Source organism: Numenius arquata, chromosome 11 (assembly GCF_964106895.1).
Source record: "Numenius arquata chromosome 11, bNumArq3.hap1.1, whole genome shotgun sequence".
NCBI lineage: Eukaryota > Metazoa > Chordata > Aves > Charadriiformes > Scolopacidae > Numenius > Numenius arquata.
Genome location: NC_133586.1, coordinates 34934547 through 35006635, shown reverse-complemented (window position 1 = coordinate 35006635; position 72089 = coordinate 34934547). Strand labels below are relative to the sequence as shown.

At 40.4% G+C, this 72089-nt stretch overlaps 1 protein-coding gene across 2 annotated transcripts; it reads right to left on the bottom strand.

Annotated features, from left to right (window-relative positions):
* Positions 1-12747: 12747 nt before the first annotated feature.
* Positions 12748-51737, bottom strand: CPEB4 (cytoplasmic polyadenylation element binding protein 4). Of its 2 annotated transcripts, XM_074155890.1 has the most exons (9): positions 50616-51737; positions 40833-40914; positions 23415-23438; positions 21232-21405; positions 18737-18826; positions 17986-18104; positions 16961-17075; positions 16582-16763; positions 12748-13280 (listed from the first exon to the last, which is right to left on the bottom strand). In XM_074155890.1, the coding sequence occupies exons 1-9, from the start codon at positions 51735-51737 to the stop codon at positions 13053-13055; spliced, it is 2136 nt and encodes a 711-aa protein (XP_074011991.1). In that variant the 3' UTR covers positions 12748-13052. The 2 variants fall into 2 exon arrangements, with proteins under 2 accessions (XP_074011991.1, XP_074011992.1); XM_074155891.1 differs by lacking the exon at positions 23415-23438.
* Positions 51738-72089: the final 20352 nt, after the last annotated feature.

The window sequence follows — 72089 nt, the reverse complement described above, 5'->3', positions numbered from 1 at the left end:
TGCGAGCAGCCGCCTCACCTTACAAGGTGGAGATACTGAAGGTCAACACTGTCAGAGTCTGGGGCAAAAACATTATATTTTTTCACTCCTGAAAGTTTAACACCATGCTCCACCTCCTGCCTAAATACCCAGTCTGACTGAACCGGGCGTATTAACAAAAAATTGTGTTCGCCCAGTCTGCATGCCCAGTGTGATTGCAAGTGAAGGCCCTAGTGGGAGAGTACCAACAGCCCACCCCAGGGAAGCGGTTCCCCACCAGAAGAGGAGGACATGGCGGAGGCTCAGCACTGGTTCACAGAGGTCTCTGCGGCTCAGTTACACATACCACGGTGGCGGCTGACAGGCTTCACCACGCCACAGCTCCCCACCACCTGCCCCCTGCCACTGGCAGGGTGCGGCCCATGGATGGCCATGTCCCCTGGCGCCAAGGTGGCGCTCAGCCCTTGGGCCTCCCTGGTGGGGCTCGGCTGGGAAAGCGGGGGCCCAGCCCGGCCCGCCTCAGCCTGCCGACACCCCCTGCCATAGCGGATGATGGAGCCGCAGCGGTGGGAGCCAAAGCTGTTGACATAGACGAGCTGCATGCATGGCCTGCCCTGGCTGCAGCCGGGCTCCATCTTGTGGCGGGGCAGGATGGCGGTGAGGCCCCTCTGAGGAGAGGTGGGAGGCTGGGGGGGGGAGGGGGGGCAGGCGGCCCGAATGCCACGCTGTGTGGGGTGCACAGTCCCCGCCGCCCCTTCCTCTGGGCGGGCATGGTGTGGCGGGGGGCTGCAGAGCACCCCTCCTGCCTTATCTTCTCTGATCGCCATCATCCCATTTCAGTGTCCCGGCTGGACAATAAAAAAGGGAGAAGTCACTGTTTTCTGAGCAGGAAGGGACAATGGGCTGAGCGCAGACTGGGAGCGGGCCTTGTACGGCGCCAGTGTCTCTCTGTCAGACACACACGGTAGTAACCGGCTCCACAAGGTTGTTTTCTTGGCCAGCATTAATTAGGGTTTAACACAAAGTATGCTGCCCGAACTCATATATCAATATATTTCATGCAACTTATTGATCAAGTGATATAGGGGACTCATGTATTGTCTGTCTCTCCTGCAATTTACAGACGAGGAACAAGCAACATCTTGCCGATGCAGTTCCTATAATGAATTTTCACACCAGTGTGCTCCAAAGAGCTAACCTGCTAGCGCACGTGGGGGTAGCTCCAGCCACCTGCTGAACAACGTTGGTGAAACATTAAGTTTAGATACCCGTTGTCATTATGTCCCTCAAGCAGCAGCAGGCGCGCTGTGTGATACCGAGAAGACGCCCATGGCGGTGGGGAGCCCTTCCCCTGGAGATGCTCCACAGAGATGAGCCCCACTGCAGCAGCGGGTTTTTGAGTTATGGCCAGTGACAAGTGGGATTTCTCAAACCACTTAAGAGCACGAGTCCCATTGATTTTTTGCTTTGGCACTGAAGTACTGCTCCCTGTCATTTCCCAGAGTTTCAGCACACTTAGCTGTTCAGAGGAGGGAAAGCATTACGACTTGGAAAGAATAAATTCTACAGAAAGACTTTTTTTTTTTTTTTTTCCTTATTGTTTTAGCAGCACCAGCAATATGAACGGTGCTGACGATTTGTCGCCCTTGCGAATGGACCTGAAAAGACGACGAACCAAACTGGAGCCTTTCCCCAGCCAGCCTTCGGAGGTGGCCGAGAGCCCCCAGGCTCTGCAGGGCTGCTGTCACCTTGTCCCCTGGGCAGGGCAGGGTGCTGTGCAGACGGATCCCACCAGGTGGCAGCCTTACCTACCGAACCAGCCTGTGTCCCTGCTCCTGCAGCGACCTGGCGTGCAGGCAGGGAGCCCAGGGCAGGCAAACAACCCACTGCACTCTTCTGAGAAGTATCCCAGGATTTCCAGCTATTTTATACACCGTCAGAAGAAAAAAAAAAGGCATTTTGTGTATGCAGCTTAAAAAGAGGAAAACGACTTCCAGAGGCACAGCCCAACAGTTTGCCAGAGTAATTTGTTGTTTCCCAGTGATAAAAGGGCATCTACTCCAGGCTCCAAAGCATAAAGACTGAAACGAAGGTCACAGATACGATACAATCACCCAGTTGGTAGCCTTGAGATCAGCTGTGATCTCAAAAAAATAACCCAAACACCAGAGACTTCCTCCTCCTCTGCAGAGATCAAAGCTAACAAATTGGCCTAGTAAGGCAGCAGCCAGCGAGTTCAATGTGGGGGTATTAAGTCCAGAGAGAGGCAACTGAGCAGCTTCATTAAAAGCTGATCCTGGAGTGCAAACTTCATCATGTCCATTAATCACAAAGCCTGTAGAGAAAGCACTCCTTTTGCTGAAATACATGAGTCTCAGTCGACACCACAAAAAAAACATGGAACACAGGAACATAAACCTAAACAGCACCTTTTTCATTCCATGACTGTCCTCATTCTGTGCATGAACACTTGCTGCTGTATCTTCCTGACCACCAGCTCCCTCTGCCAACTGGCAGGCTGCTTGCTTCCTATGGCTCTGTCAGGGCATCAGGGCTGCCAAATCAGTGGTTTTCTCAGCATCTGTATTTATGGAATAGGCTTCCACCCTACTCATACAAATACACATGCCTTGTGTGGCACATTTTGTCCACTTTTCCCAACAGCACATTGCCAGGACTTTGATTCCAAAAGCAAATTCAGCTCAGATCCCTTTTAGGATCTATCGCTACCGACAAAAATCAATGCCAGCTAAAATCTATGAGTGATCTGCAGAACTGGAAAATTCAGCTCTTTTAGCTGCCACTGTCCTCCATCCTCCTTTTCACATGTGTGAACTGACTACCAGCTAACCACCATCTCTGTGTTTGTCACTTTGAACAAACATCTCAGTTTTTCACCACCTCTTCAACTGTCTAGTTAGAAACAGACCAGACTCTAGCTTTCAGTCTGTACCTCATCATGCTGTTTGTTTTATATTCGCATGGCAGCTTCTCCAGCTCAGAACTTGCATTGTTTCCTGAATTCTATTGTTTCAGTTTTACTTCAGCCAAGTATGCATCATCTTCTGTTAACCTTGATTACTGTTCTAAACTAAAGGTAGGTTTTGGTGGTAGCAAGTCTGCATCTTATGCCAAGGAGAAGGAAGGAAGGAGCTAATGGGACGTTGCTGCATGCACACCTAGTGACTCCCTGATTCTCTAGTGGTTCCCTGCAAAAAGGAAACTCCTTCTGCTGTTACAGGTTTGTTTTCCTATGAGGGTTCTTTGCAATGGGGTTAAACAAAGTACGCACGTGATTCAACATAATTCAGGAAAGGCAGATTGTTTATTAAGTATTTATCTTCATCAGCTGCAAATTATGAATACATCTGAAATACGAATCTTAACACTGTTAACAGGGGTTTTTACGTATGCTAATTCTGACATCAGCTACAGTCAAACCTTGCTAATTATACCCTCAGCAGTAGCACAAACAATTACTGTGTCTCCTTTGTTTTCACAGAATATTTAATAAGAGTCGCTGGAGTGAGGTATTTTATTAGAATGTGGTTACTTTACAGAATACGCCAGGGACCATTTATTAGTATAACTAGGAATCATTATAAAAACAAAACTTGCTACTTTTGGTAAATTGAAGGAATGCATTATGCCTTCAGTTTTTGCTTACTTATAAAATTTCATAATTTACAATGGATCTCACAGTTAATTATGCAAGCAGCAACACAGCGTAGCAGAGCTAAAATGGCCAGCTGCCATTTTAACACACCTGCATTTCGTATTAATGAACCTGCGTATCTCAGATTGCTTTACAAACCATACAAGTGGGAATCACTTCATCCACACCAGTCATAAGGAGAGGCGTATTTTCCCATTTCTCCATGCCGCACATAAAAATATTTAGCAGACTATAAACTAAGTTTGTTACATAAAAGCCTGAGCCTCCCCCTGAGAGATTTTGAAATCACCGAGAAGATCCATAGACTTTATAATCAAAATCCAAGTCAAGGAGACTGGAACCCTTGGCTTAGAAGAACTTTATGTTACAGTATTTAAATAGAGATTGCCAATCTGAAATAAAACAATGGGGGAACTCAAAAAGGAAAAAATGATTGCTGAAAATAACACCAGAATTAAACAGCCTTATTTCCGGGAAAGATTTGTAGTCAAGTAGACACGGCAAAAGGCAGGCAAGGACTTCAGTTTCTCCGATTCCATTTTTCCACACAAATGTGGAAGGTATTGGTATTTAATGATGGCATCCTTTGTTTCCAAATGAGAGACAGCAGAACTTTACCTTGGCTCTTTCAAATTTCAGGCTGTGGGGACTATGATATTAAATGTTACCACTGTCATTGCAGTTAGACCCCACGTGAACACACAGATGGGTCAGTTTAGTCCTACCTGCGATAAACCTCTGGATACTGTTTTCTCACATCCCAGAAGAATACTGGTTTGGTATAGAATATAAAAAGCAAAAATCACGAAATCATCCTCAGATTCAGCAGTAATGTAGGTCTTCCAAGACCATCTGTCCAAGAACAGAAAGCTCACGTTTTCTTAGCCTCTCTTCTGAAATCTAACACGACCTCAGACCAAAGTCTGCTGGTGGAATCACCAGTACATCTGCCTGCATATATGAGACAGTCCTGACTACAGTATAAATACCACTGAACCTACTAATTCCTCAGCAGTAAGTCTACTTTGTAAGGAATCGAGGGTCTTTGCAGAACTGTTCCAGCTCCTTAACATTCACTCCCTCCCTACCCCCAGAGACATAAGGATGCTGCCAGGAAAGGAACAGAGCAGGGCTTCTGTCTCCAAGGATTGCTGGCTCTGCAGAGAAAATTGAAGCAGTCACTGCTTTGTTCTGCCATCACATTCCACCAAAGACATCCCCCTCTAAAAGCAACCCTTGAGCAAATTTTCTTGCCACTGACTGAAGAGCTGAGTTGATTCTGCCAGTGTGTACAGAGCAACATCTGCCTGTGAACAGCTGGCCCACTGAAGCAAAGCTGGGGGGTACTGCCTGCTGCTTACAATGAGAATGTTCCTCAGAAACCTAAGAAACATAGCATTTAACTCACTGAAAGAAAATTCAGAAACACTTGGCACGAACGTACTCCCTACACAAACCAGTCCTGGGCATGTGCTTAAAGCAACAAGCACTGTCTTGAAAAATTACACTTTGCTAAATTGACAACTTAATGCTTTCACATGCATAGCAAGGCATAAACAATCACTAAGCAAACTGATCCTGGCTCGTGAGTCAGCAGCAGTGTGAGATGGTGATTTAGATTGAGCAAACATTTTCTCAAACCTTGAGCTGGAGAAGGTTGGTGGAGACTTTTCTGTTTTTTTTTTAAATGTGTGTGAATTGCCACCCTTCCACAGATTACAAAACTGTGCTAAGAGTTACTAAGGCACACGGCGTGTGGCAGCTGCATCTGCACTGACAGTCTGCTATTTAAGTAAAATCAATGTTCTTCACTCACACGAAAAGCAAAGCAACTCACCCAGCTATACAGTTTTGGAATAAAAAAGGCCACATAGCTGACAGCAATAAAACTAAGTCCATTTTAAACTTTCAGATTAATGCAAAACCAAAAATGTGTTCTCACAGTTACCCTTTACCTGCGTTGTGTTCAGAGGATTTAATCTCAGCTTTCATGACTCACCACAAATAAATTTCAGAAAGAAAGAAACAATCAAACACAGACCTTATATATTTCCATATTTTATATATCCAAGGAGGACTGAGAACTTTTGACTAGCAAATATTGTGAAGGAACCTTAACAGAGTAGCACCACACTATGGTCTCCCAAGCTCCAGAAACAAGGTGGCTGAGGGAGCTGCCCTTAGCAATAGATACGTTCAAATAAATTAACATTTAGTCTCAAATTGTCTCTCTGACAAGGCCTACAAAAAGTCAGCAAATTGTAGTTCATGTGCCATGAAAACAAGTGATATCTGATAGCATTCATCAGAGCATCAAGCTTCAGATTTTCTCCCCAGCTGAAATGGGGAGGTCAGTAACATATTTAAAGAGCACCATTTCACTCCCCCTCTGCCCCCTTCGATTTCTATGACTGCAAAGACAGCTGCAAGTATATTCTTATTCCAAAGGCTGTTTTTCATACTGGCAGTCTGAATCAGCTTATTTTACACAGAGGAAGAGATGTCAGTGTTTTTTCTTCATCTATCCTTTCCGAGGCTATTATTTGTCCTAGATTTCCTGTAGGCAAGCAATGTGCATTTTGGACTGTGGCTGAGCGGGCTCTCACAGCACTGAATAAACAGCAGCTGGAGAATTGGGACAGGCAGTAGAAACTGTCCAACAACAACTTGACAGCTACAAGACTCTCTTTAAAATATACCTTAGCCTGTAAATCTGTACTAGATGGGGTATATCCATCTCCATCCAAACACAGTTTCTTCACTGACGTGGAATGTAGCAGCTCGTTTAGTGGAAGCAGCACCCAGGAGAAAGCTGGTGGCTGACTGCGGTGGAGGAGCAGTTTGTGCTGAAAGAAAAGTTGAGATTCATGTACTGTGGAAATTCTGACATTCCACCCAGCAGGCACACCTCCATCTTCTGGAGTCTGCCTCCAGCCCTTATTTATAGTTTCAGGACAAATTGAAACCCAAAAGGGATTTGTTATATCATCTTTCCTAGAAAGTTACTTCTCAGCAATTCAGGATCAGCCGAGGCCATCACTACCAAGAGTGATTCTTTTTAGTTTTGAACACTCCAGACTTTTGGTATTTCACCTTATTGAGCTGAATTTTTTAGACTCTGCCTATGTAAGAAAATTTCATTTATTAAACATTTAACAAAGTATTTTGCAATCTTGGGGAAAGAAAAATTTTAGAATGAATACAACCCCCCCCAGCTGTAAATCAGATGCTGTATCCTGATAAACACCTGCACGTTTATAGGCATTTTGAGTTGAAATCAGTCAGGAAGTGCCTTGTTTCTGAAGGACATCACTAACTCCACCACCATGGCATCAAAGGCTTCAACCTCCTCATATTCTAGGACCAAATTTCAAGTCTATCGTACTTGTTAAAAAGCATTATCAGATAAACCACTGATAAGCACATGCTTTCTGAAAGACCATTTGCACTTGAAAACAATGTCAAGAACTTGTTATCGTGTTGGGAGAGGCTGAACTAGGGACTATTTCCTAACAAAACCAACACAGAGAAGGGAGAGATAATGCTTCCGTTACCAGCCAGAGTCACGCGCTTAAAAAGTGGTCAATGCTGTCTGGTGCTGTTGGGCTGGCACAAAACGCAGCCCTGAGGAATTCACCATTCACTGGGCAGATGACCCATCTCTGGCCCAGGTATTTTTGATCCAAAGGGTACCAGCATTTTCTGTTTATTTTTAAATAGCTATGTCAAGGGATTGGAAGTATACTTGGGGAGTTACCAGCAAAATTTCTCATTCCTGTTAAAAAATAGTTTCTAAAGGCAGTAGCTTCTCAGTTTGCATCATCTGAAGCCACTGGGAATCGAAGTGATTAGCATCTTGCAGAACTAATCCCATTATTGCTCAGTTCTGTGAGATCTGCATTTCCTGAAGCATCCACAGAAAAGAATGGTACTCAAACATCTATTTAACATTTACGCCACCGCTCCTTTGATGATGGCACACACGATGAGTGGCTCAGATTCCAGCAGCAAGGGCTGTCAGGGCAGCGGGCTCAGGTTGATTCCTGCTGCAGTGCTATATTTTGGGCAGCAGTTTCTTCTCACAAGGTACAGGCGCATATTCCGACTCAGGCTTCCACTCAGCAGAGCTACTTCCAGACCAATCAGGATTACACTTCATCGAAGCTTAGCTGGTTGTGTCAAAGAAAGAAAACCAACAAAGTCTGGGGAATTCCTAGCTACTGAGAATGCAAAACTTGAATCCTTTATGCATGTTTCCTGTTGAATAGTCCTTGAAGGGCAGAGACATAAAGTTGTAACACTTCAAAAGACTTTTTTAGACATTTCAAGTTTAGATATTTTAAATTAAAGGCCGACACTAGCAAGCTGTTTACAATGCCAGACTTTTTCCTTCTGTTAGAATCAGATCACAACCATGAGAATTAAAAAAGAATCCTTGTCTGTCCACGCCTTGCTTGGCTCTACTCTGACCCTACTCTGGTTATCTTTTTGTCCCAGCTGCACAGTGGTTTCTGACTCACACGATGGATTTCATGTGCCTCAGTGACATGCTTCTCATTTAACGTGTCGCCTGCCCAGTTACCTTCATTTCACAGCTGTGTGTCGGTTCTCATCTTTGTCCCTATGAGTTAGCTGCAGAGAGCACTAAGTAGAAACAAGTGATCAAACTGCAATTCCTTGGCCAGGTTGATACCCTTAAGGCTGTGCAAAAAATAGAAATGGCAGCGGTGAAACTGCTGAAAGGCTGTTCCAAAGCTACATACGACTTATAACGAACACTCAACAAGCACCAAATCCACAAAATTAAGCAGTTAGCATTCAGCGTTCCCTGAAGACAACATCTGGTCACAAGCAGTAAAAAGGGTTTTTAAGCCCAATTCGCATTCCTCTGGACACCGCCCCTGCCATTTCGGCAGCGTCACACACTGATTTTGCACCAATTTAACACGGTGTTCAGGGTACTCGCCATCTCTCAGGTGGTTACACCCTCCCTCGCACCCTCCCCACAAAACCGCGCTCCACGTTTTGAGTGGAACCGGGCTGAGAACTCAGCCTAAAGCACTTTACACATCATCCAGCCAGACGTGTGCTGTCCACCTCATCAAAATCACTTCCCTGAGCCCCACCAGCTTCGGCCACAAAGGACCACGTTTCTACAGGAAGCTTAAAATAAAAAGGTTAAGAAGAAACATTGAGTTAAAAGTTTTATTCATTCAACATCTCACATTACAAATATTTAAAAATTATATGCATACTGGTATAAATAGTCATTTGCAAACTATTTAATAACATTAATTTTCACTAGCACTTCAACAAATGAACTCTTTAAAAAAAGTAACCTGTGTTATATAACTTAGAGTAGAACATACAAAAATATGAACTTAAACGTGAAAATGACTTTAATAAAAAATGAATTACCCTTATTTAAAATGCTATAATAAATACTACAACCTCCCCATACACAGTAAAAACTATATGGAAATTCAGCCAAGTAGTACAATTAACTGACATACTTAAATAACTTTTCCTTCTGATAATATGAGCAATACATTGTGGGGAAAACATATTAGGGATTAGTAAAAACTAGACACCCACTTGCTAAAAGTTTCACTTCCAAAAAATATAACAAAAAAATCTGATGAAAATTATAAAAACTAATTATACTTTAAAATTTAAAAATATAAAAAATAAAACAGTTGAATACAATATTGTCCCAATTCTTACAATGCTATCACAGTAGCTTTAAAATAAGATAATAAAATAAAGCAAATGACCAAAACCTTTTATTCCATTTTTTTTAAAAATAATCTCAAATTTACATTAGTAGAAAGATTGATTTCTGATTCTTTTCTTTAGAAACACCAGCAAGAAAGAGGATTTACTAGAACAGTAGAAAATGACATTTTTAAATGTCTGCAATTAAAAACAAAGAATTACACTGCAAAGATCTTCCAGAAGTCTGAAATAGGTATTGCACATAACTTGAAGTTAACTTGCCACAATTCATCACATTCAAGTTTTAAATCACCTTTTAACAGAAGGTTTTAACTCTTCAAAAACAAAAGGGGTGAATTATCAAGTCTTTCCAACAGCATCCTTATAAAACACTAAATTCATTCACTGCAAGTTTTAAATTTGCATTCTGCAGAGGTCTGTGTATGGAGAAGTAGATACTATACCAAAAAGCACGGGGCAGTGGGGTTCCTTTACATATAAAATAATCAGAAACACTTTATTTTACATTGCAAAAATAACCATGTAATTACTCTGTAACTACATTGTAAATACATGGCTGGTGCCATGCTAGTGTGATAAAACTACATGCTTATTAACCCCTTTGCAAATCCAAGTGATACCCTAAGACTGGTAACCTAATTACATGTTAATTGTCTTTGGAGCTACATGGTAACCCCAACTACAAATCCCATGTAATCAGAAGGACATGTAATCACTATTTAAGTACAGAGTAATGTATATAATTGTTTATGCCCTGTAAATCGAAGTGTAACCAAATAATCTGTAAACACGCTTGTCACACAATCACAAGTGAATATTAGTAGAATAACAATTTCTTACATTAGTCATGCATACTAACATTACATGCCTGCCACTTAGCAGGCTCTCTTTTATTCTTTAAATATAATTTAAAAGAGCAGACACATTTCTGCATCAAACACCTAACATCAATTTTTTATTAATATTAAAAATGGCTAAACATTCACCAAAAACGTCTGCATCTGTGTATAATTTTTAAAAACTTAGTAAGAAGCGGTAGACAATTTTGATGTTTCTTTAAATTTCTACACTATATTTATGCATTTAAATTTCATGGGTCTAAAGACAGTGTCATTTGTCACTTTCATGCTTTTCTTCTTTAATTCTCAACTTTACATATACTATTTCTTAAATTATATGTACACCAAATACCTGGTGCTGGGCTAAGATGTTTAAGCAACATGCTTTCTTTTCTCTGCAGATTCTAAAATAGCATTGCCAGTGCACAACATCCATAATTCAAAATGTATGCAGAGCACTGAAATGTATAAAAAGCAGAATATAAGAAAATAAAATTTATTAAAATTATTTATATTAAAAAATGAAGTATATGAAGATCTCTCAGTAATAAAAGTACAAAAAGCTACTCTTTGCAATATGAAAAATTGAGGTATTGCATAAAGAGATATCCCGTCAGTGAAAAGTGTGCCTAAAAATGCTCACTGTTGGAAAAACAAGATATACAAAAGTAGTGCATAACAAATATACATTATGTGCATGACAAAATAAGTTAGCTACAAAAACACTGTACCGAAATTCAGCAGGTCATGTACAAAGGGAAAATTATTATTCAAAGCTAGTTCTCAAACAGTGTTATTTCTTGTAATGGTAACCCATCTCACCTGTTTACTGGGTAGGATCGGCACAATAGCACACCCCAAGCCACCTACAAGCATTAAAAAAATTAAAGGAACATTCCAACTATAATTATGTACTTCAGAGAAAAAAAAGTCCCTGACAATCTACACAAGAGCACTCTGCATTTGCATTACTGTTGTCAATATTTTCAGGGATTTCATTAAAAGCAGCTCCCTTTCTATACTTGACTAGTAGACAGCAAATGTCTCCATTTTGACCTTTGGAACTTGGTAAGGTATAGTTCATTAAAGCCTGTATTGAAAATAAAAACTGCTTCTCATAAAGATAATCTGGGCCAGGGGAACGGGCCGAGAGGGGCCGAGAAAGGCTTTTAACGGAGCAGGTGTTTCCCAAGCAGTGCTGAGGCAAGTCTTTGGTTTGAGAGAATCCAGGATGGTACCGCGCCCCTCGGGCGGTTCAGAAGATTGCCACTCAGTCGGTTTGTTTGCACACTGCTAAATGATCATTGGAGAAGTTGGCCAGGGCATTAGTTCAAAAGTAACAAAAATAATTTTCAGAACTACTCCTTCATTCAACTATTTCAAACTAAACCCCTGCACCCACTCTTTATCATTCAATTAACATGTACTGTGTTAATGCTTCTCAAGGTAGAACTTCTTTATAATAAAGCAGGCATTAACTTAGCAATGTTGGCACTTCAAATACCTGTGTTTCTTTATTTCCCCATATTAAGTTCTGAAGTTGGGATTCTTTCTACAGGAAGAGTAGTAAGAAAGGCATATGCACACTTGCACCATTTCACGCATAAATTCAGAAAATAGTGCAAAACAAGACTTGGAAACTACTTAGGTTCATGCCTTCTGTTACAACTAAGTTAGAGGGTACTTAAAACTAACTTTACACCCAAGATGGGAAACGAATAAGCAGCCAATTTTAGTTTGTGTGACGCAATGGAATATCAAAACTTCAGTAAAAATCTGTGATATCCTTGAGGTATCTTTAGGTTTTTCTACTTTTTCACGTCAAAATGGAGAGCAAAGGCTGGCCCCTGATGAATGTTAGTATATTAGGATATAGAGTTATATATAGCCATCAAAAATAAAATCTATATATTTATCCTTCAGGAGAGGAAATGCCAGTTAACTAGTTGTCATTACTCTAGCTTTGGTAGGATTTCTAGGGCTGTAACAAGACAATTGAATTCTCTTAAAGAAAAAAAAAAGTGCACTCCCCCCTCAGTAGTAACTTTACTCAACTTTTACATTCAGGAATTCTTAAAATGTAATCATTTTGATGAAAATATAGTAAGCTCTGCCTATCTCATTAGTAATTTGGATGTGGGTGGTAGTCAGAGGCACGGTCCGAGCACATACCGAGCTAAAATTTCAGCCTCAAAACCCTTAAAAGATTGTAAAAAAAAAAAAAAGATCATTATTCTAATGCTGCTTCAACTTTGCTCATGCATTTTTGTTGCTTTAAACATGCTCTTTCCTGTTGGTAGGTAAATGCTAACTTCATCTGTTGCTGGAAAAATCGGAAGTCGAAACAAAAAGAGAGGCAAAAACAGGCTTCCCTGGGGGAAAAGTGTCAAAACAGACTGATAGTGTTATTGTTACACGGTTATTTTAATAAAAGTATTCTTATGTTCTTTATTAACAATAATTTAATTAAAAAACCAAAATACTCTATCGTTTCAATTCTCTTTTCTTAATATTTTTCTCTCCTCTAAGAAAATGTTGCATGAAATTAAGTGTTCTCTCGGTAGTAAAGACAAGAGAATGTAACTCACTTGCAACATGTTATCAATACGAAAAGGAGTTCCCAATACAGTTCTCAATGACAAGATTCTACAAAATACCCATATTATAGGTCATTCTTTCATTATACTATTGTTAAAGTACAGACTACTACAAAAGGACATGCTATCTTGAATAAGAGAAAGGGTTGGGTGGGGTAGGGACAATCAGGAGAACAGAAGAGTGCACTTAATTCGAGGCCTGCATATGAGCACTGCAGTGATCATTTAGTTCCAGCGGAATGAAATATGTCTTGGGCGATCTCCTCCCTCCTTCACCAGGGGCTTGTGGAATTCCCTGCCAGCGCGTGAATGGATAGCAGCCCAGCAATATTCACAGTAATACTGCAGACAGGTAACATTAGCACAGAAAAATGGAGCAAATTTTCCACCGCAACGGGCCCCCTGACATTCATCACAAAGCTGATCATCCAAGACATATGGCTTAACTTCCACCTGCATTCAGAAAACGAGAAGAAATTTTACAATTTTTAACAACAGTGTAGATAATGACAATTCCACTATTTACTATATGTGTTCTAGCAGGATTGAGATCACAGTTCTGTAGTAGGGAACATCATATACAAGGATTTTCCCCCTCATTACACGTGATCATCATCATCAAGCACCCAAAACCACAGGCACTTGAGAACAATCCTGCTCAGATCCTCCTGGATCCTTACAAAAACCCCAGCATCAGTGCTGACCATCAGTATCACACAGGCTCTCACTGATTTACAGACAGGACTAATCAAGCTATTGTTACAGAACTGATACTCAGACTCATACCAAAACCCTGGGGAATTCTGGGGGGTATTTTTAAGTATGGTGATGCACAATTAAGCCCCTGCGCTTTCAGGTAAGAATGTAAACTGTTTACACAACACTGTGACTGCAGGTTAAATATGCAAATTTCAATGTCTGAATTTCCAACTTTAAAAAAATTTCATTTATTACCTTAATAAACAGCACATTTCTGTTTTCTTTTTCTGTGGCTTAGTCCTCTCAGCAAAAGGAAACCTACCTAATCTCGTTGGGATCAAATGAGAAGCTTAAAATGGGGCTGATGGCCACCTACGCAGTTGGCATTAAGGGCCAGATGATGAGTAGTAATTCAGTACGGCAGACAAGAAAGAAGAAAAATTTCTTCACGTTCTTAACTGATAATGACTCACAGGAACTTACCAGCTGGTGCTCCAAGGATACAGCTACACTGCAACATCTGCAGGCTCCAAGCTTTTCAGCGAGGCATTTGGATACCAAAACCAAACCTGCTCCCAGCACTCCCGAGCGCCTTCTCTGCGATAATGGGCAAAGCTTGCTGCTTGCAGTACCCAAGCTGGCTACAGCACAGCTCGTTTAGACATGCCTACGTGTTTAAATCACAACTGCAGCACTGCCATCCCCTAAAGGCTCAGTTCCACCTCAAAACCATTCATTGCCTCCCCTCCCATTCCTTCGCTCCACAGAACTGTGAAAGGTCTATGTGACATATCAGAAGCGCAACACAAAACTTCACATTAAAAAAGCACAGGTACAAGTTCCTGTTCTAGAAGTGTTTGTGAGCCTTCTCTGAAGCTCATTTAATTAGGTGTTTTCAGAAACCTTTCCAAATATGCAGACTGTGACCAGTGTCTCTACTGTTTACCTGTTATCTCAGCACCTGGCTTAGGGATGCTCTTTTCTGTATCTCGAACCTCAGAGGGATGCCAGCTCATTCTGATAAGGACGGTTACAAACTCCTATATTTTTAAAATTACGCAATTTTATCACAGTCCAGACAGGGCATTGCAGTAGTTTAATGCCATCTGTGCTTATAGTACACATAAACTACTTGGAGATGGTACAGCAGCTTTTTTTTTGCCTCAGTTTTTCTCCTCTTCCACTGCTACAGTTCTGCTTCCCTAACACCCCTCCATGCCAACTCAGAAGAATGAAATTGTAGAAGAGCAGAGGCAGACACCTCACACCCCATTCTCCCTTCAGCACCTAGTTTTCTATCTAGTTTGAGGCTGGTATTCATCGATGAGCATCATCTTCTACGAGTGCCAAGAGGAAACCTACAAATATGCTCTGCAGGATGCCTTAATGCTGCAATTCTGCTGCTCTATTATGTCTCCCCAGCCATATTCAGCGGGCTAACTACAGCACAGGTAACTACACCTCTGCCTGCTTTAGCCTGTTACTGCACTACTGGCTTTTGTGCAAGTTTGCAACCCATAGATAACAGATCCTCAGCATATTTATTGAGCATGTGCTGAAGTGCATGTGCCAAAGATGGGCCGTAATTTTTACTTGTGCGAGGTGTATCGAGGTTTCCCAGGTACAGAGAAACAGCGTAAATTACAGCAACTTCATCAGGGACGCTTAGGGCGGCAACATTCATCAGCTCTGCAGCGGTGGGTGCTGCAGCCCGCTGAGCGTTTAATTTGCGTTATCTCTTTGAAGGGCACACCCTTTAGCAGCACGTCCTTGCCTAATTTTACAGGAAATCCCTTCTTGTTACTAATTTTGTTTTTATTTTTACAGAAAAACTTCATTAGAAATCATTCTTAATAAAAGTAGTATTGCCACTGTTGCCCTTTTGTATCTCATGCACCCAACCCCTCTTATAGGAATCCTCTGAGCACTTATCTTGCCACATTTCTTCTTAACTACACACCAAATGGGGAAATAAGGGGGAGTGGAAGGACAGAAGGAAGGGGAAATAGATTGCAAAATCTTTGCTAGAGTTCACAAGTACTTACTTAAATTTTTAGTCCCACCAGCTTCAATGGAACTATTCACCCAAGTGTCTGCTTATGCAAGCAGAAGTTGCACAAGGGCAGCCCAAATTATTTGTTCAAAGCCGTACGGAACTTATTTCAGAGCCAAGATTAGAACAAAGACATTCCAATTCACAGGCCCACAGTCAAATTGTTGTTACAATTCTTCTCCCCAAGCTTTAAAGCCAAAGCAATAGTGAAATGATAATCAGTTAAGCAGCCAAATTTGGGATTTTTCCTCTGTAGTAATTATAAAATTAAGATCAATAATGACAGTCGTAAGAAAAACCCAAAGCGTGAATTAGACAGAAAGGTAGATGTAAGGATCCGAGTTTCTCAAAACTGTGGCCCGAAGATCAGTGTAACATTTTCTATAGATGAGAGAGCAGAGGCAAGCAAACTGCAGATCCATTTGGCATATTACTTTAATTTATAATAATAAAGGAATAAAATAACCGGACACAGCCTTTACGTAGGTTGTGGAGGATGACTGTGAGGCTGTAATGCGCACTAATGAGTTTCCAATGCATTACTATGAAGCTCTTTTGGAACACCCAGCACACAATGTGTAACGGCAGGGCCAGATTCTGCCCACTCTCTCAACAGATGCAGAACGGGAGTAAGAACTGCTCCATCCGTGGCAGATACCTCACTCCCTGACGTTATACAAACACTACAAGTGCAAATACTTGCAGTGGGAGTATATGATGAGTGCAATATTCTCATAAAAGGGCAAGGCACCTGACATGCTTCCCATTATGCTAGGCATTTGAGAAAGTCTGCTTCACAGTTGCCTCCCACGTTCCAAAAGCAACAACTCTGTACCACTCCTTCATTTTTATTCTGTGTTGTATCTAAGTGGCACAATCTAGCCCTAAATATGCAATTAATCTGATATAACATTTACAGTCTTCACAATGACACACATTTACATGGAAAAGCATTTCTAGAGAAAGCACTGAACAAAAATAGAATACGCTTGAAGACCTTACCCGTTTATCTATCTCTCCATGCTGCAGCTGAACAAAGCGAGCACTGATAGCAGCTATGTAACTCTGTTGATTAGAAAATGCAACCCGCCCAGCTCCTTTTGGGTACTTCAGCTCAGGGTCTGTGTCAATTCCAGCATAGCACACCCCTCCGTACAGCCGGTCCATTATCATTGCAAGTTCCACTAAACCAGAAGGGAAAACGAAAACAGTAGTGTAAACTGGGCAATTTTTTCTAAAAGCAACAAATGACACAGTCCATTTGAATTCATGTCCCCCACTATAAGCAAGCTACACTTGCTGAAACAACTTGTTTCCCCCGTTGCTCCCCAAATCGGACTGCATATTCAACATGCCCAGTGCTGCGGAACACGCAGTGTACCTGCTCGTAAAGGCCGAGGAACACCACCAACAAAAATGGTTTTTCGTGGGTCAAGAGGCTGTGAACCATCCATAACAAAATCACTATCACTAAGGTTCCAAGGCCGGATCTGAACCTATGGACAAAAAGCCTTTTTTTTTTAACCATTCACAATTCAAAGTATCTCAGTAATATAAGTTAAAACAGTATCCTACAAAGAAAAAAACACCTCTTAATGGCTGTACTTTCTAAGCTCATTTTCTACTCGTTCAGAAATCATTTCTCAAAATGAAACAGTAATAAGCTCTGTTAAGACAGACTACTTGATCACACTAAATTTCACCACTTCCTTGTTACCCAAATTTCTGGGAAAAAACTCGCCCTCTACTCACACATTTACTTAATCATGACTGAACTGCGCTGTCTGAACATCGGTGCACACGTATCTACGCTATTTGTGTTCTTCCAGCCAAGTGTAAGCACTAGACCAGCCTTATCTCAATGCAACAGGCTCCAGTGCACAAAGTTGTGTGTTTATTTACTATGCAAAACTTGCTGCTTTGTATTTCCTTACAGCTGGCCAAATGTGAAATACAGGAATGTAGCAGGAGTCTCTCCAACTGCTCACAGACTTGCGTCGGCCCCAAAACCATTTGTACTAATAATTTACAGTTCAATGCCACCTTATGGTGGATTTAATTTGCTTCTGTCAAAACATGTTACATGCAACACTCAGACAATACGAATTCTACATTTTAATCAATAGTAAGCATAAAATACCTGTCTGAAAATGTATTTATCGCCTCAGCAATGGTGAAATTTAGCAAACCTTTTTCTAATAAAAATATGAATTTTAACTAGATTAAAAAACTTCATAATGTCTAGCTAAATCACAGAATAAAAATAAGTTAGTCTTTTTGAGAACTTAATTTGACGCTTTAAAGAAATTTAAACATTAGCACTCTGAAGACAGAAGAAAGACATCTGAAGAGAACAATTTCTGCTTATCATAGAGGAATTGTGCAGGCCCTTACAATTCTACCTACCGGTTTGTCTTTGATAGTGGGGCTGGAAACACAAAGATAGAGCTTTCCATCTTCTTCAATACACGCATCAATCAGTGCCTGTACAGAGCTTTCATCTTGGAACAGCAAAAATGCATATCCTACAAAAGGGAAACCAAACACATGACTTCTTTTGTCTATTTGCTTAGAGGATAACAATTTAACCCAGAACTACACTTGGCACCATGTCATCACACTACCATGCAGTAAGGGCCAAACTTGAAGATGCTCTCACACATTTCCAGCCCAGCCTCCTGCAAGTCCTCTGCAGAGACGGGAAGGAAAGCAGGGAGCTTTCTGATCAGCTCACTCTCTCCCCATTTCCTTTGCAAAGGACGAGTCAGCAGTATGAACTACCAAGCGCCACAGCTGTAGAGTCAAACCTGCCAGGCTGGCTGTTAACATACGGAACAAACCCTTCCCAGATTCTGTGGAGGGCATTTAGTCCCTTTAAAGAGGACAAGCCTTGACTATTATTACAAAAATGAAGAACGAAGGAGAGAAAAAAGAAAATGGAATAAAGTAAAACCAGAGAGTTAAGGAAGAATTCTTTTAGTGCAGAACAACTGCAAAGCCACATTCTACATTCCACCAGTTTATAACAATCCCAATGATTCAACTTTTTTTGCCCCTGAACATTGGGTCATTGTCACAAAAATCTTGTCTGAAATGGAGTCTTATCAAGAAAAATGATTCTAAAATGCTCATATGTTACTGATTATCAGATACTTACCTTTAGGAGGAAAATAAGATTTGCTCTCTGCCTTGTGTGGCCAGTCTACAATCAAAGGTCCAAAGCGACGAAAACTAGCAGTGATCTCATCTGTAAAGAGAGAAGGGAAAAGGCACAATTTGAAATTAAAATAAATTGAATGGAAGACATTTAAAGAACACTGATTTCAGGTAGCTTCATCCTATAAATAAACATTCTGTGACCCTAAAGGTTCAGTAGCTCATAGCAATACTCACTAGCTGATGGGGAATCTTTATGACAAGTCAGAACGCACGTTAGAAACCAAGACAGGTCAAAGGTCAAACTTTTCTTTCTACTGATGATTATAAATAAAAGCTCGCAAGCCGCTACTTCGCACAAATGGAGTCACTGCATCAATACAGCCATAATAATCCAGCTTCAACCCTTCTCCCGCAAAGAGTTTAGAGAAAATTTGCTGACTCGCTAGCAAGCCATCAGCTCTGCTAATAGGCTTTCTAATTGCAAAAAGACTGGAAAAAAAATGAAGGGACTATCACAAGACCCAGCCGTGCCTGTTCATATCACATGCCAGTGTGACGTGCAAACACTACCTGAGCTTAACAGTAAACTTGGGACATAGTTATGTAATTTTATAGGAAAAATGGCAAGAACATATTACTTTCTCAAGAAGCAATCCCGGCATCCATTTCAATTCTGCCTTTGACCTCAAATTACTGGTATAAATTTGCATATGCTAGTCATCTAGTTGCAATTCTGTTCTTCCTGAAATTGAGTGATTATTTCCTTTTCTCTCTCCACAAACACACTTGAACCATCGCCAGTTAAAGCTCTCTGGACAAGGATTTTTCATTTAAAAATGGAAACAAAAAGAACAAACTTCACATTGCTGGAGTGCCATATAAACTGGCACACTGCTCAGCTGTATTCTGGTTAAGGTATTACAGGGCTTTCCATACTAGCACGCTGTTGGGGGTTCCTAATACACAGTTTAGAGGATTTTCCCCATACTCAAAATCGGTTAGAAATCTGAAAAGGTGTTATTAATTATGTCTTTTTCAGTTTGTTTACGTTCTTCAGTGATATGACTAATGAAATAGCAACTGAAATCCACTGTACTGACAGCTTCTCTGTGCGCTACAGACCATCAGGAACGTATACAGCAACGGTAGTGTGTCAGTTACATGCTGATGAAGATATAAACCCAGGAGAACGATAATTACTACATATCTATTCTTAAAATAGATCTCCATTCAGAACAGCACTTTACACAAATTAATGTTAAAGCACATCCATAAAATGCTTTCCAGAAACAGGATCAGAAAAACCTCAAAAATTCCACAGATGTAGATTTTAAATCGTATACTCCTTATTCTAATTCACACCTGTGCATTTAACAGGAAGAGCGCTGACAGAAGCAACTCTGAACAGGTTTAGGGAAGGTCCTACTCTTCAATAACTAGGGTCCACAGAGACCAAACTATCCATGTGCTCATCTGCTTTTAAAACAACACAGGTGACAAAGTTAAAAAACAAACAAAATCCCAACAACAACAAAGAAAAAGACACTAGAAGATCATTTTTCCTCTTGTAAACACCATGTCATATTTGACCTTTTAATAATAAAGTAACTCTTATGTTTGACATGAAGGTCAGGTTATCACGTCACAGCGGTACATGCTGCAGTGCATTACAATCACTCTCCCTGACACAAAAACTGGGTATTAAAAAGGTTCTGCGATTAAGAAAAAGCAACTTTTCCGCTTTAGAGTTGCTGTAGTACTTTTAACCCCTATTCCAGCACACTCATACATACAGAATACAGAACACTCAGAACTCTGGTGAAATGAAGCTTCACACCACTTGCGCATATTTTTTAATTTAATCTTTTAATAGCAACGGCAGTGTTCTGTCACCTGGGTCTGTACGATGGACCCAGCACAAATCCCTGGTTCCTCACTGTATGTAACTGCCTCCGTACAGATTCATCCTTGCCCGAGTGCTCACTGTGCACACATCAGAAGCTACAACAGGACATAATCATTGCTGAAAACAACCTCTGAGAACTACACATAAGCATCAAATAAAGAGCTATGACTTACTATGCCATACAAACTTTATAAAACTACTAGCAATACTTTTCATACTACTGGCTTCTGGTGCCTATAAAATGTTCGCAATATATTTACAAATTTCAACAGGTGGTATTTATTTGTTTATTTTTGCACCACTATCCCTTTTTTATCATTTTCATATTGTTAAAGTCAGTTAAATGTATGGTAACTTACGATGTTGTCCTACAATGGCAGAACAATACTATGGCCTAAACTAGCTGAATTATCTCACATTTGCCATGGACCGAAAGTGATGACATGCAAAGAGCCATTTACATATCAAAGCTTTTCCCTAGAGCTCAGAAAAACAATCATTCCTTAGCTAACAGACAAAAGGTTTCACACCCCAGTTCTGTCATTAAGCCAGAAGGAGCTGCTCTGGATCAGATCTTCTGGGCGTACCTTCATCAATATCAGGTGGCAATCCACCAACAAAGACTTTGCGGGAATAGCGTTCCACTCTCTCTCCATTCTGATGGGAGAAGCAGTGAGGTGATCCTAAACCACTGTGAAGAGTCTGATCCCCACGGCCATCATCCAAGAACCCATCTTCCATTGGAAACAGTGAAGACTGACCTAAAGAGGGGGTTAAAAAAAAAAAAGAAGGAAAAAAAACATACTAACAGAACAAAGCACACACTGTTTAAATATTTTTTTTTTAAATGCACTAGTTGCTACATTAACAGTAGAACTGCTTGCAATCTTCCCTTTTAATGAGCAGTTATGTTCACCACTTCACATGACCCTTATAGTTTTCAATATAATTCAGTAACTCAAATGCATTATTTCAGAGAAAATGTTGCTACTTTCTTCGTAACTGCACTACAACTAATGAAAATTTGAAACAAACCAGTATTTCTAATGGACACTCAAGTTTACCATTTTCCATTCTATTTCATGTTTCTAATCAGATTTCTTTCCAAAAGGTGTAAAAACAGAAGAGAATATTAGCCAAATTTTTTTTCTGGGACTTTCCCAAGAGCATACGTCACTAAAACCTGAGCTGTATAAACCATTTTCCAGTGAACAGCTTCTCACAATGAGCAGATACGAATTCACGGTGCAGATGGGAAAACAAGAATTCTACCAGCTAAATGTGTTATACATTTAAATTACCTGATATCAAAACATATTATAAACCACCCACTTGTAAATAACAAAAATATCCTGATAAAAACAGGAAGACCCACTGTAATTTACTGTAAATGAAGACTGAAAGCTAGGCAATACTGTGTCATTCCTAGAAGCAAGTTTACTTAGACGTTACAACAGAGTTTCATTAATGGACTCACTTTAAGAGAAAACGCTGTAAGCATCCTTCCCCTCACAGCCCAGCGTTTGCCTGTGATAATCCTTTATCACAGATTTCCTTAATAATATTTATTACTTTTATGTAAGATTCTTTGATTTATAAATGCAACTGTATAGTATCATAAAAAGAGCACACAAGCTGATCTCTTCCATAAATTCACCTTTTAGTTACAGTATTCAGTATCTAGACAACAAACTGAATAGACTTCTACTCATTTAAGGAGCATTTTAGGAATAAATAAATATATATAGGGAAAGTAAGCAAATAAATTATGCTACACGTTTTAGGATACGTTTCCTTTGCCTATGATGTGATATACTAGGCCTGCTTTTTTAGAATTCATTACGATCTGCCACAGTAATGTATTGGTAAAGTTAATTTATCCTGTTCTTGCTTCCTTCCTTTGAAATAAATTTATTTTAAAAAAGAAAACATCTTGAAAACGGAAAATTTGATCAGTTCCAGTATCCAGATATTTTCCATGCAAAACTCAAACAGCTAACAAGTTAAAAGAAAAAAAAATACATCTAGAGTCCACAGAATTTATACAAATAAAAAATGGAAGGCTCGGTCAGCTTGCTTTATTTGAAATTTCAAGAATATTTGTACACCTGTAACTAAAATAAAAATCAACTATAATCAGGCCTATTTCTGTAGCTAGGCAAACCTGGTTCCTCCTATCATAAAAATATTGTAATATAGACTTAAATGTTATTTTGTTTTCCCCTAGTGAACTGATGCACATCTTTTGTTTCATCTCTTAAGACCCCAGTCCTGCAGGTATTGTTGGAAGGGAGCAATTCTCCCTGCCTAAACAACCTTTTCAGGTTCAGCAGCACTACCACCGCTGACAGATAATTCAACATTCATGCTTGCAGGATCTGGTTCTTTACCCTCGCAGGCCAGGACATATATTTGCTATTGTCTACGCTGCGTCAAGAAAACCATCAGCACCCAAAACAACCAAAATAAACTTCTCCAGCATTGGCATTCATAACATACACACAAACACAGCAACATGGCTCCAGTGTAACAAATCATATAGATGATGTCCACTGTAAGGATCATGATCATTTCAGCCTCAATAGTACTACTGTGGAGTACTACCTAATTCAGTTAAAATATTTATTTATGGCATGCAGACTATGTAAACGCATGTGAAACTGAAGCTTTATAATCTTAAATTTTGGAGTTTGTCCTCTAGTAACAACTTAATGTTTTTTCTCCCATGAGACATTGTCAACATTAGAAAATTAAATAGGAATATTGTTACCTCGCCTTCTCCCATATGTCCTTGCTGCATGTTAAATGAGAAAGAAAACAGCCTTTCAAACATTGTTATAAGGACCAAAAGACCTCGTTTTAGCGCCTTTATACTAACTCAGTGATTCTCAAGCCTTTTCATACTCTGAGTCATTTTAAATGGTGTTCACAAGCTGACCTCCCCCACCACCCACAAGACCAGGCCTTCCTTGCACCATCTCCATTACTTAATTGACAAAACACGTTGATACAAGGGTGACAAAGTTTATATGTATACTCCAAGAGATTTTGAAAACAATTTTAGTTCTTAATTTGCACATTTATTTTTGAATCTATTCCTTAATCCTCTGTTGGGTGTATGCCTGTAAGTAAATGGGTCTTTTCTCATGCACCAGGTCTCCTGCAACACACCATGTCCTCCACCGTGCTCAGTTCAAGCATACTCTAACTCTGATCTTCATCTGAACTGTAGGAAAAGACCTAACGCAAGGGAAGTGGAGGACTATTGTGTTAATTTGTTTCCAAATTAGGTTGCTATTAAAGCTTTGCACAACCCACAAAATCCTTGTTTAAATTATTACTGGCAAATAACCAGCTGAAAAATCTTAAAAGTCAAGGAGAAAACCTCTGGGTCACTAAAACTTCCTTTCAGACCTCCTGCAGCCTGTGTACAACAGGATAGATTCTCTCTTACCAACTTAGTACACTTCGCTGCAATTATTCGACCGCTACCCACTGCTTCCTGCTTTTCATTTTCCAAAACAAATCAATTGTACCACTAAAAAATAGAACCTTTTTCTGCCCTGGCTTTCAGGACCCATTGTCAGAATACGGCCAAACTCTGTAATCAAACTTGCACATTCTTTCTCTTTTAATCTCATTAAAGTCTGTGTCTGAAAGCAGGCCAACTGTTTTCAAAACTTGGTTTCTCCTGGCAAGTACTATGAGAATCTCTGAGCACATCATGCATTTTATTTTGCTTCCTCATTCAAAACTGAGGCTGACAATTAGTTTAAGCATTTAAATATTTGTAAACCACAACAGGAGTCGTTTCCTCTTTCAAAATAAAAATCGTATCAATCCACTTCATGATTATTTAACATCTGTAAGATCCTTTTACTTCTCTGATCTTTTGCTGATAGAGATACTCACTATGAACACCAAGAATACAAAATAACAAAGCCCTAGTCTTCAGACAGAAGCAGAACTCGAATGTTCACACAGGTACTGGCTTTATGGGAGAATCTTAAAGGCTGAGGGCCTTTACAAGTATAATTTTTCCATGGCAATTTTGAATTTATAAATCCAAGATGCTCATATAGTCCTCAAAGTAGAAAGTTTTAAGGAACTAGTCTTTCATGGAAAGCAATCGGCAATCTTACTGCATTTCTGACAAAGCTCAGAAGCCTTTGCACGTTTTAGAAAACATCAAGCACTTTCAAAAACAGCTCCCTCTATAACGCCATAAAAATCTTGCTTGTGGTTTCTAAATTACTAACAAAACCGCACAAACTCCTCACTCGGTACACCCATTCTTGACAACAAAGTGTGCAGCAGAGATACGATTCCCACTGCGGATCTGTGACCACAATTTAGGTCAGCAGACTCCTCACTGCTTTGCCACCTGTGTCACTCAAGGTAAGAGGATTTTTCTCCTTTACCGTACAGAAAACAAAACAAAAAAAAAAAGCCCAGCCACCAGCTAAGAAGTATTTCCAGTGCCAAATACTACTGAAGAGGTTTTGAGAGCCAAATACTAAGACTTTTTTCTTCTTAATTTGCTTCTTATTTTCTGCATTTGCTTCACCTAACCCACAAAATACCAACATTTGACATTTCAAAACATTTCTGAGGAGCCACAGTTTATAAACTACCCCAGTGCAGCCCAGACACAAACTTTCCCTGCTTAGTGAATTCAGAGCTCATCACATGCCATTAATTTCACACAATGTAATACACAAGACTGAAACTAAAGAATGCTCTCTTGGCAGGCCAGGAAGACAGTTAACTGTGATTTACCAATTCTGCCTCTGGCTTTCATAATTTCAAATGAAGAGAAATCTTGGCTATGGGAGTCCCCTAGCTAAACTGCAACATAAACAAAGCCTGAAGATAACCGTTACCAACCAGAGAAAAAGATTTAATCCTGAAGATGAGGATGCTTGCCTATCCCCTGCTGAGAAATGAGATAACTACAATGTTGGTTTGGATTCCTCAAATCTATTTTCCTTTTCCCAACTCTTCCGCATTTCAGATAATTGCACAAAGGGCCTAGTCTCACAAGATATTTCAGCAAGAATTGTTACAAAACCTAAAAAATGCAAATTATTTATGCAACCGGTTCAATTGCTTATTAATAACCTATGCAGAGATATTTTTCTGATAAAATCAGTCTGAAATTTAAAATGCTATTAGCAGCTGCTTCAATTATTTTGTGATCTCAGCTCTCCCTGCAACACTCCTTTCAATATAAGAAATAAAGCCATATAGAAAGCCAATGGTCTTTTGCAAAAATCTGCTTTTATTGTCTTTCATTTTAAGGAACTTAATAAATAAGCAACCCACTCAAATTTTTGTGTCTCCTCTTCATTTGAGACACTTAATGGGCTCCTGGCCATCTCCCCCCTCTTTTCTTTTTTTTTAAAAATCACATCTTTTGTGCCTAACATACCTCCAATCAAATGTACTGAGCTTTCGTCTCTCTACAGGAACCACCAAAAAGACTGTCAATATGTTGTGCAGAATCACATGTGCAACTCTATATAAAGTACACAGTTCCCAATGACAAAGCTACTCTGCTGAGGAAGCATGAAAAATGTATGCAGGAGTCCTAAATCACTTAAACCCCAAACCTACTACAAGGTTGTCCTGCAAAAAGGTGCCCAGGCTGAGTATCTAGTGCTTTTTAATGGTTCTTGCTGCCTTTCATTCTGCAGGATAGTAGCAATTTCAGGTGTATTTTGTGCCATTAACTGTGGAAAATTTACATAAAAAGGTCAGCTCAAGAGCAGACTGTTTAAAGCAAAGGGACCAGCAAGCAAGAGGATCCGTATATCCTGTGAACCTCATCCCAACTTTCTAAGGCCACATTACAACTAGGAGAATTATACACACATCCATAGTTAAGGTAAACATCATAAACCCCTGGAATGGACAGAGCAACTGAATACTCAAAGTTAAATTATGGTTGTACCTTCATTCTCACTACGTTGCTGTATTTGTTTTAAGACACGTGACGTCCACCAGGATGTAATACCTATCCAGTTCTGTACCTAATTTATAACTTTAGTCCAAGAGCTCCTCAAGGCAAGGATCCTGCTCTTTACCTTGGCACAGAAGCCAATAGAGTAACACTGCAATCTTTTACTTAGCAATATGCTCTTATTTCTTTCCTCTCAAACATCAACCAGACTAGTTTCATTAGTGAGTTCCAAGGAATTTCAGGTTTCTATGCACATTAATCACTGAAGTTACCAGAGAAAAATTTTTGAAATTTAAAAGGGACAAATATTCATGTTGACTTTTTACACAACCTGACTGTGAGAACAAGTAAGACCCAATCACACCCTCCCACCAAGCATTAGCTCTGGGACAGCTTCCCACCACCCAGCTCCAGCAAAACCAGGAAACTTATGTCAGTTTGCATATACTCTTTCATGTTCTACACCAATCATACAGGCTCTAGGAAAAATATTCAAGCTGAACAAGATTTTGCTGAAGTGATCCCAATTTCATAAGTTTCATGAATGAAGTAATGAATTTAACTGCTGATTTTTAGGGACAAAAAGCGACAGACAAGAACTTGTGGTACAAGCAAGGGAACCAGTACAGGGCAAAAGGGCTACAACTCTTGCAGATGACAGCAGCAAATAGTAGAAGGGAAAACAAAGCCTCTATACCATCATCAGCTATTTATTTAAGTATTATATAAATGGAGAATAGTGTAAAAGTTCAGATATTTTTTAAAAGGGGGATAATAAGGTTTTCTCTAAGACTACCTTGAAACCTCTCCGTGTTACTCAAAAAAATTTAAATGTAGATGGCCATAGGTGTCCAGTTTCTTATGCTAGAAAGCAAATAAGATCAATACACAAACAGAGACTTTCAAACTTTCACTGAAAATGTTTACACTCCGCTAGTCATTTTCTTCCCCTAAACAGAAGACAGGGAGATAATTTGGCCCTGGCCTGTCTTCTGTTTCACTTGGGACTTAACTTTCAGAGAAAATCAAAGTTTCACAGGATTATTTCTAAATGTGAACTAGCTATCCTTGAATCTATTATAGAAAATATATATGCTTTCTTGACTTTTACTTTTAAACTATAGAAAAATAACTGAAGTACTATCTGGTTTTTCCATTCCAACAGCAAAGCCTTATTTCTAAATTAATCTACACTAAACTGTAATTTGTAATTGTAGCAAAATTAACAATGCTGTGCATGAGGCCATTAAAATACGAACTATAGTATTTTATTACCTTTTCTCCCCTACTATTCCCTGAGGGCAGGTAGGGTTGATTATAACTCAAGAGTCAGATTTTATCATCACTTCATGTTTCACAATGCATTTCATGTGTAATGCACGGACCACGTGTTTCTACCACAGGTACATTTCACAAGAAGTTCTGCAAGGTCATCTCAAGCCCAATTTCACTAGTGAAGAATCTAATCGTATCCTTAACCAAACCAAATGCAGAAAAATGAAAATTATAAAGAACATCTATATTTGACCTACCTTTGGTTAAATTATCTCTGTATATGAAGCAGCAATTCAGAGACCAAGGCAGCTATTTTCAGGGAGGTGTATGTTTTCTCAAATTAGAATACAAAAATTGTATCTGCCTATATGTCTCCATACACAAAGGTACTTCTTCCTATTTAAAAGAGCCTTACAATTTAAGTCTTAGATGATGTTTTCAACAGGAAAGCAGACAATGTCATAAAGTGTTTCATGGCAGGCAAAAAAGTACTGATTTTTATGTATTCATTTGGTTTAGTTCTAAAATATTAAGGACAAAATTATTAGGCCACAGTTCCATGATTATTAACGTAAGACCAGCACATGTGCAAAAATTTTGCCCAGTTCAAGCACATAATCTCATTTCTGTCAAATTATCCCCAGCACATGGTAAGTTGACCGTGGAACAGACTGCCAATGCATGGTAAAAAGTGACACAGACACGTGATCCAGGACAAATTCTATCAATAAATCAAAAAATTTAACAAATCTACACTGACAGTGAACTTATTCCATGTTAGAACTTACATCTTACAGTCACAGCCATCTTTGTGATGTTGTCAAATGAGATCCCCGTTTTAAAAATTGTCAAAACCAAGTGACTTAAAAGAGATACTAGAGATTCCCTATTATTTGGATTTCAAACACTAGTGAACTTAAAAGAATGAAAAACATTCAAACAGTATTTTCTTAATCTAAGACAATCTTGCAAAAATTAAACATCTCTCTATATACATCTAGAGAATGCACATTTCTCACACTTATAGCACTGTCAAAGTCAGCATGAAACCAGGAAAGCAGACTACATTTAGCTGCACAGTAAAATCAAGGATTAACACCTTTGGAAGTACTGATTCTGCAAAATTAAGCAGCAGAGATGCCAAAACCTGCATTTTTTCCTCCTAATTTATTTTTAAAGAAACACTATTTAACAAAAAAAAAAAAAAGTACATGATGAGAAATACAGCTCTAGTTTATGTCGAAAATGTCCAAACAAATGCTGAAAAACAAGAGTATTACTGTAGATGCAAGTATTATGCTTTATTTCAAGTAAAGCCAGATGCCTGAAGACAAGTATTTACCCATTCCTTCTGTCGAGAACACTAACAAAATTAAGTTTCTGGTATTCCGTAGCATTCGACTACAGGTCTGACTAGAATCTTCCATTTTAAATTCCAGGTCAGTGTCACAAAACACAACCGACACACAAAAAGCAAATGGGTTTCTTTTCTTCTAAAACCCTAAGGAGAATCTTCCTATAAAAGCCTTTTAGCACTGGCTCTTCTGATGGTCACACTTTTTTATCCATGATTATGTCGAATTAATTGGGTTCACATGGTAAAACTGTAGAACCCGACTGTACAGCATGAAGCATGTTATCAGTCTAGTAACATCTAATAGTTTTATTGTTGACAACTTTATACAGCAAATAACCGGGGGGGCAGAGGAGGAGAGAAAGTGAGAAACAGGGAAAGTGAAAACTACTATTTCCAAGCCTTGCGCAACAAGCTTGAAGTTTTTAGGGCTTTAATCTGCCTAAAGCAAAACTGCCTCACCGAAGTGACCGTACAGTTACATTCAGAAAAGAATAATGTTTGGGGAAATAAAAAACAACTAACAGCTCTCATTCCCGTGCACTGCGCAAACCCAGCTGTCGTGGCACCCAGAGACACTGCCTGGAGCAGAAAGGCACACGTGCTTCCAGCTCGGCCAGTCCAGCCCAGCATCCATGCAAATCCACCTTTGCGAGAAGCTCAAGCTAACTCCCAGATTGGGCAACCAGGACAAAAAGTCCTAGAAACGCTTCCAGCATGCTATTCAAGCCTGAAGGGGAAATTGAGGGAAAAAAAAAGTTAACTATGAAAACACTGCAGTTAAGCTTGTGTGAGAGTTTCAAACCCACCACTGTTATTATTCCTTTGCTGCTGCTGCTCTCAGGTACTCTGCCAGGCTAACACACGGACTGAACCTCAAGATATCATCTTTCATACATTTCAACAACCACTTAACAACTCACGAAAGGTGACAAACCAAATCCAGTCTCACTCCACTCAAAAATACAGAAGCTTCAAAGCTAACTTTGAAGTTTTCTTCACTATCAAACAGAACAACACAGAGAAATCTCCTAAACAAACCTGCTTTAAATCCTAAACATGGCTACAGCTTTGTCTACAAGGTATCAGTATTTTTTCCGTAATTCCAATTATGTTAAAGTGGTTACTGCAAATCAATTTAAGTGGAGCCCTTAAATATTATACGTATCTGAATATAACTCTTCCCTCTCCTCCAGGAACCCCCATGGAGTCAAACGTAAGAAACCAAAAGCAGAAAAAGCAAATCATGAAGCACAACCCTCTGCTGGAAACTGGATGTTAGTTGGAATTATATGTGTATTTCAGAAAAGCAGGCACCCTACTGCTGGTGGCACCGAGCTTTATTTTATATTAATGTATGACTTCTGGAGAATAGACAAGAAGTTATAAAAACATCCAATCTTTTCCCTCGATACATCTTCCAGTTTATGATATGGAATAACTGGCAGCATTTATCTTTTGAACACTTAAACTACTACTATATTCACTTTAAAAACAGAAAATAAAAGGCAGAGTTTGCAACAGAGAGAAGGAAAAGTATTAGCTTTGCCAGCAAAGAGCAAATCAGGTTCTCAGTCACAAAACTACTTCAAATGTGCTAACTTAGTGAATTGCAAACTACACACTAATGATGGATCTTCTGACATGAGGAAAGGAAAGAATATCAAAAATTGCTTTTTTTTCTTAAGTGACAAGAACAATTTATTGACCTTATTACAGAATTTATTGAACAACTTATGAAAACATATGGAAAAGGTGCAAAAACTTCACAAACCTCCCATTTCCAGGCATGGTTCACATGCAGTGTCTTCCTGGATTCTTTATACGCAACATTCTGCCCCAAGAGATGCTGATATCTGCCTGTACCATCAGCCTAACAATTAATGTAAACGAATAGGCTGAATTCTACCCATGCTTTAATGAATAACCTAAGATGCAATTCCTGCATGTGACCTGCAAGAGCTGGATTGACATTGGCATATACTTACATGCTGCAAGATTTAAAACCAGAGGTCCCCAAGTACAATAATAGGTTCAAAGCAACTTATTTTTGTCTGTGGAAGGCACGGTCACAAGACAGCCTGGAATGCAACATGAGGGCTTTGTTCCTTTTTTAAGCATCCTCTTACTTCACTCCCAAACAATAAGGAAACAGAACACAAGCAAGTAAACACCAAGCACGCTCAAGTCTCTGCCGCATAACATTTCCCCATTTTTCATTTTTACAGTAACCAGCATAGGTAAGACACTAATTTTTCCAGTAATACACATGAAAAAACTGTACACTTCCCCACACCCAATCCAAATGGGAAGAGAAACAGACAACTGTATTTTAAAAGAATCAGCACTTCATTTGCTGTGCCTAGATTCTAAACGGTATACAGATCCAGACACCAACGCTATTTATTATAAAAATTTGAAATGACACATGAACAACCCAGACATTCTTTAGAATGCATTCAGAAAGCTATCCCCATCTCCTTCATCATTGTGCACTAATACTAATGACAATATGAAGATCTGTATGTAACATTATTATAAATTACTGGGAATTTATTAATGTATTATATATTGTTTTATATATTTATCTATCACAATTATCCCCACATTCCATACACAAAATTTATCGTTTTGTCATACCTATCCAATCTGACTGCAGAGCTGGGAATTCTTGTTAATAGGATTTCTAAGCAAAGCTCAAAGAATATTACTCCCTGTACCTCTGAAGACACTTGGCATCTGCGTATCTAGAGATGGCACGTGACTGCTCCACTCATCAACTATCCACATTATAGTCCAACTATCAACATTACAGTGAAAAAAAAAACCATCCCAAAAGAAACCCCCAAAAACTAGCACAACAGCTAATCAATCTGCATTCCAACAAACAATACATTAAGCCAAGTACGGATAGATTCACTGTACGATGTATTTTCAGATTCACCTCATCAATAGTTCTCATCATTCTGCCTAATGCTGAATTAAAATAATTAGATGGTGAATACACAAATTGTACACACATCACAATTCTTTTTGAAACACCTTAAGTAATTGATGTAAAAATCAGATTTCAGGCTACTGCATAGCCTACTCCTGGGTATATGCAAAGACTCTCCACTACTAAAAACTGTTTCTGTATGACTTTCCTAGGAGCTGTTCCCATTTACACTTACACCTCATCTGCCACCTCCTTATCTTTTCTCAAAACTCATCCCCATTCTCATTATACCTCCCAATTCTTTATCTCCAGCTTTAAGAAAAGCACTTCAGGCTTTTCCTTCTGCTCCTTCCATGCCATTTCTAGCCTGATAAACATGATGGTAGAGAGTATGCAAAATGTGGCTAACAAAAGACTCAAAGAGCTAACAATTCAAAATCAACGAAAAAAGTGAACAAAGTGAGGAAAAAGACCAAAGATAGGTAGTTTCATCAGTTTAGGAAGGGAGGCGGGTGAGCTCTCCCTCTTCTAAAACAAGGAACAAGCACTACTCATGGATTACAGCTCCAAATTAAAGGCTGTTTTGAAGATGATACAGAATGGTCAGAGATTATCAAAGCAAGAATTCAGAAAAGAAAAAAGAAACCACTTGGTGGACAGTGATATTGACCAAGGCAGGAGGTTAAACACACTTCTAGAAAAAGGGATAGAATTAATTTAACAAAGACAAAAATATAAAAATGAAAACAAGAAAACCTTAGAAAGGTTAGCAAGGCTGCTGTCGATTTAAACATGAAAAGTTTTAGCAGTATTTCAATGTTTTGTTGTGGTTTAAAATTCTCCAACTGCCACATCATTTGCAGCACACACATTCCTAGGAAGTATCTTGTCTAAGGACTATGAAAGGCACTTAATTTTCCATACAGACTCTGAAGATGGGATGGGGTGGCCAGGGGCCTATGTGAAATGTTTCAAGATTGGACAAAAAACGCCGTAAGTCTCATAGTCCCATGAAGTTAACAGGAATCGTAACACTGATTTCAAAGCTGGACCAGGATCAGAAAACCCTGGGATATTTGTACTGCTCTGTGGTGGCAGGGCAAGGAATTTCCTGGCCTCAAAGAGCAGTTACATTAATACCCTATAGTTTATTGCTCAATGGCTTCATTTTAGCCAGAAAGCGTAAATCAAGGTGTTTCTCTTCCTCAGCTGAACTAATACCCTACCTCTAAATCCTGCAGTAGTGAAGTATAAACACCTAGTTGTTTGACACCTGCATTACAGAGACTGTATTTCTATAAAAACGCAGGTATTACCACAAAGTTTAAAACTACTCAGTAATTCTTGTGTAAAAGTAGTACTAGCGTAGGTAACCAGCAGTATCTGTTTCCTTACCTTATTTTCTTCCAGTACTATATTTAGCATTATGTATTTTTAACATAAGTCAAACTCAAGTGCTGAATGCAGATCCAAGGGCAAATAAATGTCAACATTTTGAAAAATTCCCCAAACTCTGAGCAGCACTATAACCTACAAACTACTTCCCACACACTTAAAATTAAGAATGTCAATATAACCAAAGCAATTAATTTAATGTCAACAGTAATTCACCTCTTCCAACTGATGTTCTTCATCACTGAAAACAAATACTAAACTGCTACATTTCAGTACATAATTTGGGTTGTGCTATTATTTCCCAAATCATTCCAGATGACTGCAAAAGTGTTTATGATACTGTCCTAAATGTTGCATGTTCTGGGATTTTTGCAGTTTTCATTGTAGTAACAGTATTTGTGCAAAGAGTAAAATGAACAGCAGTAACTTAACTACTGCTTTATTTTTTAAATCATATGCATCAGTGTACGTGGATACAAATGGTTTAAATTATATATTAGGTAATGCACAATGTTTTATGAGATAGCATAAATGGGTCTTGGCTTTTCGCAGTTGATAATAGAAAATTAAGGTGCCAAAGCCAAGGAATAATCAGGAAAAAAAATCTCAGAGGTCTTAACCTAAATGACACTCTACTTTTGCCTCAGGGCAACCTGTGTTCCAGTCCACATACGTCTTCCAAAGAACGGGCAAATTCTCATTTCATTTACAACCACCTATATGCTGCCAATTCCAGACTGCCATAAATGAAAAATCTTTTTTAAACTGACCCCATTTTCTTATGGCATACAGTGCCACAAAACCAGGCAATCGTGGCAGGGGGGTTGGAACTAGGTGATCTTTAAAGTCCCTTCCAGACTAAGCCATTCTATGACCCTATGAACTTCACAGTCTAGTTTCAAGGCTTTAAGTGTCCAAAATATCCCAGACAGACCCACGTTCTTCCTCCTGCTACAGAGTCACTCCACAGCCAATGCACTCCCGCTGCTGACGGGCCTGTGGGGTTTGCGGGTGAGGAATCAGAACAGGGGAATAAGAAGAGGCAGGGGAATAAGAAGAGAGAGGGCCTGCCTGTGACTTTAAGAATACAGACATATCTGAAGTCTCCACTGTTGTTTAACACCGGTATTACACAAACTGAGGAGAGCACGCAGGCTCCTCCATGCCTCCAGGAAGCACAACACAAACGGTGACCTTTAAATCGGTGTTTCAAGAAGAACAGGCTCCAAAGGAAGTTACTGGAACCTGCCACTGACGCTAACACCCGGCAACATCCTCCTCTCCCCCTCCGAACCGCACCAGGAGCCCTGTCAGCTTGAAGCAGCTTGAAAATACAGCGACGTTTCGGCTACAGTTAGGAAGCAGAGCCTCTAGTAGGAGAGCACAGATACCTCGGGGTGTGAAACCTTCAGGCCGCCCGGAGACGGGCGCTCCGCAAGCGGCAGCCCCACGGCGGGGCCCAGGCCGCCATGCGGGAGAGCCCACAGAGCCAAGGGCGGCAGGGGGGGGGGTTCTACACCCTCTCCCTTCCCGAGGGCCTCCTCTAAACCAGAAATCTGCCGTGCAGAGGGAGCTGGCTTTTAAATTGGAGTCTTTTCCTCCATGTTTCGGTGGGCTGCGCTTGAAAAAAAATAAACTTCCCTTCACCTCTGCGTGAAATTAAAAGGAGGGTAACCCCCCTCTGCGGTATTTGGTAGCGCCAGGGGAGACCGGCTCAGGGTCGGCCCAAAACCCGTCTCCTCACGGGAAGAGTTGGAGAGGGGGGGAGGATTTATTTTAATTTCTCACTGCATATCGGCTATGTTCAATTCCTCTAAGTTTGCGGCGTGATTATTTTTTTTTCTCCCAAATCAAGTTTTGCCTTTCTAAGCCTCATCAAATTAAGCATCTCTGTACAAGGAAGCCTTCAGTTCAAGCCACCAAACCAAACGTCAATTTGAATGAGAAAGCTGGAAGTCTATTAGATAATAGCAAACGAATGTAAAATCATACATTATGTATGGTTGTGATTACTCCTATGTAAGGTTAGAATCCAGCCTGTGGTCTGATCTCGGTATTTATTAATCGAAGATTTCCGTTGGCTCCTGTTGCCCAGGTGATGCCATTTTCCTACCAGGCTGTTGGCTGTTTCTAAACAAAGGCCCTGGTAAACCCCAAATATTGGAAAGGTTGGGATAAATCAACAAACACTTCCATTGCCAAGAGAGGAACTGAAGGAAAAAAAAGCATACCAAAAGACTGAAAAATTAAAATACCGAGTATTGCCCCAAAATTTTGAATATTAGCTGCATTTGGAAGGAAAGGGTGCCCTTTGTTGTTAAGAGCAGTGAGAACACTTCTGCTCCAGCCCAACTGGAAACTGGATTGGAACAGGGATGGGAGCTGCCCTTTTCAAGTATAATTCACACACTGTTCCCCCATCGCAGCCCCATCAGCATGGCTTGTAGTTTACTGCTATTAGGCCCTCTTCAGCAATATTTTGAGACAGTAAAACAATTGGTTTTCCCCTTCATTAACATGCACTCAAGTCGGCAAATCCCATTAGCCTTTCCTGGTTACTGCATAGGAGGTGAAATCCAAGAAGACCCTGAGCAGGAAAAGTTCAACACAGTAAACTGTCGACAGTTTCCAAAGACAATCATGGCAAACCTCATCGTCTACAAAAAACTGTCTCCAAGCCTGGTGCAGTTGAAGCGAAAGTTTTTGTGCATTTTATCCTAAATTGGATACATTAAAAAGTTGCAAATGAGTAATCCTTAGCTGAGATTGCTCTGAGACAAGGCACACAAACAAGATCAGCCGCTGATGCTGCTCTCCGAAGCCTGAGGTAGGACCACCACATTCCCCTGGGAGAGCTCGATCCGGTCCAGAGGCAGTGGAGGCATGAAGACGACTGCAGCACCAGGACAGACGGACACATTTGCCAGAGGCCTTTGACTTTCAGAACTCAATAACTAGATCACGGAACTCTTTGCACAGACCAAGAGTAGGAAAGAAAGGTTGACCTTAGCCACCAAACTCAAGCATGCCTCATTGCTATGAGAACAATGATGGTTTTAAAATTTAAGAAAAACCTCAAAATCTATTATTTTACATCTTAAAAAAGCTTAGATTTTGTCCTGTGCACAAATAAGGAACCACTTCCCTAAAAAGAATCATAGCCTTTGTTATTTAGCCATTGGCAAAAAATGGGACTGATTCTCACCAGATTCTCATTAATTTTCTGGGTCACACAGGAAACCAAATGGCCCGTTCTACTCAATTAATATGAACTTGTTGCATAATCCACACAGCTAGAAAAGAAACAACTCGTTCAGTTTCTTATCAGATATTCAGAAAATGCTGTCAAAACTATTTTGATTCCTTTCATCAAAGAACACTTTATGAGGTTTACCTACTTTCTTCACATCTGAAATAGCTTTTCAGATCATTATTAAGAGGCTGATGATTGCTTTAAGAATGCAATTAGGTATATCCACTTGCTCAGAGAAGTCCTGAATGGTGCCAGTTCTTACCATTCTGGCTTTCCATCTCTAAAATGTAGAGCTGCTGTTAGATTCTCTCTCCCAGTGTCTGTGTGTATACCCTGACCTCACGCTACTTCTAAAACCTTCCTTTCTGTACATAACTATGTTTCATTGTTAGAGACTATTAGCATCACAGACTCATAGCATTCATGCAGATACTGAGCCATTCACACCCAAATTTTACAAGAGTGCTTTGCAGTGGTAGAAGCAGACATACTGGCCCGCTTCTTTAATCCATTTCACCTTGCATAATTTCCGGGCAATAACCTTATATTCTGAACAGAACCATAGGATATTTCAGTAATAAAACAGTCTGTGGTTATAAAGTATTTAAAGACATTTCAGTGTCACTTAACAAGGAAATATTTAGTCAATCTACTACTATTACAGTAATGCTCAAATTGCCATCTGGAAGACCCAGATTCAAAAATCAGTCTCTGGATCCCAGGCTCAGCTCACGAAGGCCGAATACATTGTAAAGAAGATGCAATTAGTCTCCAGGGAAAGGCTTCTGCAGGCTGTCATTGGCTATGCAGCATACAGCACGCTCATTCGTGTGGATAAAAATAACATATTGAAATGGCAGCTGCTCAGCAAAGGAAGAGGATTTGAGCAGGGATAAAAATATACTTTAAAAAGGCCGGGGGGGGGGGGGGGGGAAGAAATGGTAAAATGCCTATCAAAAGCATTAAAAGGTAGTATTGAATGTCCTGAATCACCTTAAGATTCACCTTTGAACCTCAAGCAGGAAATACTATTTACTTCATATAGGAAGACAACCCAAGAACAAAATTATTACTGTCCTAAACAAATCCAAGGCTAGAACAGCCTAATCACCTCAGTCAAGAAGTAAATAGATTTTGTTAAATTTTGAAGAATTCCTACTTACCATTTTATTACAGTATCCAAAACCTGCTGCTCTGAACATACCATTTAAAGACAGAAATTATTTCCAGAAGACACTGGGTTCTAAACAGTGACTGGTATTTATTATCATGTCTATACTCTTTAAGTTGGTTTGAAGGTATATTTTAACATAGTACCTCTTTCTCTTGAATTCCATTACAGTACGAAAGGGGGTGGTGTTAGTGTTGCACACTGAACTCCTGTTGAGTCCGTGTTAAAGCCTCTCAAAGACTCACAAGATAGTAGCGAGACCTATTAGATCATCTAAATTATTTCCATGCCATTCTGAGATTGCTCTCTACAGTATGTTTTATTAGTGTCTTGCCCAGGCTATTTTTAAAGTCTCAAACCCATAAGCTTTTCCTTTCTTAGAGTATCCAACTTTAGTTTAAAAGCACTCTATGCACTGATTAATCCATTTAAAATGCAAAATGAAAAAGTTGTTATGGATTTGCATATTTAACTGCAGGTGTTTGAAATGGCAAGCAAGATTTGAACTGACAACCATAATTTGTCATATTTTAAGATTTCTAGATCCAAAGTTTTTAAAGATTCCTTTCAATCAGTTTAAATAAAAAGCAGGCAAGAAAAGTGAAAACAGGAGAGAGACAGAATCTGTGATGTAATCATTCACCAACTAATACAGATGGAAAAAAAGCCACAAAAGGCTTGTGATCACATGAGCCCTTCTCCAGACTTGACTCAAAATATGTTTTGTACCAGCAAGTTACAATTTTTTTCCCCCACTGTATCAGTTGATTTAACTAAAGGTATTTCCTCTCCTTACAAATCCTGTCCTACTTAGGGATGATCCCTGCAGCATTACCACAACACAGTAGATGCTAGTTTGAGTAAAGATCCATTCCTAAGTATGTTACAGCAACTAAGTGACTGTACGCTATGCCACATAAGCAGCAAATTCAGTGTACTGCAAGCAAACTTAATGTTTTCGCTGAGGAAATCCTTGAAAAATGAGACTTCACAACTAAGTATTTCATGTAGGATCACTTAAATTTTTCTTCTCAGTTGTGAGGATATTTCTTTATAGTTTTGTAACTGTTAACCATGAAACAGATCTAAACAACTGAAGAAATAATTCCCAGAACAATAACTGATTGATATTACTGCGTTTCAATCAGTATGATACAAAGCACACAAAACTTCAGACAAACCACAGATTACTCTGCAGAGGGGATTAGCAATTAAACTCAAGCAGGAATTAACCTGTATCAGAACTATACGTATCCTTTGCTGACACACTTATTCTGTCATTCTTAAAACATGGCAAGCACTAAAAAAAAAAAATTTATTTCAATTGCAAAGAATCTTTTCAAAGCATTTAAACTAAAAATAGTACTACTGTACAGAACTACCCTTGTTCAGTCATTGAATATAAATATGCACAAACCTGACTTTGTTAAATTCAAATTTAAAGGGAAATTTTATTTGTTCTACAGCCGTGTCACTTTGGGCTGTTATCTTGCCAGATTTCAGCAGCTAAAACCTGAGCTGGGCCTGCCTGACAGCTGAATAGAAGGTGTCATGGCAAACCCCAGGTGCTGCAGTCAAGGAAGGGCACCTGATTCTTGCCACAGTAGACAATGCTGGGGGCACAGCATGTTGCCAGAGAGCATATAAAACAAATGGAAGCTATTACTACTTGTTATTAATAAAAGCCTGGCCCCCACTACATAAGGAGGGAATGTATTTGGGTTTTTTAATTCATTTTGCATTACTTTTATCTACATCAAGCTCTCCTTGTCATTTCATTAGGAAATAGTATTTCTTGACGTTTCTCATCACCTTGAATCACTGCACAGTACTGAGGACATGAAACGCGAGCTGTATTTCAGACCATGGTGACTGCAACAAATGCAAGTTATTGCCAGTTTATCAAAGGTTGGTCTTCTGAGCAAGAACCACTATTAAAACAAGTCAGATTTCATCAACACCACAAGCCTTGGTATCAAAAGAAATTTGCTTTCAGAAACCACAAATGCAGGTTTGTTTTTTTAGTGGTCTCATGACTGGTAACAAAACTGGACGCTTAGATAATAAGCATGTGTAAGAATTTGACTACTTTTACTTATACAAGTAACTATCAAACTGAAACAGATTGCTCACTATACAGAACAAGAATAAGAAACGACTTCTGAATTGTATACAATAAAGAGTTTCTATTCAGGTTTAAATAAAATATGTCGATAATGCTTTGAATATTTTGTAAGTTGAGGAATTTTCAAAGAGAGATTACCTTTGCAAAAAAAAAAAAAAAAAAAGAAAAAGAAAAATCCTAACTGCAAATCAGTTCAACCCTCCTTCCCAATGGTACAAATTCTGCAGTTGAAGGCAGCAGCAAAGAGAGGTGAAGAACTAAAAAAATTGTGATAAAGTACTCCGTGTTCTTCTCAAAATGACATAGTTAAACCTCATTCTTCCCAAGACAGAAAGAACCACGACTTCAGCAGGAAAATACTATTTAGGAAAAAGTTACGTCTCACTGAGCTGCACAAGATTCCTAAACTTGATCATTTTTACAGGCTGCACACATTGTATCTATTAAAAACAACACTGGCAACTTACACAAAAGATCAGCTTATGTTTGTGTTTCACATTGTTTTATATAAAGACAAAACACACTCAAGTGCTGGTGTGTTGCAATGGCTTCATCTAGAGACAACCGACAGAAAGGAGGCCTACCCAGGCTGACTGGCATGCATTAGGTGCACAACGTAACTCTGCTTTTCCTAACCAAAACTGAAGTTTCTTATTCTAACAAAACATGTCTTCCCAATTATTTACTGCAGGAAATAGTCTCTTTCTAAATTTACCTTTCAGTGAATCATTTTCAGCTCTCATTATGTCAATTAGCGAGTTCTCCAGTGAATGCATGTCAAAAGTCCTTGTGCGATCCTGCAAGCAAATACAAACAAAGCCAGTTTAGGCAACATACAGTGTTAAACAAGACCATCTGAAACATAAAAACTTCAGGTTTGTTATACATTACTACAGCAGAATTAAGCAAAAACACACACACCACTAAAGTCAGTCTGATATAGGAATATTAAAATTCAAAATATTGTTAAATATGAATCCGATCTATATTTATCATAAGTGATCATTTAAGAACCCCAAATCAATATTTAGTTTATATTCCCTGCTATACAGTTAAACTTTGTTAAAAATAATTTCACAGTTAGGAAGTAAGGATTATATTCTGGGAGGCAGAATTGCAAGGAGAAATCATAAAATAGGTATTTCGGCCCGAAATTAAGACAATCTAAATTCCAGAAACACAAAGAATTTCTTTCATCTAAACTACTATTGCAACAACAACAAGTAACCTAATTTTGCACAGTCAGTTCAAATTCTGCATAATTATAAAGTTTTCCATACAAGCAGTAGTGTTCCAAATACTCTGGTTTACTAGGTGACTGCTTCGCTTTGATTTTTAATTCTCTGACTTTACAAGTTTGGTATTCCAAGCATTACTAGAATTGAAGGAGGACTCAACAAATGGGAGGCAAGGTGTCTGGTGTACCTTACTGTTTCATTATCTCAAGCCATTTGAAATGTACTTACCAAATATTTCTCCTTCATTTAGGAGAGCCATCATTTAACACATGTATGATTCAGACTTTCCCAAGTAAACCAATAAATTCCACATCATGCAAACCTGACGCTACATTAGTGTAAGACAACATAATGGATCCTGACACTGCATTATTTTAGTTAGTAAGTTCAGAATAACTGAAATTATACAGAAAACTTTGATATCTTTACAGTATCATGAAAGGTCACTAATGGAGGCAAAAAAATCACTCTGGTTCCCAAAATTATTCACCTATCCATGTTATCTATGTATTTATACATTGGACATTTGTAGAAACACCTGGATATAATTTTATACAATTACATTAATCCACCTTGAATTTAATTTTTCTGTGTCCAAAAAGAACTCTAACATCAGTTCTATAGATTTTATTTCATTCGTGTTCTAAGGGAGTCACCTCTGAACTAAGATCAAGCATGGAAAGCATCTGTTCAAATAAGAAAGCAAAACGTGAGCAATTCAAGACAGACATTTGCTCTAAAGTGCTTCTCTACAACTATTGTTATTACAGCAGTGAATATATATTTTTTGTCCCTAACTCTAGCTGCGAAGCTGAAATTTCTCCAAAGCACACAGATGCAGCTTTGATCATTTTTAAAACCAGTGGTGAAGTAAAAAATGGTATTGCACAAAGACTGTTGTGCATGAAGTTATAACGTCCTTTACTTCCAGTGATGAAGTGCTAAAGCCGTATTGATTGCAGAGCTGCAAAAGGCATTCTTTGTATCAGACAATCATCAGTCGTCTTGGACTTTAAACACCTAATACTATTTTAATAGCAGGAATCCACCAGCTCCTGGAGTCCTGATCCTTTTCCAAGTTCCTGTTACATTCTGACCACTACAAAATAGTATTTTTCAATGAAATTTTCTGATATTTTTCCTCTCTTCAGAACAGTTTATTACTGACACAGAACAGGCAAAGTATTTCTACCCGGATGTGCTGCATTTCAAATAGCATTAGAAAAATCAGAGTTTGGAACCATTTGCTTCATTAGTCTAGCCCAATATCAAATTTGCTATAAAAAGCGTAGTGCTGCCCTGTCTCTCCACAGTATTTATTTCCTTGGTCATTTATATTACAAGGGAATTGAGGCACCTTAGAGAAACTATCACAAGCATTTTAATTCTTAAATAGCTACTGCTGCTTCCATTCTGGTTTTCATAGTGTATTGTGTTTTCTCTGTGTAGAATCAGCCTTAACTCCAACCCATGAACAGCTACAAAATTCTTATTTCACAAAGTGCAGAACCTCAGTAGGTCCGAGTCTTTGTTGAATTTGTGGCACTTAACATTTCGGTTGTCCAAGAGACACGAAGAAAAGAAACCCAGACCAAGTAATTTCTAGTTTATTCTGCTGCGTATGTGCTGGAGCACGTGAGCCTGAAGGTAGTCTCTTGTCTAAAATGTCAGTGTTATGTTGGGTTGAGCTACAATAATGAACTATGTGCTGCAATGGTAAGTTTTTAATATTGAGAACGGAGAGTTTAAATATTTGAGAAAAAAAATTATTTGAGGGAAAAAAAAAAAAAGGAATTGAACTGGTTAGCAGACAGGGATACCACATTCTCCAGTGGAAGCTTTTTATGGTGAGGAGTTTATAGTTTTCCCCTTCTAAGTGAACCATCTCGCTGTCACTTTTGTAGCGTAAGGTCCATAAGCTTCTAATCATACTGCAAACATTTTAAAACACGACCCTGCACATCGATACAAAAGATTAACTGGTCATATTCCTACCTGCAGCTGATAGCAAGCACATAAACAGGAGGACTGGCTAAAATGTGGCCCACATTCATACTCGGGCTCTCCAGCGGTTCCAGTAACTTGTCATAGCAATGGAGAAGACCCTCAAAATGCTGATATGTTGCTATTTTTTTCTTGCCTATCTTTCCAACAAAAGGTCTCTGGGCTTACAGCATATCTAATCATCCTTGTCAATTCATGGTGCTGAACTGCCCCAGCCTCACCACCCTCGGGAAGATCAGTCTTATTCCTGGATTGTTTGAAACAGTTTGCTCTTACGTGTCCCTGCTTATTAATTAGAAGACAACAAACCAAGCTAACCACAACACTAAGAGCTGCTACTATTGTTACATTGAATTTGGATATATTCCTGAAATGAATGCAGCAGTCCCCCTCTCTGGAAATGCAGAGTAATTCAAGAACTTGGTATGTAAGTAAACCAGTACACATCTATCCAATGGAAAGATGTCAGTCACGTATGGCCTAAATAAAGACCAGCCAAACTGCCCTGCTCAGCTGGATCAGAGGTTTGCACAGTGCTTATTATAAAATAACTCCGTTAATTTAGTTGACTACTTGTCCTGATACTGAAAGGACCCACACTAAAAGAGAAAGTCACCAGTGGTAGGGCGTTTTTATAATTTTTTTACAATTTAAAGGCCTTTTATTCTCAGACTGCTTTTAAAACAGTACCACAAATTTTGCCAGTCATAACTTCCAAGATGGCCAGCACATTTTATCAAAAACACATTATATCTGAAATATATATATGTATCATAAAACTAACATAAAAATAAAGACTGATGACAGGTTAGTGGTAGCGGCCATATTATTGAAGAAATGTGAAACTATACATTTAATTCCATAACATCAAAAAAGCTGTAACAGTCAAGATACTGATGATTAACTGGCAACTAAATGTGAGCTATTCTCAGATACACGTTAGTTATGAGTTATAAAGCACGTAAGCCATGCTGTACTTAGGAAAAAACTGATGTGTTCTTGCAGAGACTTCATGTAGAGAGAATTAATAACAATATGGTGGTGTTTTTAATGGATCAGTTCACAAAGTTACAGTGCTTTCCATGGAGCTGGATTGCTTACTGTATACTTTTTTATTTATTTATAAAGAGAAGATATAGGGGTAATGACTACCCTGCAATAAAGCAGAGTATGTACACTTCAGTAACAAAGTAAGTTAACTACAGACTGATACTATTTACCCAAGTTGATCACAAGAACTTGGCTTTACACAAGTTTAAGGCATCTAAAATTTTGGTTTATCAGAAGGCACACACATTTATCCCTGGGAAACAGAAAGACACCAGGTAGAACACAAAGCAACCACAAAAAAACCAACCAACCAAACAAACAAACAAAAAGCAACCAAAAAGAAAGAAATCAAACTGCAGTCTTAATACACGGCTATGTTTAAAAAGTCAGCCCACATTTCAGAAGACATTCATTAAACATAGTTTTGAATAAGCAGTATTGTTTTCACAATAACGCAGAAGAGGTGACAGCAGCAGATCTGGTTAAGAGAGAGCTATTGAGACTGTAAACATTCTACAACAGCAAACACAACCGTTTTGAACTACACACTGGCCAGCTCTGTCTACAGAAAAATAAAGTTATTCTGATTCTCCTACTGTCTAGAAATCATTTATAAGTATGTAGATTGCTCATAATAATGCCATCTCATTGTTAAAGCATAGAGAGTAGACCTCAGGGCTTCACGTCACAACTTTGTCATTGGATTCATGCAGTATAAGCGAACCACTTCACCTGCATGACTACAGTGGCTTCCCCACTAACACCCAAAAAGATTATTTTACATGTAGAGGGCTTGTCAAAAATGAAGCCATTTCTAAATAGGAAATCACTAAATTCTAATTCCAACTCCAATTCTATTTTTGAAAGTCCAAAGACATTTCATTCCACAAAGGAAGATCATACTTTGCACTTAAAAATTCCATACCTAAATTCTCTCGCACATCAGAAAAGTGTACATCTAACTTAACTATTAAAGTACAGATTCATTATATTTAGTCTGCACCCACAGCATTATCATCATCTGAACAATGAAGATTCCTGAACCTAAGAGTTTCAATCCAGTGCTTCCCATGATGGGCCTCCCTATGCTAAAATCCCAAACTGTACAAAAAGTAAAGCCTGGCAAGGTATGAGCACTTGCTGGTAGCTAAGGCTGTGCCTAGTCTCATAATTTCTCTGAAGACCAAGGCATCAATAATAAGGCAAAGTATGCCTTTGCATTAAGCATTTTACTGAAGGTGGTTAAGGTATTTATAGAGTAGGTGTAGTTGTAAAACTTGGGCTTATTTTATAGATTTAAATCTTTGTCAAACCAGAATGCTTGTAAAAATTATAAAACAACTACATTTGCTGCTCTCCTTACAGCACAGGAAGCCTAAAACGTTCTGAAAACCTGTACATATTTCCCACAATTAAACAGCCTTGTGTCTCAGGCAAAGTAAAGTGCGTAGGGAGAGGTAACATTGTAGGTACTAAACACAAGTTCCACATTTTTCTTTTAATTGCAAAACAAATTTGGACTTGACTATGCTTCTGGGTAAGCTTCTCCTCCTTCCCACCACCCTGAAAATGCTATATTCCAGCTCCCAGTCCAGCATCCAGTGAATTAAAGGCTTTGAATAAACAGGTTTTTCCTGAAAGGATGTTGCTGTGTGCTGCCCTGAACATCTTTTATAGCTTCACCAGGGAACAATAAGAAAAAGCTGGAAAAGTTAAGTGACGCATAGCATAGGAGTTTTTTTGGGAGGGAGCACTTCTGGTTTAGTCAAACTTGAACTTTTTTTTTTAAGTGTTAGAAATTACAGACCTTTATAAAAATTTCCAGTAACATGTCTGATTCTATTTTAGCCACATATTAAGTTTTTTATGTATCTTCTAGAAATTATTTTCCACAATATCTTGTGTTCTCAGTCTTTGTGCTGGGCTGCTAAGTATGCAATTTTCAAAGCAAAATGCTTAATAAGAGTACTCCTTTTAATCTTAGGAAAATACAAACATAATTCAAATAGCTTCTAACAAAAGCTCTCTTTAAAAAGAAACCCTGAGGTCAAAAACGCACAGGAGGGCCAAAGCCAAAGTATTAACGTCAGTAGTAAGTTTATAAAACAAGAACAGTGCTAACTTCCACAGTACTTAACTTGTGCATGTCATACCACATTAGAGTGCTTCTAATTCCACAGATCAGTAGCTGTGGGGAACAGCATACAAAACACTAATTACTACACAGCTGATGTACTTACAGAAAAATAGGTGAACAGACATTTAAAAATCCAACTTCACACATTTATTCTATTTTAAAATGATAGCTTGAAATTTCTTGGAATAATTGCTGCTTCTAGAATAAAAATAAAATTCTACAAAACTTCCTGCAAAACAAGTAGCCTCATTTTATGCAACCAGCCATCACGATTTATGAAAAGGTTCCTCAAAAACAAAGAGCAAATATTAAATAAAGAGGCATGGTAAAGAAACTTATTTGTAAAATTCCTTCAAGAGGAAAGATTGGCAATTGCATTCAAGAGGTTATTTTTTAATTCCAGTTCCCCATTAATGTGTTTAATGCACTTATTAAATCAACCCATTTCTATGGGCAAACAAATCATGACGTATAGCTCAGAATTAAAACACATTCTGTAATCACGTATGTGTTTTCTCAAACATTCCATATCTGCCCGGGGGAAGAAAAAGTCTCTCTGGCACAGACCCTCAATGGATTTGGAAGGGGTTATATACCTGGAAACTAGCCACTGTGGAAGAAAGGAAAAAACATTTTGAACAAATGGATATAATGAACTGCTCTCATGTACGAAATTCTTTGAAATGGGCAGTTATTTTGAAGCCTGAATCCAGGAAGAAGCACAAATTATTTTTAAGCATTTTTACAGAAAGCTAAACACTATTGCTTAACTTGCTTGTGCCTTCAAAGATCAATTTTAAAAACATCGTCACGCATTTGAAGATGAGATCTGGAAACCTGGAAATGCCTATCAAAGCAAGATTTATGCATTGCATAACAGGCAGGATGTTCCACTCTCATGAGGAAGTGCAAGTACACAGTAAAAGGAAAGCCAAAACAATCTTGAGGGCGATGCTGCTGTAAAATGGAATTACTGAGCACTCAGTGCTGCTGGGAGAGCAGTAGAGGGAATTATTTACAAAATCAGTAACTTTGTGAGATGCAATAGTCACAGTCAAAGCATTTCCATTTATTAATTCTCAGGGAAGGCTCTTGTATCCAAAAAACTCATTTTTTTTTTATTTTTTATTCAGGAACCATTTTTTGGTTTGGAGACCATTTCCTTTTCAAATGAACACACAAAGAACAATGGCTTTTCTCTATTCAAAAGATCTTTGAAGGGGGAAGCCTGCCCAGTGGCTAAAGCACAATATCAAAACTTAATTTCATTAACAGATCTGGTAACAGTCTTCCGTGACCTTGCTTCCAGTTTCATCTCTGCAACACGAGGTTCCTACAGACGTGCTACTTCTGACATGCTGCGAGACAGAATTCCAAACGAAAAACACAACAAAAAGCATAGTGTTTTGCATGCAGTTCAATACCAAGCAAGCAATCATCAAATTGCAGGGTTATCAAACAGATCACCACAGTATTTTCCTTTTATCTGCGCCGTTTGGAATGCCCACTTCATCGCGAGCAGGTAAGGGCCATGACCAGAAACATTTGAAGTGGGCAGTAGTTCACACTAGTGGCTTATAGGGACATTATGCAATGTTGTCCTCTCCGAAGAGGAAACGAGCACTTACACTTGGTTACCCTAAGACTTCCACCAAAACAGAGACTTCTGTGTTTCACAAAGCTTTGGAATAGAGACAACCTTTGAGAAAAAAAAAAGTGATCCCCAAATATTTGCAGTTGCTGGTTTACACCTTGCCTTCTAAGGAAAGTAATTTTCACTAGATTGCAGCAACACTTGTTAATGATTTAAGCAGCAAAACATAAATATTAAATGAAAGGGATAGTTGTATCAAATTACTCCATTATGTTGCTGCAGCAAAGACAGCTTTCAATTATTTCCTAAATAGGAATCTAAGAAGATTCCAGTAACTATGCCTTGTCCAGTACATGATTGCATCATCAAGGATACTTCATATATATATGCATGAACACAAACATACAATGAGCAAAACTCCTTACTTCTGCTTTGAGTCAAGCATACAATCAGCATAATAAAAAAAAAAAAAAGACATCAAAGGTCAAATTTTACATCATTTGTTTCCAGCGATTCAAAAATTCAGTATGCTTTCAACACACAAATGACTAAGTGACCACAGGAGCTAAAGATTTTACAGCTCCCCCCCCCCCCCAAAAAAAAAAGTTATAGAAAGCAGTTGTCCAAGACGGCTTCAAAATTAATCAGCATCTTTCTAGGTCTGCAGTGCTGAAGTCCTGTTTTGTTGCCCTGCCCTTTTCTTTGCAGAAGTGATAGTAACAGACTGGAAAGTACTTCACTCCAACACTTTCCTTTTCTTGGCATGAAGAAGTGTCAGACTTGGTCTTGACACGTAGAGCTTCATCTTAGTGTTTATGTAAACAGATAACAACATGCTACACAAAAATTATTTCTTTACCCTGATCTAAATACGTGTGTCTGATATTTTATGTTTGGAACACAACCCAGAAGTCAAGGCTGACTTTGCCAATTTCCTGAAATCTCCTTGATGTCAAACCAAGCATATTTCTATCTCTGCCTATACGTTTGGGCCTTATACACAGCAGCAAGGACACACTTGATCTCATTCTGTCACTCTGAACATCAGCTACGTGTCAGGGTACAGAATGAATTAAACCGTGAGCCAAGTCTCGCTGCAGTGAGGCTGAAAAAAGACTGACTCCAGCTGTGTCCCTTTTTCTAATGGTGTCAGTGTATAAATTTGGTATGCTGGACACAGGTTCATTATATTAATTACAAATCCTGACATTAAAATCAATTATTACTACGCATTCTAAATTTACAAGGGCTCTACCTGATATTGAACCAGCCAGTAGCTCTGCAGTAGAAAAAAGGTCTCTAATGGAAAGTTATTGCCAGCAGCTGCTCTGTTGTCAGAAGCTGCACCGGCAGCCCCTGCAAACCAAACAGAAACTCAATAGTTGACGAAGAAGAACTGCTCCCAAGTCCGAACCACAAAGTCATAATTAAATATATTTACACCTCTTTAGGGTGGTTTATAACATGATACGTATTACACAGTTTTTATCTCCCAATCTTTCAAATTATTTTAAAGTAGGTCGCCCTGGTTCTTACAGCATGGCTAGGAATACTGCAATCATTCTGAAATTTTTGCTTTTGCACTTATTTGAAGATTTTGAAAAACAGCCCACTAAATGTAAAAGAACTCTTTGGTTTTTGGATTCATCCTAAAGGAGTTTACAAAAGGCACTCACACACAAAAGCTCAGTTTAACCAGCAGTGAGATGAAGAGTACTTCTGTTTTAATTTTTTTTACTGCAAATTAAGTTCAATATTATACAGTTCTTTTCAAATTCATGAAAAGTCAGCCTAGAAGGAGAGGTTGAACTGCCAGACAACCTGTCTCCAGCCAGGATAAGGCCACATTAAAATATAGCAGACATCAACTGAAACTCATCCACATCTATTTTTGGTGATGGCCTGTAACCAAAATTTTCTGCCATGACTGAGGAAAGCAAGTTGTGTTGGTTAGCATCATGTAAAAAATTCAGTTTCCAAAAAAATGCTACAAAATGCTACAAAAATTATGTTGCACGACAAGTCCATACCCTAAAACAAAATACAATCGCTTCATACTTTTCTCAGATGTGGTACATGCTCAAATACTTCAGAAGGCCTCAGATCTTTCATACTTCGTCAGGCTGCATTTTTTTTTCCTTACTCCTTTGTGTGGATCTGCTTGCTACTTTAAATTTGTTCATCGGCTATTTCTGAATGTCTGTAAGCATCAAGCTGAAGGAAACTGGCTACTACAGGTGTCTGGTGGGCAACAGATATTTACATGACTACCACTATTCAAAAAAACCCCATGGTTCACAGCTCGCAGGATAATTCACACTGTGACATCTTAAGTTAGCCATATATTATTATTTTTCAGTTGCAAGCACAGAAGACATACAATCAGACGGTACTGTTCAAACCCCCGAGCCTTTCTAGGGCATTTTAATGCACTTATGTGTTATTTTTCTTATGGTTATAACAGAGTATGCTCACCTGAAAAGGAAAAATGTTGTCAGCTCTATTCAAACTGTCTTCCATCCACGATTTTGGAGCAAAGGCTGAGCTGGGTCGAGCGTATTTCTGCAACTGGATATGATTACTTGCAAAATTCTTCTTTAAGGGTGAGATGGAGTTCAGGGGTGTTATCCCTCCGTTCAGTCCCCTGCGGTGGTCTCGACCTTGGGACCCACCCCACCCACCGTATCCACCACCACCAGGGCTCCATGAAGATGGTGTAGGCGATGGACTTTGGTAGCTGCTCCATGGAGAAGGTGGCTTGTTAAGATTATTAGCCAAATGAGGCAATTGATTAAAAGCAGCATTTCTATGTGCGAATGGAGGTGGATGAGGACTTGCAGGAGACCTCCTCTGTTGTTGATGCTGATTGTGATGATGCTGAAAATGGGGGTGATGAGGGTGGTGTTGAGAGAGGGGTCCAATTTGGGGGGAAAAGCTACCACCAAAGCCAGGGCTGACGTGATGTGGAAAATTCTGAAACAGCAGAGCACCATTATTAGCTGAGGCAGTAGGGACCCCTCCCTGGTGAAAAAAACTTGCATCTTCATTGATTATTGTAGAAGAAGAAGGGGCTATAGCTGCAGACCAGTTACTAAAACCAGTCAGAGAAGATGCAGTGGATGTCAAAGGCTGCGTCGAAGTACCTAGCCCCGAAGCCTCTTGATAATCAAATCCTGTTAACACCGGCGATTCTATTCTTATTTTCTCCTTTCCATTGCCGTTCTCTGAAGAATTATCGCCCTGGTTTTCTTCAGTTTTAGCTTTCTCAGGTTCAGAGAGCATGCCTGCTTCCTGACTTTGACCAGGGGAAAGCTGCTGTTTTTCTAGGGACTCTTGCTTTTCCTGTTGCTGAGTTTTAGATTTTTCTGACCCCAGAATCTCATCCTGAATATTATGGGCAGCTGGAGCAGGAAAGAGCCAAGCTGACCCAGCACTACTGCCATTGGCAGCTGTGTTATTATTTATAAAAGCAGCAGGGCTGGGGGTTGCATTTTGATGATGGTGTGGAGGCTGCAGATGTGGATGAAATCTGACTGGAAAAGCTGACTTATTTCCAGTGTTGTTTTGCACTAACACTCCAAACCCGTAATCCCCCATTTATTATATTTAGGGTTTGAATCCTCCCCGTAAGAACAAGTTGATGTTTAGTGTTTACCTCGTCCTCTTCTGAGGCAAGATTAGCAAGAATCCTGTTTTTAGCTAGATATTCCAGTTTCTCCCTCCACGCTTTTTATTTCAGATTTGGATAAAGATGCTTATTTTTTGCAAAAGATAGATCTCTTCAGCTATTTAAATGTGTCAATTTGTGTCTGTTTCCTTCCTTTGGCCAGGAGGAAGGGAAAAAAATAAATCTTTGGTTCACAAAAAAAGAGGTTTCCTTTTTCTAAAGGAAATGCACAGCAATGAGAGAAAAAGCTTCTGGGGAATAAGAATAAAGAGATTCTAACTATCCTGTTTTTTTCCTCCTCAGCAGCCTTGACTCGCCCATAAATGAGTTAAGAGGGAGGAAAAAAAAAAGATATATATACAATGACGTCTGGTCCCCTGACCCCTTGGCAGCAAAAAATAGATTTAAATCTGGAATAATTTAATACATCTCTATAATCTAATATATATTTGTGTCCTGTTCAAAAAGAGTCTTTGCTGTGGGTAAAGGAAAAATTTACCTCAGGATCTCAGCATTCAGAAGGGTGAAAAGGGGGAGTGAGTTACAGAAGAGGCTTTTTCCCGTGCTGCTGGGTTTAACCTATTATATTTAGTAATAATACACGCTCTGTGTGTGTGTGTGTGGTTGTTTAAAGGGGTAAGATCTTATCTCAGGAAATTAGTATTCTCTGTGTGTTGGGTGGGGAGTGAGTTGTGCAGGAGAAGGGTGGATTCTTGATGCTGCTCCTTTTGGGCTGGGTTTCTGAGCTCGCCAGACTCGCTTCTTATTTATGATCCAATATGTGCGTGTCCTTCATATGAGTCCCGGCTGTCCGGAGAGGAAGATTTTCATCTCAGAAATCAGCATTCAGCGTTCGGGAAAAGGGAAGGGAGGGGAGTTGTGCAGGAGGAAGGGGAAGGAGTTGGTTTTTTTTTTTTTTTTTCCTCCTTGCTCTCACGGCTGCTGGGAGGGTGGTTTCTGGTGCGGGGCTCGCCTCCTTCCACCGAGATACGCGGGTTCCCCGCGGAGCCTGGCTGCGGGGCCGGGTGGATATGCGGGTACGCCTTACTCCTCCTCAGGGGCTCGGCATCCAGCGGGGCGGGCTGGGCTCGCCAGGCCCCGGCTCTCTCTGGGGTGCCCCCCGCGGTCTCCCCCCTCCCTCGCAAGAGTCCTGCTGTCGGGGGAAAGCAGGAGGGAGATATTTTATTTTTTTTTTACCTCAGGAGAGGAGCAGCCTCCGGCAGGGAGGGGAAGGTGCAGGCGGCGGGGGGCCGGGCTCCTCTCTCCCCCATGGAAGGTGTTTAACCGGTTCTCCCAAATCGCCCGGAGATTACGGGACGGGGTCTCGGCCGCTGGACGCCGCGGAGGGGGGGCCCGGCGGACTAACCGGGGCGCGAGGTCCGGCGGCGGCTCCTCGGAGCAGTCCTTCCCCTGCTGCGCGTCTTCTGGGCTCCAGGAGGGCTTCCTTCCCCCTCATGTAAACCGGCCGGGCGCCGGGAGGGTCGCCGCGGGGGACGCTGCTGCCGGGAGGTGGAAGGAGGGGGAAGAGAGGGGGTAGGGCTGCCGCGACACCGGCTCCGGGGAGTCGGAAGGCGCTTCGGTAGCCGGCGAGCCTGGCCGCGACGAAGCCTCCGCTGCTGCCGCCGCCTTGTTTTGCTTCTTTTTCTTTTTTCTTTTTTTTTTCTGTCTCCTTCCCCTCCCCCCACCCCCCCAGCGGCCGCCGCTTCCTGCCTCGGTGCCGCAGCCGGTGCCTCCTCCTCCTCCCTCCTCCTTCGCCGCCTCCTCCTCCTCCCCGCCCGGCCGCTGCCGAGCCCCGTCTCCTCCGGACCGAGCTGCCGCACGAAATGACAACCAGCTGGCGGAGGCAGCGCGCCACTTCCGGTTCGGCGGCGGGCGCGCCCCCCGCCCCGCCCCCCCCGCCCCGAGGCACCGCCCCGCTCCGCCATTTTTGGTAGGGGCAGGGAACACCCCGCCTGGGGGTCGGCCAGCTTTGTTGTGGGCACGTCGCCCCGCAAGCATGGTAGCCATCCTAAGTAAGGGCAAAAGGTCAGACGGATGGCCGGCGGGGCGACCATCTCGGGCTGAGGAGCGCGGTTCCCGCCGCCAGCTGCCATCTTTGTGCAGGGCAGGTCGTTCTCCTCGGCGGAGGGATAGCGGCGGGGCCGGGCTCTGACAGGCCGGACTGGCTGGGGACACCCCAGGCTGGTGGCCGTTGACAGGCTTTCCCTGCTGTAATGTCGTGGCTAATATCTAAAATTCAAATCCCACCCAAAACTGCTGTTTGTAACACCCTTAGGTGCCCAAGGTCTGAGTTGAACCCAAACTGCCCTGGCCTGGGCCACGTTCGAGCCATCTCGCTTGTGGAACGGAAAGTCAGCAAAATAACGTAGTAAAATGCTCAGAGGGCAACAGACGTGGAGAAAATACCACACCACCTGGCTTCTGCTTGCTTTTTAGCTCTTGAAACGTGGAAATGGGGCACCATGAGAGAGGGCTGTAATCAAAAATGTGTAAGAAACTTGAGGAGTTTTCCAAGATGGTCATTCTGAAAGTCTTTTGAAATTCGCTCAGGTATTTTAAAGGCTTTCCCAAATAACTTTGTGTTACGTTGGTTTTAAAAAAGGCAAAAAACTAATAAGTGAAAGATAACAAACAGAAGCAGCTCAGCGAGCTGCAGGGCCCACGCTGGGCTCTTCTCCACCCAGTGCCAGGGGAGTCACTGCCTGTCCCGAGGGCGCAAGAGGGATTTTTCTGATTTTCAGCTGTATTTGTCAATGAAGGGACAAGGTTTGAGCAGTGACAGCCAGCAAGCCTCATCTTTCGGGATGATGGATGAGGCCATTACAACTTTTTAAGCACTATTTATAGAGGTGTTTATGGGGAGGGGGATTACAGAGATATCCGCCCCGAAGTGCAGCTCTCGGAGCTGGAGTGGTGGTGGGATGAGAGGAGCTTTGTTGCACTATTCTGATATCTTGAACTTTCTTGTAGCTCGTGGAGTGCCTCCTGGACCACCATACCTTCACCTCAGCCTGGTGGAAAACTGGCTGGAGCATGCGGTACCTGAGAATGGGGTTGCCCCAGTGAGAAATTCTGTCCCAGTAACCAACACAAAGGCTCTCCTTTCTAATTTATTTTAGGAAGTTCTGGATTGAAAGCGAATGCATATTACAGCAAGTTGGACAACATAAAATATTAATTCAGCATGTATTTTCTATAGCTAGTGATTATTACTTCAACATGCATGGCACATCTGTATAAAAGCAATGGGCTTGGTTGTCACCAGCTGCCAGGCAATGCAGAGTGAAATTCCAGTTTTACTTCTGCTGTGGCTACAAGAGGGCTCACACCACACATTGCACACCCGATTGGCTTTTTGTATATACAGTTATGTGGTCTATGGGTCCAAACCATGAGTCCAGAACTGACGTGCGCTTTAAAATGTATTGTTGCACAGGAATGTGGATTGGTCAAGAGCAGGCATCGTAACTTTTGACTACTACAGATCTGCTTTGTAAAATCTCAGTTCATTACTGGGATGGGTGCCCTTTTTGCACATCTACAAATTAAAATATGTGAATAAAATATAGTTCAAAATTAAAGAAGAAAAACATAGTGAAATAAAAATAGCTATATGTAGATAAACCAGTAGAAAACTCAAGTGGAAAAGGAAGCATGCAGAAACATTTCCTGAATATTTTTCCTTTAGTGTGGTGTCCACTACTACTTCCTCCAAGACTCTTTCCAGCCTACTCAGTCACCTGATTGTAAGTTTGGATGATACAGATATTTTTACCAAACCCAGTATTTCTCAACAATTTTAATAAACTATTTTCTTTGCAATCCTATATGCTTGTTTCCATGTGTGAAAATGGAACTTGTTTACATTTGGTGAAAACATCATTGTTTGTGAACATGTAATTACTGGGTTGTAATTTCCCCTTTTGTTTACTGTTTGCAACCTATGTGAGCCCATCTGATATTAAGTGTTATTTTCCTCTGTATTTTTCTAGTCATACTGTTATTGTCGTCATCATCATCAGATCCAGGGCTAACAAGCACTTCTGTCAAGCAGCTCTGAACCTGGCTCCGGCAGCAGATTGCTATTACATGAATAGTTTGGGAAAGACTGAGTAGATGGGCATAATTTAATTTCGGGCACACCCTTGCAATGCGTTAGGGTAGATGCAGATCAACTGGAGAGATAGGAGCAGAACTTCCAAAATCTGACTTCAGTCACTTTGCCTGACAAACACAGTTTGCTGAAACCATGGGAGGGTTCTTAATGTCTGACATTTTGATGGTATCAGCTGCCCAGCAGGATTGGTGTCATTTTATGAGGAAAAATGCCTGAACAATATACAGGGATTGCAGTCACTACATTTAGTTGCAAAGGAGAATAAATCACTAAAGAGCGTGAGTAGTGTCTATAAATAATCACATTTAACAGCCTGCGAGGAAGTTGTCCCTTCGATGGCTGGATGACGTAAAGAGTCTCAAATAACGTGTCGGAGCTTTATTTGGAATGCATGAAGACCAACAGGATTTTTATTTTTTTTTAATTGTCAAAGACTTGAATTGCAGAAACTAATCATGAAACCAGCTACATGATTAGCTTAAAAATTTGTCAAACATTTAAAAATTCATTACTTTTAATAGCAATAGAATTTCATTTGCCACCTTCTTTTCCAGGGGAGAATCTTCCTTTCCCAGCTGTCTTAACACTGGAAACAAGCTAGTTTCCATGGAGCGATGAAGATATTATTGTTGTTGCTTTTCGTTACAGACAAATTAAAATAGTGACAAGCATTCCGAAAAACTTTCTTATTGCTCTAATTCAACACAGAGCTAAGGGTATAAGGAAGATTTTTTTAAAATCCCTCAAGCCATAAACTCAAATCTTTGCACAGTCAAAACAACTCTTTACCCTGTAACAAGAGACACACTGATTTTTCCTGTAGCTTATACCATGACCTAACTTTTGGATCAACTTGAAACATAAGATCCAAATAATAAAAAAAACCCACACCCTTAGGCATCTAAATAATGTGAAAATAATTTAGTAATTTAATCCTAAGTTTCCCTTTACCTAAGCAATAAATATCCAATAAGATTTTCAAGAAAATGGGGAAAGAAAAGTTTTCCCAGTAGCACTTGTTCACATACAGCCAGATTTGCTGCCACATCCACCTGCAGCTCAGTCGTGATTTATCTAACACCTTCCACCCGAAAGGGGTTTCCGACTGAATTGTACTTGAAGTGCTTTTAGTCATTATGGTACCTTACACTAATGACTATAAGCACCGGATGGATTCATTTCTGGAAGCAATTTAACTCTTCTGCCTACCTTACAGGAGAGGGTTCCCCCGGCCGCCCCGGCTGACATCGTTGGGCAGCTTTAGCTGATGACTGCCAGTGGCACTGTGCACTAAGCAGCCTCCCCCCAGAATCAACCTCCAGAATCGCAAACCCCTTGATAACCTCTTCACTGGGAGACTAAATCACAAGTGGGAACATATTGCTCTCCTCCGAGGATTAGATTTTTTAGCCTGCTTTTGTTCTGACGGTAACATGTCACCCAGTAAGTGCTCAGCTGTGACTCGGGTCACAGGCAAAATCGAGGATGGCTGAACTGGTGTAGAAAAATCTGTTTGCTCACTTCTACTCAGTCAAAAACAATCTTGAGAGCTGTGGTTTTCCTGGGTCTAGTGGAGCACCCCTCCAACCCTTCAGCGTTACACACCCAATGAAACACAGAAAAGGGAAAAATCTTTAGGGCAAAACAGAACAATTTTGTCAGGTGGCCCGTGTAGCTGTGGTAAGGTTGTTTGACCCATAAGATGTGGAGTCATTAATGATAATTTAATAGAATTAGCTTGCAGATAAACTAAACCTGAAAAAAAATGAAATCCCCAAGAAGAAGCCTCTCCAGCTCAGTCACCCCCTCTCACCCTGGGAGACTCCGGGAGAGCAGATGTGCAGTTTGTGGTATACCCTGGGTGTTATCAAATCAAGGTCCTATTGAGCTAAGGAGTGAAATGACTTACAGAGCTCAGAAGGAACTCCTTACGGAAAACGCCTTGCCAGCAACCCTCTTTTTTTAAAATCAAAGGCCTGTCAGCTCTCATGCATCTGCTGATTGCAGCTGTCACGGTGTCATCTGGAAAGAAAGGTGAACCCTTGGTGACTCAACACGCGAACTTCAAACGTTCACACTGCACACTCTACCGATTACAGAAACCTCAGACTGATGCACCTATTTAACACTCTCAGTGGGGAAACTGAGAATTCGAGTCTCACTGCCATACAATTAAAGTCATTTTCTGCCTTAAAATAAAAAGGAGCAGAAAGAGGATAAGAATCTCTTTTCTAGGAGCACAATTATCAACTGTATCATATGTACCAAAAACTGTAACAAGGCCTGATGTTTTCTTGAATGTCAAAAGCCCTATCAGGATGTCCAGATCTCCAGTTTTATATTAATAATGGTTGTTTTATCTTGTCCATACAACAGTCTACAACATACGAGCACAATTTAGCAAAACAAATTAAAAGTCAAAATTAAAACTGTACTTACAGCACAAGGACTTTAGGAAGGGTACACTGGGCTATACTGAAATCCAAAGGGATCATTTATGGGATCATTGGTCACTCAGGTGTTCCTCCACATTATTTTAGGTCTAATGTATCACATAAGACACAGGACTTGCTCACGTTCAACAGTAATAAAGGCAACCAACAGACCTGAAAAGCTGCATCAACATTTTATCCTAAACAACTGCTCCAGGAAGGCTGAGCTAAAAACTGGAGGCAAGCTGGCAGTAGCTAATATTATCCTACATACACATAGAGAAATTTTTTTTAATTTCAGAGCAATTCTTAAAGACTGCAGAAAATGTTCTCTAGGCCGCAGAGAAAATCCAACAGCTCACTTTTTGCTGATGCAGCTGCAACTCCTGTTTTCTAGATCGTATCTCAGCTTGGTCATTGCAATATCAAAGTCTGATTTTATAAACCCGGTAAACCATTTAACTCTTGTGTAAAACACATTATACATGCTAATGGCTTCATTTGGCTAAGCTGCCTTCGTCATTTTTTGCAACTGGAGGAAGGTACTATATATTGATATACTCTCATACGTTAAGCAACCCCTTAATGGAATACATTGCCTTGGAGTCTTTAGTCTTTATGAAAAAATCCTTATCACTGCCCAGAGAACTATTTTGTGTGCAGTAATTATGTAATATTAATGAACAATATTACGTACAACTGTATTTTCCAGTCCTATTCTTTGTATGGAATGTACTTTAGAATGACCTGAGACTGCAAAAATGCCTCTAGCTTCCACGGCTCATGTAAAATACAATAAATACATAAATAATTTAGAAGAGGAAATAGGTGGTGTTGTGAAGGCGGTGCTGTTCTTACCACGGTACTTCAAAATCCGGCAATGTGGCCTTTGGAAATTCTTTTTTCATTTAAGGATACTGCTCCCTCAAGCTGGACGAAAAATTCCACACAGATACAGGGCTTTAAAATGGAAATTTGAAAGCTAATTTTATTTCTGAAATTGCAGAAGGAGAAAAGTACACGAGGGGTATCTCTTTGCCCACTGCAGGCTTTCACAGAGCGCCTCGCCTATCCCTCTGCTGAGATGGGATTTCTGGGCATGAGAGTTCCTAAATTTTGATCACAGCTGCACCACAGCACTGCATCCAGGGGGGAAGCAAGAGGGAGATACCGCTCTGGCGCCTGCGCTGTATGCTCAGGGCTCCCCAAAACCCTTTCAAGACGGGCACGTCTGCCACAAAGGCGGTTACCCTGTGGGCACAGCCTCGAGCACAGGCGGGCTGCCCCCTCCCAAATATCTGGGAGGTTGAGCCGGGACAGCCTGTCCACGGGCACCCACCGTGTCCAAGAGGCACCTGGAAGGCAGTTGTTGTTCAGTTCATTTAATGGGAAAGGAGCTGTTTATACAATGGAGACTCAGCTTCTCAATCTCTCTGTTTTTTTGTTGTTGGGTTGGTTTTTTTGTTGGGTTGTTGGTTTTTCCCACTTCTAAAATAAAATAACTGGTTATTTAATTCCTATTAATAAAGGAGGAATGCATCGGGGCTCTTGAAGGGCCAATTAGTCAGGGCTTACAAAGTGCACTGGTGCTAAGTATAATTTTTACTGCAACTCGGTGACACCTTCATTTCTCAAAATAAGATTTCATAGCCTATTCATTTACAAAGTGGGCTAGTGCCTTTGGGTATTTGGGAAGGGCAAAAAGACAAATTGAAAAGCACCAAATCATTTAATTTCAAAGTGCATTAAGCACACACCTTCCAATTTTCTGACTAAAATGTTCATCGCCTTTTTCCAAAGAGGTTTGTATCCAGGACACAGAAATAGTTTGTGGATTTTAGATTCCTGAAATACTTAACAATGCTGTTCAGGGGAAAAAACACTGGCTTCTTGTCCTAAAAAAACAGATTCATGTGCAAAGTGTTAATGAATCCAAGTGACAGCTTAAGGATAAAAATAGCATAATATCCCCCAAATGTCAGCTAATCAAACATTTTCAAGAACAGAATTTCTGAAAAATGTGGGATATAATAATGAGAAGAGCAAGGAAAGCAATAAGAAGAGTCTCATTCAGAGTGACCAAAATGTGACTGGCCTTTTTTTTCCCACCTGGGAGCCCCATGTGTGTCCCCACCAGCAGCGTGTCGGGATGCGGCCCCGGGGCTGGGTCCCAGTGAGCAGTGCTCTGTCTGGGAGTGCTCTGGACAGTGCTCTGTCTTGACTCATTTCAGAGCATTGCTTGCTGGAATCTGTAGTATCCAGGCTGCATCTCCATTATTAAAAAGGAGAGCAGTGGTAATCTGTTCCATTTTAGGCAAATTAAGTGCAGCTCTTTGGCTCCTGGCACATTCCCAACAGGGCTCTGAGATGAGCATAATTCCACAAAATCCATGAAATTCAGAGCCTAAGACTGCTACTGGTCCCCTTTCCCCTTGCAGATAACGTAAAGTCCTCTGCTGGGGTACTTCACAGGGGAGAGACATATTCCGTAATGTGCCTAATGAATTTTGGTTTTCTATGGGCTAAGGGGACGAGTTAAGAAGAGTTTCAGTCTTACCTTGGAGTTCTCTACCTTAGGGGTTTCATGTTATATTTCCACTGGCAAGGGGAGGGGGGGGATGTTGCATATTCAGTGTTCCCCTCCTTCTGCCTTGCAGGGGAAAGAGGGTGTGTTTCCGCAGACAGAGTAGAATGAACTCATGCTTTCCAATTTTTCCCCATGTTAGGAAATAGGTCCTGTCTCATTACTGGTGACAGCACATATTGGTAGGTCATAGAGCAAAGGGAGAGCCTTGCGTAGAACAGCTGGGGCCCAGAGCCAGAAATCTCATTAAAGTAAGCTGCTGCTATTTCCAGCCTGTAATAGAGCTTTGGAGCTTGATTATATTCAGTGAAAGCAGGTCATTACAAACACAGTGCTTTTTGCATATTATCTAAATTGAAATAATAATATGTTCTCTCCTTTCATGTGCTATATTGATAAATCCCAACTTATGAATGAAACATGTTGATTAGTTAGTTAAAAATAATTAGTTCCATATTATGCCTCCAAGTTTAAGGCTTGATTAGGGCAAACAAATAACTTTTCTTGATAATAAGTCATTTACAAATTATTCTCTTAAATGGAGCACACAGGCATAAAAATAATCTGCAGCAATAAATTGTGTTATTTGTTCTCTCTTTTCTCTTTGAGTTGAAATGTAACAGTACTTTTAGAACTTGAGAGACAGAATATCTATATGCAGATTCTGATCTCAACAGCAATTGCTGCAACGCAACTCTGGTGTTATTTGATTGAGACGGCGGCATACCAGATAAGAAAGTGACCCATAAGTGTTCTTTGATTCAATCTTTCTGGCCATGTAAGACCAAAAGAACAACAATTATTGCTTACAGTGACTGAGAATGTTGCTCTGTTTAGCTTCTCATTATTTAACTTTCATTTAAATATTCTGATATTTACATCAGAACCGAGCTGAGTGGTTGGTGGTAGTTTAAGGTTTTCCTTAGTAGTGGTAGCACTGGATAACCTTTTTGGTTCTTTTGAAGGAAAACAAAACCTGTATGAATATTTTCTCCTGGTCATCAGTTCACCAAAGGCAGCCCCATTAAAAAATGTCCGTAAAGCTTAAGCACAGTCCTGAATATGAACATTCTCCTGAACCAGAGCTTAGGGCAGTCATAAGGACAAAGTCTTTTTCTTAGCTTCCCTGGGGTTCTTCTCACACTGGCAAAAGATAGGTCCATAATCGATTACAGGAGACATCCACTAAAGAAAGACTGTACATTGCTAGACTATGGTATATATACTATAATAGAATTGGGTAACATCCTGGTAAAAAGCCTTGACTCTGTTGATACTACTATCTCTGCTGTTGCTTCCACCTACAGAGCCTCCCCGGTGGAAAGTTATGGCTCTCAATTATCTCTGTGAAAATCCAGCCCTATTTTGGGAGTGCCTATAACTTGTAGCAGTCATCTACGGTGTGGGAGTTTGACGGGGTTGTTAGAGAATATCAGCCTTCATATTTAGGCGCTGGAGCATGACAATTCTGGATGAGGCAAATAATACACTTTTGTAAAGCATTTTTATAAAACACTTTCTTTCCTGGTTGGCAGGAAAACTTGCAAAACCTGGGAAAGGAACCAGACCCATGCTCCATTTCCCCTCTTTCCAGATTGCCCTCAAGAGCCAATTCGATAGCAGCGGTTGTGGTATGGACACTTGCCCACTGGTGGCTGAGACTACCAGCTTACCCACTGTAAATAATCACCAAAGAGCCAGTAGCTAGAAATGGCTAAATCTCTAACGTTTTGTGAAAGACCTGAAGTGACTTACTGGTTAAAAACTCTTCAATCCTTCCCAATCCTCTCAGAGGGCACTTACCGAGAAATGGTAATGGGTTACAGTCTCAGCGTGCTTTTAAAGCACTCAATGTCAGAAAAAATGGCATTAACCCACTCTCCTCCCCGTATTCTGGACCTGATTCTCAATGCTAGTCAGGAGCAATTTCACTGAAGTGAAGGGAGTTATACAAGACCTGTGTAAAAGTGGAATCAGATCCATGTATCATACATTTAAGATTCCTGGCAAAATATGCTCTATTTACTTGAGGAAATTAAAACATTTCAAAGAGCCTGAATGATTTAAGGGCTATATTCTTACTTCCTAGAAATTAGAACAGTACATCAGGTAATCAATAAGGGTATAAAACTGTCTAAAATGCAAGCATTGCAGAGGTCAGGAATGGAAAAAACGCAGCTGAAATCACTTTAGATGATATACTGGAAAAGCAACATTATTTTTACCAACAGCACTGAGAAGCCATTGCAAAAGGCAAGAAACATTTAGTGGTATGGCAAACAACATTGGTTTCATAAAGCAAATTTTACCATTTCCATGACAAATAAAACTAAACACAAAATAAGTCTGTTCAGTTAAGCACTTTGGCTCCAACCTCCCTTGAACTTTAAGAAATTCAGGGAAACAAGCTCTTGGGTTGGGCCCATCTGTATCGGAAACACAGCACTGCATTCATACCACATTATCAGTATTTCTTTCACTTCAAATCACAAGCACCAGGCAGCGTGGGGTGCATATCTCCTCCGTGGTCTGTAATAGAAATTCCTGTTACGTGTGAAGCCTCTCCAGTGTCTTCCACAAGAAGAGGCTACATTAAGACTAATGAAAGTGCTGATTCTGCCCAACAGACGCCACAGATCCTCCAAGAGGGCTGTAGGAAAGAAATGGGCTCTTAAACAGGTAGGGAATCACTCAGCTCCTACCCTCGAATCTGAAAGAGCTGCTTGATGAGGCTTGATGAGACTTAGAGGTAAGCAAGAAATTCAAGAAGGAAATAGGCAGGACTTTGAAAGCATAAGCTGGCACATAGTTGTCTGACTTGTAATAACTCACAGGTCACTGTATCAGCTCCTGGCTACTGCAGGAGTACAAAGAGGCAGCTAGAAAGAGGAACAAACCCTCCTCTATGCTGCCCCTTCCCCCTGTGCTACAATAAGCCAAGGCTTGTGATGTTTGGCCAAAGAATGGGGAAACCTAGGAGTGACTTTGGACAGTACACGCTGGTGATCATGAGTCACTGGCTAATGTTAAAGACAGATCTACAGTCAGATGTGGTGTGTATAACAGCGACTTTGTTTGCCACCAGTGGAGTTGCTTTATGCCTGATCTGAGTTTTGCATCACGTATGCTCCTAATGGCATTAAAAGACATTTTTGTGAATGTACAGTGAGGGGAATAGACCCCTGCAGTGTCAGCCTCAGTTTTGAATGGGTTAGCTTTTTTGGCTTGTCACATCTTTCTGGTCTTTAAACCTCTGCCTTTGTATTGTAGTATGGCGTGCCGTAAATATCTGTAATGGAACAGATTACATCAGCTAACTTAGTGTTGCCAATCTCAATATTAAACTCTGCAGCAGTAAGGAGCCCTGCCCAAAGGACTATGACAAGTATTCAGCTCCCTTTATATTAGAATACAAAGTACAGAATAAACCCACATCATTTCTGGCAACTGATATTACCTGTCAGATAAGAATGGCACAGGGGAAAACAAAGCCAGGGCATTGAAGTCCTTCTCAGAATTGAGAGCCGTGGAGTACTTGATACATGCCCTTCCTGAATTTGCTGTAGGGTAGTAATTTTTAATTTTTTTTTTAATAGTAACTCCCCATCCTCAATACCCAAACAAAAGCAAAAAGTAGTTTCCTATTTCTGCACCCACTGACTCTGCTAGGGGCTTGCTGGCTGGAACAAGGGAGAGAGAACTGGTGGGATCTTAACATATTTTCACACCATTTCAGATACACAAAAGACCCTGGTTAAAATGCTTAAAAATATGTTCAACATTTTCTTGCAGTTTCCATACGCTCAATTAGCTGCGCATTGACTGCACTGTACTCATAGCAATTTCAAGTTTGCTTGAGGTTGGTTGGGGCCAAATAAAAACCCATTCCTATGAGATAAGCCAACATTAGGTTCCAGTGAGTTTCACCAGAACTATTGTCCCCATGTTAGGCTGTTCATCAGAACTTTCTCTTTTTCAACCCTGACCGTGAATATTTTTGAAAGAGACTGCTCAAAGATTTATGTAGCAAGTGTGCAATAATTAGACTCAGTGGAACACAAGTTCTAAAGCGTGGGAGGCATGATTCAGCACTTCATCTTTTCAATGTTAATGATTTGTTTTTTATTTTTTGGAGATTTTCAAGGGAAAAGACTGACTTCTCTGCATGGGACTTAAAGATTCTGTAAGGGGAAAGATAATGAAGTTGGCAAGAACTTCCTTTATCCACCATGCTGTTTTCTGACTGCTGCTAGCCACACAGAGATGCCTTCAATTCATTAATATTTACTGCATATAAATTGAAAACAGCATGTTGAGATGCTCTGAGGAATGAAGCAATAAAAACACATAAAATGTGAATGCTCAAAAGTTGTATTGTCTGTTGTACGAATATGGAACCAGATCCTCAGGTCCTGTGTCTTTATTTCAGCAAAGGAGCTGGCCTATTGTTTCTATTTAAAATTGGTTGCCATGGTGGTATCATCCGGGCTTTCACCCTGATGGAAATTGTTTGCATCTGTGACGCAGTAGCGCTGGCAACCCAATGTTTGCATCCACCTCTAACACAGGGCTAATTGTGAAAATGGAACCTGACTGTTTACCTTTACACGGTAAACGGGTTCCTTAAAAAACGCACCTACCTCTTGCTGTGAAAACTGCGTGGAAGTGGAAAAAAACAGTTGGTTTGACAGGTTCTGAGGCTGCAGGGACCTCAGGCTAAATGGAAGTGCTGAAGTGAAGCTCCATGACCAGGCTGACCCTTCCCCAGGCGTGATGCTGCTGCACGGGCTTGATTTTGCAGCGCCGCGTGGAATTTCTGGGAAGGTACAGGTCTGACGTTTTGAGACTGATGGAAAGCCCTGCCTGACATTAAGATCTGCTGATGTGAGAGTCTCTCTCTTCCATTTTCTAATGAATTTCAATCATTAGCCTCCTTACTTCATGGGCAGCTGGCGATCCTATTAGTTACGTGAATGGCAGCCACCACCAGGAGACCCAGAAGTGTCGACGAACAATAAAGCAGGCTAAAAAAGGAACTCTTCGTGTGCATTTATTTTAGGTGGCAGTTCAGCTTCTGGTCCCAACTCACTATGGGCTCAGGTTTAAGAGTGCCAGAATCTCATGAAGGTCATCCAAAACTTCACCCTGCTGCCAACTTGGTGTTGATTCTGTGGGGCACATTCAAAGAAACAAACCCAGGACAGTTCCAGGTCTCAAAGGGACATTTAGGCTTAAAGCTTTCTCTCTAATTAAAAAAGTTCTCTTGGAATACTAACGCTCATACAAGAACAGATGGGGTTAATGCTCCTCCCTGCATAAGCTGTCAGCACTGTGGATCGAACAAAACGGCAGCAGCTTTACTAGCTAGAGTAGCGCTTGTTAAATTGAATTAGATCTGGAGCATTACTACCAGTCCCTTCTCTTTACCTTTATTGGGAAATCCTCCTTTCCAGCATATGTGATAGGTGGGGGAGGAGGAACTCAAGAGCCGCTGTGAACAATGAAGAAGTACCAAACGTTATCAGCAGGAAAGGAAACCCGGTAGTGCCAGCTCCATAATGGCCGTTCGCATTCTGCGAGGCAGAATCGACCTGGGGTGCCGGCTCTCTATTCCTTTCCAGTTCGCAAATGAAAAAGCTGGGCAGTCGCCTTTCTGTCTTTCCAGCAGGCGTATGGTATTTTAGCTGATGTGTCTGCAAATGGCGATTCTGCTGAGCTGGAAGCGAAAGATCTGCTGAGTAAGAAATTATTAAAAGCAAGCAAGAGCTTCCTTGCCTTTTGGTGATGTCAGTGCGACCCTTATCAATAATTGAACGGCTTTTCCAGGAACACAATCTAGAGAGACCAGAGTCTGTGTTACCACGTTGCTGCTTCAGTCCAGTGTTCCAGGAAGGGCTGCTCTCCACGGAGGCAATATTGTGCCATTTCTTTATTCTGCAGGCTCCGACGCTGAGAGCTGAGACAGTGCTCCATCTGACACGCCGCTTCCCGCCCACACGCTGTCATACTCAGAAGCATCGCAGGCTTGAAATAGGGACTGTTGTGAAAGGGACTGGCCTGTCTGCTGCAGACTGGGGCCCAGTGGGGTGTCTGGAGGGAGAACTGTGGGTCTGTCACAGTCCCGTGAACCTTCACGGCTGACTTTTCCATTGGAAAGAGGAAAGTTTCAGGTCAAAGCTTCACCCCGTCACTATCCCAAGGACTTGGCACAGGGAGCAATGGTCAGATCAGAGCACCTGGGTACTAAAGCCAGGAGCTTTCTATAAAAACTGAGAAGTGGATTCCCAAAAGCTCCATGTTAAAAAGTTGACACCCAAAGGATGGGAGAAACCATGGGATTTTGCATTTGCATCACTCCTGCAGAAGAACCCTTTCTCTTAAGCCCTCGAAATCAATACACCACTCTAAGAAGGGGCCAACTTGTAATAAATGCAGAAAAAAACCCACAACGACACATGATGGGAGAATATCAGGGGTTATACTTGTTTAGGCCTTTCATATAGGTATATTCTGAATGATACAAGCTGATAGCTCTGCTCTCCTGGCAACAGATTTTGTGGGACAGAATTTCTTCCCTCGCCACAGATCTTGTGGGTTACCCTGATGGCACAAAGGGGCTGGAAGCTGTGCCCCACCGGGCTCTGCTGCCCAGGCACACTTTGGGTAAGGCCCTGGCCCCTTCTCAAGCTCAGCCTTATCATTACATTGTGACAGGGAGAAGCGGAAAAAGAGATTTCCGCAGTAAATATTGTATCAGGCAGTCTGGGCTGCTTCAAATGAGAGCAGCTCATAAGGAGCTACTAAATATAAAATCATCCTCAGGGCAGCTCCAGTTTCAGCCAGGGCATGTCAGCCCTCAGAGAAGTACAAAATGTCCTGGATGTAAATAAGATAAAGGCAGGATGAGGAGGAGAATTTGAAGTTTACAATTGAAATTCTGAAAAACAAATGGAAGGCATGCCATGGAAAGAGAGAGGAGAAAAAAAAAACAACCATAACATCAGAAACATGAAATGTCCAGCATCTGCAGTCCTAGAATCTGGAATTTTAAGAGTCCTCCAGCACAGTCTCATGTGTTGCTCCCTTACAGTAATCACCTATCCTGCATACCTCGCCGTCCTCTCCACCTTGGAGGATCTTTCAGCTCATTCTAAATCTTCTCTCCCTTCTGGTTTCTTCAGACCCTTTCTTCCCCAGTATTCATACCGTACCCCACAACATATTGATGCCCTAAAAGCCACTAGGAATAAAAATAAATACAGTAATTAAATCTTTCAGTAACAGATCTGAGTCTTCCATTGCTACGATCTAAACTCCACCTACTAAAAAGGCAGGAGATGTTCTCTGTGGTTTTCTGATTTGTGTCCCCCAGTTCTGTGGATGGTAGATCCAGACCCAGTTCTGCACTTTACACTGGTGTGAGTTGGTCTCGTGGGGGTAGAAGTGTGCAAGAGAAGCAGATCTCCAAAACCCTCAAAACAGACGGAATATCTGGTGGGGTCAGGTTCCTGCTGGATATTATTGAACTAGTTCAGTGATCCAAAACTAGATCTGAACTTTGCTGCTCTGGCCTATATCTGACGGAGATAAAAGAGTCTATCTATATCCTTCGGGCCACACAAGCCCATTTCTAAGCCGTATTGTGTTTCCAAGTTATATTACAGACAGCTGACTCTGCTGACTTCTTGCATCTGAATCATTCCTCCACTTTTATCCATGTTTCCAGCTGCAGAATATTGCCAGTTCAACAACATATGGAAATCAACAGTTATCAGTAAATGCCAAAGCTTGGTGAGGTGACAGCAGGACACACTAACTAGTATTTAATCATACGAGCCAGACCATGCTGACAGGTTTACAAATACCTGTGCTGAGCTTCAGTGTCAACACAATTTTATATAGTAAAGGCAGGTCCTCTCTTGCAGTGTACTTGCACCATCCTTGAAGTTGGTGTCCTGGTACTTGTATGTATATTCTCTATTCCATAAGCCTGCCTCAGAGATGTTTTTCAAGTTCTCACCATACCCGTACCAATTGCACTGCATGTAATTAATCTGCATTCTGAAAATAATCTTTTAATAATAGCATTATAGGCATTCTAAAAGAAAAAAATCAAAACCAAAATCACATTCTACAGTACATGAAAAAATTAGAAAGGAAAAGTAGCTACATCCTAATCTACTATAAACCAGCCCAATTTAACCTATGGTTTTGTGATCTCCTGCTGTATCAATTTAGACCTACCAGGGAAAGTACACACATCTTCCAAACGGCTGTTTACTACTGAAGCAGGTGCCTCACAGTCTTTTATCCCTGGCACTCTATGAAAAATGAGCAAGGAAACGGAGCAGGACACATTTGACAAGTAGGAGTGGAGGCAGAGCAGGTGGGCATCTAAACAAGAATCGGGAATCTAATTTGTCTTGGTATCAACAGTATTCAAGCATCGAAACAACTTTTAGTACCTCGACCCAATTGACTTGGACACGGCTCACCCAATAAATCTGCAGCAAAGCAATTCAAGTGTCCCCAGGTCACCTTCGAGCACCCAAAATAATAAGCTATCTTTCTGCTGTTGTGGTTGGGCATCGTAATAAATGGTTCTTCAGAATAGTAAAAGTGGTACATTTGACCTATCAGGCCAGCAAAAACCCACCGGCTTATTTCTTCTTGTGCAGCCTTGACTTATTTCTGGCAGCTTTCCTGAGGTGTGTGTGGCTTGTCCCAGAGTCAACTACTACTGTAGGCTGTGGGCTGAAATTCATCCAAGGTTCTGTGGATCTTCAAGCAAAACTCTGTTCTCTGTGCAAAACGCATCGCAACAGTCAACTCCTGCTGAGCACCAGAGACCGGCCCGGGAATTACGGCACTGACTGTTCGGGTTGGTGACAGATTGCTTTACCGACGCTTAAAACAAGAACACCAACCTGCAGAGATAATTAAGCAGTTGTTGCTAGGAGGCTTCAGAGCTGCTTTCTGAAGTTCTCCTAAAATGATGGGTGCTTTGTTTGGATTTTTAAGAAACTTTGAAAGCTAAATACAGCTGAATCAAAATCACCATAAAAGGGAATTGGATTTGGTGACCCTCCATTTCCTGAGACTAATATTTTCTGGGCACAAACCAGCTGTTTGAACCTGTCTCTGAAAGATTCAGGAATGAAAAGCAGATTTTTTGACACTGTTCATTTGCGCTAAGATTGGAGCAGAATATCTCAATCCAGAGTGTATATAGCACACACATACAATATACACTTCCACTCATATTTAAAGTGATGTGTATATACATACATGTATATACAGTGTATACAAACAAACCTCCTTTTAGCCTTCACGTATGTCACTTAGCTGTCATAACACTTGTAACAGAGCGAGGAACCATTTAATTTTTCATAGTCCTTGATCACCAACCTGAAAACATACAATCAATTTACGCTTTTAAATGTCTGTACCACAACTCAGATAGCTTGTCAATGTGTTACACTTATTTTAATTTGTTTGAGCTCTTCATAGAGTTTCTTTCTATTTCTCTGATTGGACAGTAGAACCTGAGGACATCTCTATTTCACAGACAGATTAAAAATGGGTAAAAATAAATAGCAATTCAGTTTACTCAGGACGTTTGCTGAAAGGAAGAATCAAACTAAACTCAAGTCTTTGCTGCAAACAAAATCTGGGTTTTTTTACCCAAATAGTTAATATCAAGTCTTACTGGAGACAAGGCACTATCATTTTTTTTTCCTCAAAACTCAACTGTTTCCTTGTTGACAGTTTTCACGGATAAGTTATGAATGACATAAGCATGATGGCTGAGGGAAGAGCGATGGAGTGACTTTAGAGAAGAAATAAAGTTTAATGAGGCCAAGAAACCCACTGACAAGAGAGACACAAGGGAAGAAGGATGAGAAAGGTCATAAAAGTATGTACGCACTCAAGTATTTAAATAATATTACCAAAAAGCAGAGTTACTACATAAGGTCCATGCTCTATAAATAAGGGACTTCTTTGCACAACGTCCCTTACTATCAGGGAGGAATCCACTGGACAGAGAGGACAATGTATTTTCTAGAGTCCTACTGTAGTCTGAGAGCCACTGACTAATTAAAAGTAGATTTTTTGGCCCCATCTCCACAGTTAGTGATCAGGATGAATGGGAAGTGTATTTAAACAAGGTAAAGCAGTGATGAATCACCAAATCTTCTGCTTGCTGAGATGGATCACCCCTCCACACGGGATCTGTTTCTCCTGCCTCTGGCTGAGGCACTACTGATTCTCAGTGAGGGAAGTCACTGGAGTTAAATAAAATCACAGCTTTTTCCGGGTACCTTCAAGAGTAATTTGTATATTTGATTCAGGTTTCAGAAGCGGAAAAATCATTAAGCCCATTAAAGGAATAATATTGAAAGCCACAGTGCAGGGGGGGTGAAGTCTGGTTACTGCAGCTGGATGGGGAAGAGAGGGAGAAACCAGTCTGTGAGCCCTGACTCTTACACTGCATAAAGCACCACGTATTTAGCATGGCTAAAGCATCTGCCTTTGACAGAGATCCTCTCACTAAGGACAGAAAGAAACGTTCATCAACAGCAACAAAAGACCTTGGAGCATCCCTCCTTGGCCCTTTATTTCCTGAGTGTGTAAGCCATGAATGATGAGTATGCTGAGGGTTAAAGTAAAAATAAAAAATCACTCTCTAGGAAAACATACAAGAAAAGGGCAGCTAAATCTCTGACAGATGAGAACACTCTTGGGGTGTCAGCAACAGGAGTTCTGATTTACACTATCTGGAGGGAGAGATAAGGACTCCACAGTACAGCAGCATCTAATAAATGATGCCTGCAGCACAATAACGAGAGCGAGCTCTTCATTTTATTTATTTATTTTGCAGTTAATTTAGTGTTCCTGAAAGCAAGGGCTTTTTTGCTCTGGTCACTGACGATACAGCCAAGTTCTCCCTCACTCACAGGTCTGTCAAAGGGCACTTTATAAATAACTGGATAGGAGGATCTTCACCCCTGACCTGTGGGATCTACCGCTTGAGAAGAAAGATGAGGAGCGCTGACGCCTGGCAGCCACAGCCTGTCCCTGCCCTGCAGATGCTCACACAAACCTACCCAGTTCAGACCTGGTCTGCAAAGCAATAAGCACTGGGGCC

Excerpts from the sequence above, each read along its gene's own strand:
- CPEB4 (XM_074155890.1), bottom strand. The coding sequence starts at position 51,737 with ATGGGGGATTACGGGTTTGGAGTGTTAGTGCAAAACAACACTGGAAAT. Across the intron at positions 21,406-23,414 it reads GACATATGGGAGAAGGCGAG|GTCAGTCTTCACTGTTTCCA; the intron begins GTAACAATATTC and ends CCCCCTCTTTAG. Across the intron at positions 16,764-16,960 it reads TCCTCGGCCTTTACGAGCAG|TGGAACTTGCAATGATAATG; the intron begins GTACACTGCGTG and ends CTTCTGGTTTAG.